The sequence below is a fragment of the Salvelinus fontinalis genome, chromosome 7 (assembly GCF_029448725.1).
Source record: "Salvelinus fontinalis isolate EN_2023a chromosome 7, ASM2944872v1, whole genome shotgun sequence".
Taxonomy (NCBI): Eukaryota; Metazoa; Chordata; class Actinopteri; order Salmoniformes; family Salmonidae; genus Salvelinus; species Salvelinus fontinalis.
Window position 1 is genome coordinate 13,226,133 of NC_074671.1, and position 72,089 is coordinate 13,298,221.

General features: G+C 44.1%; 2 protein-coding genes across 4 annotated transcripts; one reads left to right on the forward strand and one right to left on the reverse strand.

Moving 5' to 3' along the window:
- The first annotated feature begins 14,602 nt into the window (after positions 1–14,602).
- LOC129858998 (organic solute transporter subunit alpha-like) lies at positions 14,603–28,081 on the forward strand. Its single transcript, XM_055928287.1, has 8 exons — positions 14,603–15,202; positions 23,287–23,438; positions 23,759–23,832; positions 24,208–24,366; positions 24,629–24,740; positions 24,981–25,127; positions 26,253–26,358; positions 27,499–28,081. Exons 1-8 carry the CDS (start codon positions 15,133–15,135, stop codon positions 27,648–27,650), a joined length of 972 nt encoding a protein of 323 aa, XP_055784262.1. The 5' UTR covers positions 14,603–15,132; the 3' UTR covers positions 27,651–28,081.
- Positions 28,082–32,138: 4,057 nt separating this feature from the next.
- LOC129858997 (choline-phosphate cytidylyltransferase B-like) lies at positions 32,139–47,351 on the reverse strand. 3 transcript variants are annotated; one of them, XM_055928284.1, is made up of 8 exons: positions 46,815–47,215; positions 41,659–41,758; positions 38,172–38,288; positions 37,866–38,017; positions 37,446–37,524; positions 36,614–36,756; positions 34,816–35,004; positions 32,139–34,201 (listed from the first exon to the last, which is right to left on the reverse strand). In XM_055928284.1, the coding sequence occupies exons 1-8, from the start codon at positions 46,893–46,895 to the stop codon at positions 33,986–33,988; spliced, it is 1,077 nt and encodes a 358-aa protein (XP_055784259.1). In that variant the 5' UTR covers positions 46,896–47,215; the 3' UTR covers positions 32,139–33,985. The 3 variants fall into 3 exon arrangements, with proteins under 3 accessions (XP_055784259.1, XP_055784260.1, XP_055784261.1); XM_055928285.1 differs by lacking the exon at positions 46,815–47,215 and adding an exon at positions 43,530–43,781; XM_055928286.1 differs by lacking the exons at positions 32,139–34,201; positions 34,816–35,004 and adding an exon at positions 35,435–36,323 and having other exon boundaries at positions 46,815–47,351.
- Positions 47,352–72,089: the final 24,738 nt, after the last annotated feature.

Consider the following 72,089-nt stretch of genomic DNA (forward strand, 5'->3'; position numbering starts at 1 on the left):
ATGTAATTTATACAAATCATGTATCATGTTGGCAATTTTATCATGACTCCAACTTTATCATTATTCACAATATTAAGTACCTATTTTAAACAACGTTGTTTCAACCGGTGTGTGCCCCGTGGGAAGGTTGCATTTATCTTAGGTTCCTTTCTTACAAACATATTACCTCATCAACGTCTGGAAACTTACTCCACCCCTCACTCAATCACAACCCTTAGAACACACAGGATATCTGTTCCCTCATGAACTTCCTATTTAGTTACTTATTTAGTTATTTCTTATTTTTTTAATTTTGTTTCTGCCCTCCCACATATGCGACCATTCTTATTTAGATTTATTGTTAGGATGAAACTGGGATTTGGCTCCGCTCACCAAAAAGAGACGTCTCTTTTGGCTCCCAAGCGGGCTCTTTAAAAAATATACAGTATGTTTTGTATTTTTTCAAGTCAAACAGTTTGCGATATTTTGACTATGATTGGTGTCAAAACATTTCTAATTAAATTATTAAATGACTGAAGCCTGTCTGTTCTCGTACAGTTGTGGAATAAGTGATTTTGAAAGGGTTTTCCTGCTTGGAATTGTGTACATTGGATTTAGACTATTGCTATAATTTAACCTAAAACCTCTGTCCTCCATGATCGAAAATGACTGGAAATTGGTGGCAATCATTTTAAGCCAATGCAATATCAAGTTAGGCCTTGTTTTGCTACAGACATAGACTTTGGCATAAACTGGTCCATAGAAGACTGCGTTGCTGTGGGTCGCGGAGTAGGCCTACTTGACTGATCAAATCAAATCAAATGTATTTATATAGCCCTTCGTACATCAGCTGATATCTAAAAGTGCTGTACAGAAACCCAGCTTAAAACCCCAAACAGCAAGCAATGCAGGTGTAAAAGCACGGTGGCTAGGAAAAACTCCCTAGAAAGGCCAAAACCTAGGAAGAAACCTAGAGAGGAACCAAGCTATGAGGGGTGGCCAGTCCTCTTCTGGCTGTGCCGGGTGGAGATTATAACAGAACATGGCCCAGATGTTCAAATGTTCATAAATCACCAGCATGGTCAAATAATAATAATCACAGTAGTTGTCGAGGGTGCAGCAAGTCAGCACCTCAAGTCAGCACCTCAGCAGCAAGTCAGCACCTCAGGAGTAAATGTCAGTTGGCTTTTCATAGTCGATCAATAAGAGTATCTCCACTGCTCCTGCTGTCTCTAGAGAATTGAAAACAGCAGGTCTGGGACAGGTAGCACGTCCGGTGAACAGGTCAGGGTTCCATAGCCGCAGGCAGAACAGTTGAAACTGGAGCAGCAGCACGGCCAGGTGGACTGGGGACAGCAAGGAGTCATCATGCCAGGTAGTCCTGAGGCATGGTCCTAGGGCTCAGGTCCTCCGAGAGAGAGAAAGAAAGAGAGAAAGAGATAATTAGAGAGAGCATACTTAAATTCACACAGGACACCGGATAAGACAGGAGAAGTACTCCAGATATAACAAACTGACCCTAGGCCCCCGACACATAAACTACTGCAGCATAAATACTGGAGGCTGAGACAGGAGGGGTCAGGAGACACTGTGGCCCTATCCGATGATACCCCCGGACAGGGCCAAACAGGAAGGATATAACCCCACCCACTTTGCCAAAGCACAGCCCCCACACCACTAGAGGGATATCTTCAACCACCAACTTACCATCCTGAGACAAGGCCGAGTATAGCCCACAAAGATCTCCGCCACGGCACAACTCAAGGGGGGGCGCCAACCCAGACAGGAAGATCCCGTCAGTGACTCAACCCACTCAAGTGACGCACCCCTCCTAGGGACGTCATGGAAGAGCACCAGTAAGCCAGTGACTCAGCCCCTGTAATAGGGTTAGACGCAGAGAATCCCAGTGGAGAGAGGGGAACTGGCCAGGCAGAGACAGCAAGGGCGGTTCGTTGCTCCAGAGCCTTTCCGTTCACCTTCACACTCCTGGGCCAGACTACACTCAATCATATGACCCACTGAAGAGATGAGTCTTCAGTAAAGACTTAAAAGTTGAGACCGAGTTTGCGTCTCTCACATGGGTAGGCAGACCATTCCATAAAAATGGAGCTGTATTGGAGAAAGTACTGCCTCCAGCTGTTTGCTTAGAAATTCTAGGGACAATTAGGAGGCCTGCGTCTTGTGTCCGTAGCGTACATGCGTATGTGCAGGACCAAATCGGAAAGATAGGTAGGAGCAAGCCCATGTAATGCTTTGTAGGTTAGCAGTAAAACCTTGAAATTAGCCCTTGCCTTAACAGGAAGCCAGTGTAGGGAGGCTAGCTGGAGTAATATGATCAATTTTTTTGGTTCTAGTCAGGATTCTTGCAGCCGTATTTAGCACTAACTGAAGTTTATTTAGTGCTTTATCTGGGTAGCCGGAAAGTAGAGCATTGCAGTAGTCTAACCTAGAAGTTTCAACAGCATGGATTCATTTTTCTGCATCATTTTTGGACAGAAAGTTTCTGATTTTTGCAATGTTACGTAGATAGAAAAAAGCTGTCCTTGAAACAGTCTTGATATGTTCGTCAAAAGAGAGATCAGGGTCCAGAGTAACGCAGACTGACTGGACACATCTCCACGTGTGGAGGTGCTGGCTCCACCACTATCACTAGCAGGTTTCTCCAAGCTCCGCTACAGCTAGCTTCACAGTTGGGTGTACAGTTCGCATATGTGCGTAGAACTGACTTTATATGAGATTTTGTTTTGGCAAATTCTACACTGTGCTCTAACATTGTCTACATTATTGAAATGCATCCAAATGCTACTGTGGCTACCGACTCATTTTCCAGCTGATGGTTTCACAGCTGTCCTTCCTCTCTCTCCTCGGCTGCTAAGTGTGTGACTGTGAGTGAGTTGGCTCGGCCCTCCCTCACGCATCTTTGGTTCATTGGTTGACACTGGTTCATTGGTTGACACTGCGTTTCGGACAGAGAGGGCAGAGATATGAACGCTCAGTCGTTGCCAAATTTGCTTTCTTCATAAGGGTTAAAAGCCTGGGTAAAAAACTTGCTGGCACGAAAATAGACATGAATGATCAGTTCCCGAAGGTAATTGCAGAACGACTCAAAGTGCTATATCCAATCTTCAAGGAAAATAGACTGAAAGGGAAACGTGTAGCTCTCGTAGTCGATAAACTGTACATTGATAACCAAATGTTCAGAGACACAAAGACTACTCCATGGCTATTGTAAATATTACAAAGTTCACAGAGGAGTCGAATAATAGAACACACAATACTGGACATGGTAGGGATTGTAGTAAAAAAATATATAGAAAAGCAATAAAATACAACAATTGTTAAAGAAATAAACTACAACTACACCATACCATTAGGGAATGTTGAAAAATTATTTGTTTTAGGCTTTCCATTTATAGCATTTCATCAATTAATAAGACAGCATTAGAAGAAAGAATATATAGCAAAATAATATATCTTCAAATATAAGGAGCTGGAACACAAAAGTTCTCAACCAAAATGGCTGAGATAAAACACAGAGGACATAGAAGGCACAGTATGTGGGTATGTGCGCATGTATTGTGACGGAAAGTGGGGTGTGTGTTTTTGTGTGGAGTTAAGTGAAGGAAAAAGGATAATGGTTGCAGATCCCAGAGCTCATGTGTGTTTGTGAGCAGGGGTTATGAGAGAGAGCTTTCAATTTTGTGCAGATATGGGATATACATTTTAAACTACATTATTCATATTTATTTATTGTCTTATCATGATGGAATGGTCCCCAACCCTATCCCCTAGACACCCACCTGAAAGACCCATACACTAAGGAGAAGTCCTTATCTGTTTTATGGGCCTACTGTAAGTAGCCTATAAGCAGCCAAATCAGAAAGATGAATGTGATCAGAGACCTACTAAAGCAGCACCGCCCCCTCAAGACTCTGAGCCTGCCTGGCAGGGTTGGTCCTACAAAGCCAAAGCACCCTGATGGGAGAGCATAATATACAAGGAAATTCTCAAAGCTGCTAATGAGAACCTTGACGACCTTGTACCTAGCCGGTGGGGATTCCAGTGGGGTGCCCCCACCCAGGCAGTGGCAGTGCTGGCAACACTGGCTGCAGTAACCCATGGGGAGGGGGTCACACTCTGACATTCAGAGAGGAGGGGCATATTATTGTGGCCCTTGTGGCACAAAATCATCAAAGGTCTGACTGCAGAGATACTTGGGAATATGGTCAACGGAGGACTGCGTGTGGGAGTTTCAGGGGAAGGGGGTATATCTGATCTCCATCACCTAGGACGGGACAATGGTTAATCAAATCTCCCCATTTTTCCCAAATCAAGGCCTTTCTTGAGTTGGGCTCTGGGATGGAACAACTGTTGAGCATCTGAGTGTATGGTTGCTTGTAGGGGAAAGGGGTTGTGTCACATCCTGATCTGTTTCACCTGCTCGTGTGCTTGTCTCCACCCCCTCCAGGTGTCCTCTGGGTATTTATACCTGTGTTTTCTGTCTGTCTGTGTCAGTTCGTCTTGTTTGTCAAGCTTACCAGCATTTGTCCTGTCAGCTCCTGTCCTTTCCAAACCTCTCATTTTCTTGTCCTCCTGGTTTTTGACCCTTGCCTGTCTTGACCCTGTACCCGCCTGCCTGACCACTCTGCCTGTCCCTGTCCCTGAGCCTGCCTGCCGTCCTGTACCTTTACTCCTACTCTGGATTATCCACCACTGCCTGCCTTGTCGTTTACCTGCCCCTGTTACAATAAACATTGTTACTTCACACAGTCTGCACTTGGGTCTTACCTTGATTACTGATAGGTTGAGTGATTGCACGTGTGTGTGTGTGTGTGTGTGTGTGTGTGTGTGTGTGTGTGTGTGTGTGTGTGTGTGTGTGTGTGTGTGTGTGTGTGTGTGTGTGTGTGTATCCCATATCTGTTGCTAGGGAGTAAAGATGTTAGGGACAATATGGGATGAATCACAATTGTTTGGTAAAATAATAATTGCTTGCCTTTATGTAATTTTTGTAATGGCAATACTGGTAAGAGGTAACAATTATTTGCATAAACTACCTACATTATTACAAATATTAATTGTTTATTATGGAAATTAAGATAAGCAGGATTTTAAATATATATGTATAAATATATATATATATATATATATATATATATATATATATATATATATATAAATATATATATTATGTTTTATATAGCTGTATATATACGGTTGAAGTCGGAAGTTTACATACACTTAGGTTGGAGTCATTAAAACTCATTTTTCAACCACTTCACAAATTTCTTGTTAACAAACAATAGTTTTGGCAAGTCGGTTTGTGCATGACACAAGTAATTTTTTCAACAATTGTTTACAGACAGATTATTTCACTATCATTGTGTAACACCCTAAACTAGTCAGGCATAGCAATTATAAAAGGCATTTTCTCACATGAAATGGTAGATTTATTAAACTGTCATTTGGATATGAAACAGACAGTAAGGGACAACGTACATAGGCCTAACTGTCTGATGGATTGTTCCCTGGTACTTACAGAATATACAGTTGAAGTTGGAAGTTTACATACACTTAGGTTGAAGTTATTAAAACTCTTTTTTTCAACCACTCCACAAATTTCATGTTAACAAACTACAGTTTTGGCAAGTCGGTTAGGACATCTACTTTGTGCATGACACAAGTCATTTTTCCAACAATTGTTTACAGACAGATTATTTCACTTATAATTCACTGTATCACAATTCCAGTGGGTCAGAAGTTTACATACACTAAGTTGACTGTGCCTTTAAACAGCTTTGAAAATTCCAAAAAGTTATGCAATGGATTTAGAAGCTTCTGATAGGCTAATTGACATCATTTGAGTCAATTGGAGGTGTACCTGTGGATGTATTTCAAGACCTACCTTCAAACTCAGTGCCTCTTTGCTTGACATCATGGGAAAATCAAAAGAAATCAGCCAATACCTCAGAAAAAGAATTGTAGGTCTCCACAAGTCTGGTTCATCCTTGGGAGCAATTTCCAAACGCATGAAGGTACCACGTTCATCTGTACAAGCAATAGTACGCAAGTATAAACACCATGGGACCACACAGCCGTCATACCGCTCAGGAAGGAGACGCGTTCTGTTTTCTAGAGATGAACGTACCTTGGTGCGAAAAGTGCAAATCAATCCCAGAACAACAGCAAAGGACCTTGTGAAGATGCTGAGGAAGCAGGTACAAAAGTATCTATATCCACAGTAAAACGAGTCCTATATCGGCATAACCTGAAAGGCCGCTCAGCAAGGAAGAAGCCACTGCTCCAAAACCGCCAGAAAAAAGCGAGACTACGGTTTGCAACTGCACATGGGGACAAAGATCGTATTTTTTTGAGAAATGTCCTCTGGTCTAATGAAACAAAAATAGAACTGTTTGGCCATGATGACCATCGTTATGTTTGGAGGAAAAACGGGGAGGCTTGCAAGCAGAAGAGCACCATCCCAACCATGAAGCACGGGGGTGGCAGCATCATGTTGTGTGGGTGCGTTGCTGCAAGAGGGACTGGTGCATTTCACAAAAATAGATGGCATCATGAGGGAGGAAAATTATGTGGATATATTAAAGCAACATCTCAAGACATCAGTCAGGAAGTTAAAGCTTGGTCGCAAATGGGTCTTCCAAATGGACAATGACCCCAAGCACACTTCCAAAGTTGTGGCAAAATGGCTTAAGGACAACAAAGTCAAGGTATTGGAGTGGCCATCACCTCAATCCCATAGAGAATTTGTTGGCAGAACTGAAAAAACGTGTGCGAGCAAGGAGGCCTACAAACCTGACTCAGTTACACCAGCTCTGTCAGGAGGAATGGGCCAAAATTCACGCAACTTCCAGAAGCTTCTGGAAGGCTACCCGAAACGTTTGACCCAAGTTAAACAATTTAAAGGCAATGCTACCAAATACTAATTGAGTGTATGTAAACTGCTGACCCACTGGGAATGTGATGAAAGAAATAAAATCTGAAATAAATCAATCATTCTCTCTACTATTATTCTGACATTTCACGTTCTTAAAATAAAGTGGTGATCCTAACTGACCTAAGACAGGGAATTTTTACTAGGATTAAATATCAGGAATTGTGAAAAGTTTAAATGTATTTGGCTAAGGTGTACGTAAACTTCCGACTTCAACTGTATATATACATTTTTATACATACACCGCCGTTCAAAAGTTTGGGGTCACTTAGAAATATCCATGTTTTTGAAAGAAAAGCTATTTTTTGTCCATTAAAATAACATCAAATTGATCAGAAATACAGTGTAGACATAGTTAATACTGTAAATTACTATTGTAGCTGGAAACGGCTGATTTTTAATGGAATATCTACATAGATGTACAGAGGCCCATTATCAGCAACCATCACTCCTGTGTTCCAATGGCACGTTGTGTTAGCTAATCCAAGTTTAACATTTTAAAGGCTAATTGATCAATTGAAAACCCTTTTGCAATTATATTAGCACAGCTGAAAACTGCTGTTCTGATTAAAGAAGCAATACAACTGGCCTTCTTTAGACTAGTTGAGTATCTGGAGCATCAGCATTTGTGGGTTCGATTACAGGCTCAAAATGGCCAGAAAAAAGACCTTTCTTCTGAAACTCATCAGTATATTCTTGTTCTGAGAAATGAAGGCTATTCCATGCGAGAAATTGCCAAGAAACTGAAGATCTCGTACAACGCTGTGTACTACTCCCTTCACAGAACAGCGCAAACTGGCTCTAACCAGAATAGAAAGAGGAGTGGGAGGCCCCGGTGCAAACCTGAGCAAGAGGACAAGTACATTAGAGTGTCTAGTTTGAGAAACAGACACCTCACAATTCCTCAACTGGCAGTTTCATTAAATAGTACCCGCAAAACACCAGTCTCAACGTCAACAGTGAAGAGGCGACTCCGGGATGCTGGCCTACACTATACACTATAATGATAATGTAATAAAATTCAGAATATGTCCACCTATGTATTTCTCTTGTCTGATTATGTTTTCATCTTCCTATTTTGTGAATGAAGTACATGCCTAAATAAACTGTTAAGGTGTAGAAATAATAATGCATGTTTTGTTTTAATCCACCGGGCTTCATTCTCTTCCCTTCTGCATCTTCTATTTAGTTAAATCGCAATTTAGCACGGCACAGCAGGTTATTAGCGTTCTATACTAGAAAAGTAGAAAAAGCCACACGATAGCTTTCCAGGAAGTGGGTCGCTGACCACTGTCCTAGAGTCAGAGAGAGAAAGGGATAGACAAGAGTCCGTCTTGGTATTGCAACATTGGTCAGTCACTCTCACGCACACAATTCATCCAACCTGGAATCATTCTAGTTTCATTCTAATCAGGGATGCACACAGTCTTCCAGTGGGACCCATCCCAGGTGAGTCAGAACAGTGGTACTTATCATCCTTATCTTCTCTCCAAACTAGTAACATTACTGGCTGCTACCGTGTTACTTACCTGATGGTGTTAACACCGCCATGGTTATGCCAGCTCAGGTAGACGGACAGTGAAATAACATTTTGAACTGTCTGAGGATGAGTGGGGAGGAAGTGATGAAGAATGACTGGTTTGGTGAAATACTTTTGTTGTTGACACTGGCATATCCTTCACACTGACGTGTCCTTTACACTGACACAGTTTCCTGTACAGTAACAAGTGATATTGGCACGTGTAAAGACGTGTGTGTGTGTGTGTGTGTGTGTGTGTGTGTGTGTGTGTGTGTGTGTGTGTGTGTGTGTGTGTGTGTGTGTGTGTGTGTGTGTGTGTGTGTGTGTGTGTGTGTGTGTGTGTGTGTGTGTGTGTGTGTGTGTGTGTGTGTGTGTGTGTGTACTCTCGGGTGAATAGCAGCTGTGCTGTTATCTGATACACAGAGTTTAGGAAGAGTGCAAACACCATTCAGTTCAATACCAGACTCACTGGAAACCCCACAAGGCCAGGTGAGGTGTGCCACAGGTGTGTGTGATCACCAGTCTTGTACACACCTGTCTGGACTCAAGTGTGGTGATTCAGGTGTCATTCAGGTAAACACACACCCTGAGTTGGACCTGATCAGACCAGCATGGACTAGGGTATGTGTGTGTGTCCTTGCGTCTTTGCGTGTCAATCTTTAAATGTGTTTGCACATGCAGCTCAGAGATCCTAGATTTAGAAAAGAAAGCGAGAGAGAGAAAGGAGGGAGAAAGAGAGAGCGAGAAGGGGAGGAGAAAGAGAGCGGGGAGAGAGTGAGAGAGAGAGAGAGGGGAAGAGGGGGAGAGGGGGGAGAAAGAGAGAAAGGGAGGGAGAAAGAGAGGGGGAGAAAGGGAGGAGAGAGAAAGAGAGAGAGAGAGTAGAGAGAAAGAGAGAGTGGGAAGAAAGAAAAGGGGGAGAAAGTGAGGGAGAGGGGGGCGAAAGAGAGCGAGAGAGAGGGGGGAGACAGGGAGAGGTTTTAGTTTCATCCCCATGTGGCGTAAGAAGCACAAAAAATATGTATCTGAGCATTTGAAGGAGCCATGGTCAGAAAAAAATTCAGGGTAGGATATATTTATGGTAAAGGTATCTCGGGGAAACAGCAGGGTAAGGCCATATTTAAGGTAAAGGTATCTGGGGTAAACAGCAGGATAAGGTCATAGTTAAGGTAAAGGTATCTGGGGTAAACAGCAGGGTAAGGTCATAGTTAAGGTAAAGGTATCTGGGGTAAACAGCAGGGTAATGTCATAGTTAAGGTAAAGGTATCTGGGGTAAACAGCAAGAGATAGAGGGGGTTAGTACTATCAAATCAAATGTTATTGGTCACATACACATGGTTAGCAGATAGTTAGCACATGGTTAGCTGTCTGTGTGGGTGGACCATTTCAATCTTTTTGTGATCCGTGATTGACTGTAGATCCTGCCACATACGTCTCGTGTTTGAGCCGTTGAATTGCGACTCTACTTTGACTCTATACGGACGCTTTGCTTGTTTGATTGCCTTGCGGAGGGAATAGCTACACTGTTTGTATCCGGTCATGTTTCCTGTCGCCTTGCTATGTTTAAAGGCGGTGGTTCGCACTTTCAGTTTAGCGCAAATGCTGCCATCAATCCACGGTTTCTGGTTAGGAAATGTTTTAATAGTCGCAGTGGGTACGACATCTCCGATGCACTTGCTAATAAACTTGCTCACCGAGTCAGTGTATACATCAATATTATTGTCCGAGGTTATGCGGAACATATAACAGTCCGTGTGATCGAAGCAATCCTGAAGCGTGGAATCCGATTGCTCAGACCAACGTTGGATGGGCCTGACACGGGCGTTTCCTGTTTTAGTTTTTGCCTATAGCAGGGGAGCAATGAAATGGAGTCATGATCGCTGGAGACTTATATTTCCCTCACTAACTTTGAACATCAGCTATCTGAGCAGCTAACTGATTGCGACAGCTGTACATAGTCCATCTGTAAATAGCACACCCAATCTACCTACCTCATCCCCATATTGTTTTTATTTACTTTTCTGCTCTTTTGCACACCAGTATCACTACTTCTACATCATCATCTGCTCATTTATCACTCCAGTGTTAATCTGCTAAATTGTAATTACTTCACTACTATGGCCTATTTATTGCCTACCTCCTCACACCATTTGCACACACTGTATATAGACTTTCTTTTTTCTATTGTGTTATTGACTGTACGCTTGTTTATTCCATGTGTAACTCTGTGTTGTTGTTTGTGTCGCACTGCTTTGCTTTATCTTGGCCAGGTCGCAGTTGTAAATGAGAACTTGTTCTCAACTAGCCTTTCTGGTTAAATAAAGGTGAAAAAAAACTATCAGCAGTTTATTTATTTATTTATTTTACCGTTATTTTACCAGGTAAGTTGACTGAGAACACGTTCTCATTTGCAGCAACGACCTGGGGAATAGTTACAGGGGAGAGGAGGGGGATGAATGAGCCAATTGTAAACTGGGGATTATTCGGTGACCATGATGGTTTGAGGGCCAGATTGGGAATTTAGCCAGGACACCGGGGTTAACACCCCTACTCTTACGATAAGTGCCATGGGATCTTTAATGACCTCAGAGAGTCAGGACATCCGTTTAACGTCCCATCCGAAAGACGGCACCCTACACAGGGCAGTGTCCCCAATCACTGCCCTGGGGCATTGAGATATTTGTTTTAGACCAGAGGAAAGAGTGCCTCCTACTGGCCCTCCAACACCACTTCCAGCAGCATCTGGTCTCCCATCCAGGGACTGACCAGGACCAACCCTGCTTAGCTTCAGAAGCAAGCCAGCAGTGGTATGCAGGGTGGTATGCTGCTGGCGTGGTGTAAAGTACTTAAGTAAAAATACTTTAAAGTACTACTTAAGTCGTTTTTGGGAGTATCTGTACTTTACTTTACTATTTCTATTTTTGACAACTTTTACTTTTACTTCGCTACATTCCTAAAGAAAATAATGTACTTTTTACCCCATACATTTAGCCTGACACACAAAAGTACTCGTTACATTTTGACAGGAAAATAGTCCAATTCACACACTTATCAAGAGAACATCCATGGTCATCCCTATTGTCTCTGATCTGGCGGACTCACTAAACAGAGAACATCCATAGTCATCCCTATTGTCTCTGATCTGGCGGACTCACTAAACATATAATGCTTCATCTGTAAATTATGAATGTTGGAGTGTCCCCCTGGCCATCCGCCAAAACAAATAATTAAAAAAAATTGTGCCATCTGGTTTGCTTAATATAAAGAATTTGAAACTTTTACTTTAAATTTTAGACACTCCATTTACTTTTGATACTTAAGTATATTTAAAACCAAATCATTTTAGAGTTTAACTCAAGTAATATTTTACTGGGTGACTTTCACTTTTACTTTTCTATTAAGGTATCTTTATCTTTACTTAAGTATGACAATTGAGTACTTTTTCCACCATCGACTTTTCAGGTAGGTACATAGATGAGATAATAAAAACAGATGGAAAGACAGTGCAATAGAAACTTAGGGATAAGAGTTCTCCCTTTCTCTCTCTCTCTCTCCCTCTCTCTCTCTCTCTCTCTCTCTCTCTCTCTCTCTCCCTCTCTCTCTCTCACAACCTCTCTCTCTCTCTCTCTTTCTCTCTCTCTCTTGCTCTCTCTCGCTCTCTCTCTCTCTCTCCCTTTCTCTCTCTCTCTCTCTCTCTCTGTGTGTCACATGTTAGCAGTGCTGAATGTTTTCTTTGAGTTGAGAAGAAGAAACATAGCCGATGGCTATTGTTTCAGAATGGAGGAAGCTACAGAGTCGTGTTCAATGATGAGTTAATATCATTGTGTAACACCCTAAACTAGTCAGGCATAGCAATTATAAAAGGCATTTTCTCACATGAAATGGTAGATTTATTAAACTGTCATTTGGATATGAAACAGACAGTAAGGGACAACTTACATAGGCCTAACTGTCTGATGGATTGTTCCCTGGTACTTACAGAATATACAGTTGAAGTTGGAAGTTTACATACACTTAGGTTGGAGTCATTAAAACTCTTTTTTCAACCACTCCACAAATTTCATGTTAACAAACTATTGTTTTGGCAAGTCGGTTAGGACATCTACTTTGTGCATGACACAAGTCATTTTTCCAACAATTGTTTACAGACAGATTATTTCACTTATAATTCACTGTATCACAATTCCAGTAGGTCAGAAGTTTACATACACTAAGTCGACTGTGCCTTTAAACAGCTTGAAAATTCCAGAAAATGATGTCATGGCTTTAGAAACTTCTGATAGGCTAATTGACGTCAATTGGAAGTGTATCTGTTGATGTATTTCAAGGCCTACCTTCAAACTCAGTTCTCTTTGCTTGACATCATGGGAAAATCAAAAGAAATCAGCCAACACATGAGAAACAAAATTGTAGATCTCCACAAGTCTGGTTCATGCTTGGGAGCTATTTCCAAAAGTCTGAAGGTACCACGTTCATCTGTACAAGCAATAGTATGCAAGTATAAACACCATGGGACCACGCAGCCGTCATACCGCTCAGGAAGGAGACGCGTTCTGTCTCCTAGAGATGAACGTACTTTGGTGCGAAAAGTGCAAATCAATCCCAGAACAACAGCAAAGGACCTTGTGAAGATGCTGGAGGAAACAGGTACAAAATGATCTATATCCACAGTAAAACAAGTCCTATATCGACATAACCTGAAAGGCCGCTCAGCAAGGAAGAAGCCACTGCTCCAAAACCGCCAGTAAAAGCGAGACTACGGTTTGCAACTGCACATGGGGAAAAATATCGTATTTTTTGGAGAAATTTCCTCTGGTCTGATGAAACAAAAATAGAACTGTTTGGCCATAATGACCATCGTTATGTTTGGAGGAAAAAGGGGATGCTTGCAAGACGAAGAACACCATTCCAACCGTGAAGCACAGGGGTGGCAGCATCACGTTGTGGGGGTGCTTTGCTGCAGCAGGGACTGGTGCACTTCACAAAATAGATGGCATCATGAGGCATCAGCTTGTGGAAGGCTACCCGAAACGTTTGACCCAAGTTAAACAATTTAGAGGCAATGCTACCAAATACTAATTGAGTGTATGTACACTTCTGACCCACTGGGAATGTGATGGAAGAAATAAAAGCTGAAATAAATCATTCTCTCTAAAAATTATTCTGACATTTCACATTCTTAAAATAAAGTGGTGATCCTAACTGACCTAAGACAGGGAACTTGTACTTGGATTAAATGTCAGGAATTGTGAAAAACTGAGTTTAAATGTATTTGGCTAAGGCGTATGTAAACTTCCTGACTTCAACTGTAGTAGAATAGAAGAGTGAATGCAACTTTATTGGCCACCCAGGTATGTACGCTCTCTGTATATTAAATTCTGCTTTTCTAAGGAAGTGGGGAACAAGCTATAAATAACTCACATGATGACACCACTGTGCTCATCTCCATAGCAGCCAGCGGCATGTGATGGGGAACGCTAGGGATAAAGTTGGACTCCGGCTCCTACTCAGGAATGCCCCCCTCCTCCTCCCCCTCTCTTTCGCCCCTCCTTAACCACATTGTGTCTCCGTTATAATTTTTTATTTAACCTTTATTTAATTAGGCAAGTCGGTTAAGAACAAATTCTTATTTTACCATGACGACCTACCCCGGCCAAACCTTAACGCTGGACCAAATGTGCACCGCCTCATGGAACTCCCAATCGCAGCCGGTTGTGATACAGTCTGGAATTGAACCAGTGTCTGAAGTGACACCTCTAACACTGAGATGCAGTGCCTTAGACCGCTGCACCACTCAGGAGCCATTTCCATGAATTAAGTGGTTAACTGCCAGTGATAAACTCTCACAAACACACATCCTAGTTATTTCATTTTAAATAAATAGAGCTTTTTTTTCCATCAAAAGTGTACTTTGTTCTGATGGAAATAGAAAGTTATTTAGACACGTTATTTAGACAAGTTATTTCTGTGAGCCTACTCATGTAGCACGCAGCACGTAAAGGATTCATCTTTATACTGTGTATGTACCATTGTAGCCTATGTGACAGCATGGGCAACGTCATTGATGCTACAACCCATAGGAATCAAATCAAATGTTATTTGTCACACGCTCCGAATACAACTCAGTTGACTACTTTAAAATGTCGGAAACATGATGGAAGCCCTCAATGGCGCTGCCCATGCTAAGACAGCCTTTTGGCTACCAAATGCCTCTATCATTTTCTATGGCTCTTCACTGCAGAGAGCGAAAGAGAGAGGGGAGTGGGTAGGGCCGTTGCGAACTAGTAGGTAAACGTTTGAGTAATTCTCCGCGCGCTGGGCATGATTGCACAATTGGTCCCGTGGAGGGGTCCCAAGCCCTACAACGAGAAGAGACAAGCCCATGAGTTCCCAGAAAGCGCCCATGCGGTGCAGCCGGAGCAGAAGGCAGGTCCAAATATTTCAACTTGTATTTAGAAATCCGTGATTCCTCTCTGATTTCGCCCGCAGTTGCGCATTTCAGAGGGGAGCCGCAGCGGATGCCCCTAGCAGCAGCACTCCACGCATAATTTATTTATTCATTCATTTCCTATCACCAGTGACTGCTGCCAACTGAATGCGTCTGAGTGGTTGAGGGATAGATAGCTCTTTGTTTTCGTCCCCCGCCGCCCTCTACTTGCTCCAGAACTTCTAACCAAGCTGACTAAGGATGGACGGGAACCGAACCATCGACCCAAGCTGCAGTGGAAAACCTCCCGTGGCCATCGACATCATTCTCAGTGAGTTGAACCGCTCGTCTAGGCCCGTAGCTGCGCTTTCCATAACTAGCCAACGATAACTTTTTAGCTGCCAAGTGCCGTTAGTTTCTCCAATCTGCCAGCTACTTTTTTCTGACTGATTGATTGCGCTTGTCCTGTAAACATTGAAAAGGCATTGCCAATTTGCCACCAGGTCCATGGGCTATTATTAAACACACATTCAAGTTGGTTACATTCTAGGTTAGTTACATTCTAAGCTACGTTAGCTAAATTTCCATCCAATTGATGACACATTTTCATACGAATATTCTAAAAACCGCACGAAAACAATGCTACCATTTATTCGAGATGTTTCTATCAAATGGACTTGTTGTGGCTAGGGTACTAGGGGGTAACTAGCCCCCACTAAGAACAATGTCTATTTACTGACACAAAAAACAAATGTTGGAGAGAAAAAATTGGTATGTGGATGAAGGTCATGCTTCCGCGAATAAACTATAAATGGAAATAAATGGCTACAGTTTACACTTTTTAGTTATTTCATGAAATGTTGTTTTTAGAAAATAGATGTTTTTTTTAAAGTACCGGGGGGCAGTTACCACTATAAAATTATGGGATAAGGTTTCACAGAAGTGTTAAAATCCATTTAATCAGTTTTATTTAATAAGTAATATATAAAAGCTAAGTCTAGTTATCTTATTTTAATGATTTAAATCAAATATGGGGGGAAATGGCACATGTCACCATTAATATCCGCAGTATGAGGAGAGTTAATATATCTCACCTGCTCTGCTATTGCAGGATATCTCACTTGCTCTGCTATTGCAGGATATCTCACTTGCTCTGCTATTGCAGGATATCTCACTTGCTCTGCTATTGCACAATATCTCACCTGCTCTGCTATTGCAGGATATCTCACCTGCTCTGCTATTGCAGGATATCTCACTTGCTCTGCTATTGCAGGATATCTCACTTGCTCTGCTATTGCAGGATATCTCACTTGCTCTGCTATTGCACAATATCTCACCTGCTCTGCTATTGCAGGATATCTCACTTGCTCTGCTATTGCAGGATATCTCACCTGCTCTGCTATTGCAGGATATCTCACCTGCTCTGCTATTGCAGGATATCTCACCTGCTCTGCTATTGCAGGATATCTCACTTGCTCTGCTATTGCAGGATATCTCACTTGCTCTGCTATTGCAGGATATCTCACTTGCTCTGCTATTGCAGGATATCTCACTTGCTCTGCTATTGCAGGATATCTCACCTGCTCTGCTATTGCAGGATATCTCACCTGCTATGCTATTGCAGGATATCTCACTTGCTCTGCTATTGCAGGATATCTCACTTGCTCTGCTATTGCAGGATATCTCACTTGCTCTGCTATTGCAGGATATCTCACTTGCTCTGCTATTGCAGGATATCTCACCTGCTCTGCTATTGCAGGATATCTCACCTGCTCTGCTATTGCACAATATCTCACCTGCTCTGCTATTGCACAAAATCTCTCCTGCTCTGCTATTGCAGGATATCTCACCTGCTCTGCTATTGCAGGATATCTCACCTGCTCTGCTATTGCAGGATATCTCACTTGCTCTGCTATTGCAGGATATCTCACTTGCTCTGCTATTGCAGGATATCTCACCTGCTCTGCTATTGCAGGATATCTCACCTGCTCTGCTATTGCAGAATATCTCAGCTGCTCTGCTATTGCACAATATCTCACCTGCACATTCATTCTCTTTGTTCTTTCTTTTATGTTCCCTTTCCATACAATCCATTTTGTAGTGGTGGAAAAACGACCCAATTTTCATACTTGAGTAAAGGTATAGACACCTTTTTTTAAAGAAAATGACTCGTAAAAGTTAAGGTCGCCCAATAAAATACTACTTGAGTACAAGTCAAAGTATTTGGTTTTAAATGTACTTAAATATCAAAAGTAAAAGTATAAATCATTTAAAATGTGTTATATTAAGCAAACCAGACGACACATTTATTTTTATTTTTTTAATTTACGGATAGCCAGGGTCACAGTTCAACACTCAGACTTAATTTACAAACAAAGCATTTGTGTTTAGTGAATCTGCCAGATCAGAGGCAGTAGGGATGTTCTCTAACTGCATGTAGCTCAGGACCTGAAGCAAGGATATGCATATTCTTGATACCATGTGAAAGGCAATACTTTGAATGTTGTGGAAATGTGAAGTTAATGTATGAAAATATAACACATTAGATCTGGTAAAAGATAATACAAACAAAAAAAACATGCGTTTTCAAAAATGTTTGTTTTTCATCTTTGAAATGCTAGAGAAAGGCCATCATAATATTGTAGTTTAGGCGCAATTTAGATTTTGGCCACTAGATGGCAGCAGTGTGTGCGAAGTTTCAGATTAATCCAGTGAAGCATGGCAGTACTGGACAATATTTTGAATCAAGTATGCCCAAAGTGTTCCGAACTGGTCAATTGATACATTTTCAAGTACATAACTATAGAGAACATACAAAAATTATATGGCAATACAACGTTAACATTTACACACTCCCAGGAATGTCATACATGATGGATCATTAGCTTATACACTAACTTTCACACATCTAGATGGCCGGGCAGGGTGGGTGTGGAGCCAAAGACAGCAGGGGTTCAAACTGTAGATCCCAGTTCCTACATTTGAATAAAAACATGTATTTTATCAAACAAAACTATGCTACATTTTATCTCTGGGACCCTCAGGATGAGAAGAGCAAGATTATGGAATGTAAATACATTATCAGGACATTTTTTGTTGAGCAAGAGCAGTAGCAGCCTGGTAGTGTCGGGAAAATAATTTGGTGACATCTTGTGGTCTTAATGTGAATTACAGGGTGGGGGCAGTTACCCCAGTGGGCTAGTTACCCCTAGTACCCTAGACGTTTGTGTGTAATACAAGTCCATAAAATTTACTTTTGCAGTTAAATACCCATGTATCCAATTAAAAATTGTTCAAATGGGTTTGCTTCGCATTTTCAACTTATCGCTTTGTCACAAAATGTTGCGTTATATAGCGACTGTGCCCACAAGGTTCACTTTATGTGTTTCCGTTTTCTGTAACCATATTTTTAGTTCACATTTGGTTAGAATTTTACTTCGATATGATGGTTATGATATCAATATTTGCGCATAAAGGTGTTACCGCCACAATTTCTTGCATAATTAATTCTGCAGACACAAAAATATCCCACCTTGTATTTAGTTTTGTCAACATTTGGAAAGTTTACGAACAAATGTGCTGTTTCTATCAGGCCTGTGGTGAAATTCTTTGTCAGATGTGTACTTTCCTCACAAACAGGCTGAATGGAAACCCAACCTGGACTCAGGGATAGACGTAACCTAGTAGATGTAAATCCGAGACATTTAATTAGTATGTTATGTTTTGTATGGTATGTATTAATTTGGGCTAACTGCCCTTTTATCAGTGGGCTAACTGCCCTTTTATCAGTGGGCTAACTGCCCTTTTATCCAAAAGTAATTTTGAAACTGACTGAAATGTGTCTTCTGCATTTAACCCTTCCCCTCTGAATCAGAGAGGTGCGGGGGGCTGCCATAATCGACATCCACGTCTTTGGCGCTCAGGGAACACTGGGTTAACTGCCTTGCTCAGGGGCAGAACGACAGATTTTTACCTTGTCAGCTCAGGGATTCGAAATGGAATGGCTGCAATGAAACAGTGCACATGTAACAGTATAACTTTAAACCGTCCCCTCGCCCCGACACGGGCGCGAACCAGGGACCCTCTGCACACATCAACGACGGTCGCCCACGAAGCATCGATACCCATCGCTCCACAAAGGCCACGGCTCTTGCAGAGCAAGGGGCAACACTACTTAAGTCTCAGAGCAAGTGACGTAACTGATTGAAATGCTACTAGCGCGTACCCGCTAACTAGCTAGCCATTTCACATCCGTTACACTCACACACAATAAGATTATTTATTGATGTTTAGAGGCTTGATGATGTCTGAGGATGGTTGAACCACAAAACTATGGTTTTAAGGGTTTCATCACACCACATTACCCGTGGCTGGCCACACACTGGTATGTAGCCTATAGTGTGTATCCTGGTATGTAGGCCTACTTACATTCCTAAAGTATTGTCACGCAAAGTAGTTTTCCTCTACAGCACCCCGCGGTTACAGTAGGAACAGTATCAATAGGATGTGACGGATGCTCTTTTTGGACGACATAACTGTTGGTCTGACCAATAGCAGGCAGGCATAACATGTGTGTACTGCAGATCCACCCATCCCTGACGTTTGACCGCATGGTCAACAGTCCTTCATCCTACCCCTGCTCTGCATCACTCTGGATAATCTGACTTCTGAATCCCGTCTTGGTGTTGATATAGTGTGTTGGAAAGGAGGGTGCATTTTCCTCCCTAATGGCTAAGTTACAGTAAGCAGACCCTTGATCTAAAGAAGCAACAATTTCATGACACTGTTAGAAACACATCTGTAACTCGCTGGAGTGGACTGAAACACAATCCTCTACCCATCCCTCGCTCTTCTCTAATCATGTCCTTATGGGTATGTCTCATCTCCCTCCCCCATCCCTCCCCTCCTCTCTCTCTCTCTTCTCTAATCATGTCCTTATGCCTCTTTCACAAACCAAGATGCTCTCCCAGAAATCATGGAGCAAGCACTTCCTTCCCCCACTTCCCTAAGGAATTAACATGATCCACACACACCCACACAGCTGTGAAGAGTACACGGCCCAAAGCTAAATAGCTAATCAAATGGCTACCCAGACTACCTGCATTGACACGACAATGGGCCGCATGATCCGTCACGGTATCTTGGTGCATTCAAATTGCCATCGATAAAATGCAATTGTGTTTGTTGTCCGTAGCTTATGCCTGCCCATACCATAACCCCATCGCCACCATGGGGCACTCTGTTCACAACGTTGACATCAGCAAACCGTTCGATGACACGATGCCATAAACACAATCTGCCATCTCCCGGTACAGTTGAAACCGGGATTCATCCGTGAAGAGCACACTTCTCGAAGGGTGCCACTGACCATCGAAGGTGAACATTTGCCCACTGAAGTCAGTTACGACGCCAAACTGCATTCAGGTCAAGACCGTGGTGAGGATGACGAGCACACAGATGAGCTTCCCTCAGATGGTTTCTGACAGTTTGTGCAGAAAAACTTTGGTTGTGCAAACCCACAGTTTCATCTGCTGTCTGGGTGGCTGGTCTCAGACAATCCCGCAGGTAAAGAAGCTTGATGTCTAGGTCTTGGGCTGGCGTGGTTATACGTAGTCTGCAGTTGTGAGGCCGGTTGGACATATTGTAAAATTTTCTAAAACGACGTTTAGAGAGAAATGACGATTAAATTCTCTGCAACAGCTCTGGGGGATATTCCTGCAGTCAGCATGCCAATTGCACACTCCCTCAACTTGAGACATTTGTGGCATTATGTTGCACATTCTAGTGGCCTTTTATTGTCCCAAGCACAAGGTCCACTTATATAATGATCATGCTGTTTAATCAGCTTCTTGATATGCCACACCTGTCAGGTGGATGGATTATCTTGACAAAGGATAAATGCTCACTAACAGGGATGTAAGCAAATATGTGCACATAATCGGATATATTTTTTGTTGTGTGTGTGTATGGAACAATTCTGGGATCTTTTATTTCAGCTCACGAAACAACACTTTACATGTTGTTTCTATTTTTGTTCAGTATATTTGCATACACTTCAAACAGATATACCTCACCAGACATGCCACTGTGGATTTCTTCACTGTACCCAAACCAAAAACAGATTTAATGTGTCGCTCAGTTATGCATTGAGCCGTGTCATCGTGGAAAGCTCTGCCACCAGTGGTTGCTCAGGCAAAAAACAAGTTTAGCTTTAAAAAATGGATATAAGATTTTTTTTTAAATCACAGAGCCTCTCCTATTTTTTTAAAGATCTAATTTACCTGTATATAATAATTTTGATTAATTATTAGTATGTATATATGAATAGTGTGGAAATAGTATTTATTGTCTGTTGGTGTCTTTCGTAAATGAATGTAATATCTTATGTTGGTCTTCTGTATTACTATTCTGTACTTTGTCATGTATTTGTACGTTTTTTTTATTTGGACGCCAGGAAGAGTAGCTTCTACATGTGCAGTAGCTTAAGGGGATCCTAATAAACTAAACGGAACATTGCCTCGGTTCTCCCTGTATATATCCATGTTATTTTTTACTTGTTATTCATTATTCACTGTGTGTGTGTTTACACACCTACTCATTCAAGGGTTTTTCTATATTTTTTACTATGTTCTACATTGTAGAATAATAGTGAAGACATCAACACTATGAAATAACACATCATGTAGTAACCAAAAAAAAAGTTAAACAAATCAACATTTATTTTATATTTAAGATTTTTCAAAGTATCTACCCTTTCCTTGATGACAGCTTTGCAAACACTTGGCATTCACGCAACTAGCTTCACCTGGAATCCTTTTCCAGGTGAAGTTCCCACATATGCTGAGCACTTGTTGGCTGCTTTTCCTTCACTCTGCGGTTCAACTCATCTAAAACCATCTCAATTGGGTTGAGGTCAGGTGATTGTGGAGGCCAGGTCATCTGGTGCATCACTCCATCACTCTCCTTGGTCAAATAGCCCTTACACAGCCTGGAGGTGTGTTGGGTCATTGTCCTGTTGAAAAACAAATGATAGTCCCACTAAGCACAAACCAGATGGGATGGTGTATCGCTGCAGAATGCTGTGGTAGTAATGCTGGTTAAGTGGGCCTTGAATGTCACCAGCAAAGCACCCCCACACCATCACACCACCTCCATGGTTCACGATGGAAACTACACATGCAGAGATCATCCGTTCACCTACTCTGCGTCTCACAAAGACATGACGGTTGGAACGAAAAATCTCAAATTTGGACTCATCAGACCAAAGGACAGATTTCCACTGGTCTAATGTCCATTACTTGTGTTTCTTGGCCCAAGCATGTCGATTTTTCTTATTGGTGTCCTTTAGGAGTGGTTTCTTTGCAGCAATTTGACCATGAAGGCCTGATTCATGAAGTCTCCTCTGAACAGTTGATGTTGAGATGTTTGTTACTTGAACTCTGCAGAGCATTTATTTGGGCTGCAATTTCTGAGGCTGGTAACTGTAATGAATTTATCCTCTGCAGCAGAGGTAACTCTGGGTCTTCCTTTCCTGTGGCGGTCCTCATGAGAGCCAGTTTCATCATAGCGGTTGATGGTTTTTGCGACTGCAATTGAAGAAACGTTCAAAGTTCTTAATGTTCCTTATTGACTGACCTTCATGTCTTAAAGTAATGATGGACTGTTGTTCCTCTTTGCTTATTTGAGCTGTTCTTGCCATAATATGGACTTGGTATTTTACCAAAAAGGTCTGTATTCTGTATACCACCCCTACCATGTCACAATACAACTGATTGGCTCAAACGCTTTAAGAAGGAAGGAAATTCTACAAATTGAACTTTTAACAAGGCACACCTGTTAATTGAAATGCATTACAGGTGACTACCTCATGAAGCTGGTTGAGAGAATGCCAAGAGTGTGCAAAGCTGTCAAGGTAAAGGGTGGCTACTCAAGAATTTAAAATAAATCTATTTTGATTTAACACTTTGTTTTGGTTACTACATGATTCCTTGTGTTATTTCATAGTTTTGATGTCTTCACTATTATTCTGCAATGTCAAAATAGTAAAAACAAAGGAAAACTGTTTAATGAGTAGATGTGTCCAACCTTTTGAATAGTACTGCATATATCATCTTAACTCTTCATGAAAATGATCCATAAGTAAGCATTTCACTGTTAGTCTAAACCTGCTGTTTATGAAGAATGTGACTAATAACATTTTGTTTGACATGGCTGTCTGCAGACATGTATACAAGTGTATTTGTGTATGTGTCAGTTTATTCTAAGTTAATTGTGTGGCCAGGGGTACCGGCGTTTGCATGTGTGAGTTAGTTACTCTGTGTTTGGCAGACGGGATGGTGCTGTTTTTGATTTCCTGTTCACTACTTTTCATTGTCTTCCTGTAAACACCTCGTCTGTCTGTCTGTCTATCTTTAGAGTTGGACATCTTTGGTATCATCCTGTACTCAGTGCTGACGTTCATGGCAGCGGTGTCCATGCTGGTCTACATAGAGGAGTGTTGGTACATCTACCGGAAGGTTCCCTCCCACAAGAAGAGCGCCATCATCTGGGTCAACGGGGCAGCGCCGGTAAGAACACACTGAAGGCAGCCTTTAATCTGGTACCTACTGGTACTACTGCTATGTCCCCCTACAGTAGAAACACATGTGGTAAGAACACACTGAAGGCAGCCTTTAATCTGGTACCTGCTGGTACCTACTGCTATGTCCCCCTACAGTAGAAACACATGTGGTAAGAACACACTGAAGGCAGCCTTTAATCTGGTACCTACTGGTACTACTGCTATGTCCCCCTACAGTAGAAACACATGTGGTAAGAACACAGGTTAGGAAGACTGCATTGTTAAAGTATCCAAACTAAGGCTGTATGTCTCGGCTGTGTGTGTCAGGTGATTGGCACCATGTCCTGTCTGGGGATGTGGATTCCCCGAGCCACCATGTTTACTGACATGACCTCCGCCTGGTATGTTACTCATCCCTCCCTCTTTTCCTCTCTCTCTCCTGTCTTTCATTTTCTCTATGTATCAATTTTTCTCTCATATTGTCTCTCTCTCTCTCTCCCATCCTATCCTCTTTCCTCTCTTCCACCTTCTATCTCTTCCTGTGTCTGAGTGGATCTGGGGTTCTCTTGATCTCAGACTCCTTCTGTGACAGACAGGAAACCCATTAGAGAGCAGGAAGACATACCCTGTGTCAGCAAAACCTACAGAGATACTAAAGACACCATTACAATAGTGTGTGTAGATCTTTCCAAACCCATCTCTCCCTCTGTCTATCTTCCCTCCTTCACTGCTTGGCGTTCTTGATGTGTGGAACATGTTTGTGCCTGCCTCCACAGCTACTTTGCGATCGTCGTGTTTAAGTTCCTGGTGTTAATGATCGAGGAGGTGGGGGGTGACGAGGCGTTTCTACGGCGAGCAGGGAGGAACAAACTGAAGATCAGTACTGGTCCCTGCTGCTGCTGCTGCCTCTGTCTACCCCATGTTAACATCACACGGTAACACACACGGTTTAGTAGTGAAACTATCTGTATTGGTTCAGGCCCCAACAGGTTGAATGTACCCCCTGGCCACTCACCCTCGTATGGGTCCATATAGAGACATGTCAGAAAACATTATCACCCCAAATATGCCCCCTACTGGTCATTGCACCCTATAGGACATGACATATTACAAAGTCATACTAATATGTTAAATATATGTATACAATATAGATATGAAATAATGTTGATAGAATGTTTTCATCTGTTTTTCCTCCAGCCGGAGTTTGTTCCTGCTGAAGTTGGGGTCGTTCCAGTTCGCCCTGATGAAGGTCGTCTTCACCATTCTGTCAATCATCCTCTGGACCAATGGCAACTTCAACGTTACAGATGTGAGTGTGGGGCGTCAACACACGCATACCTACAATCACACACACGGAACCATATTCTTTACAAACGCACACACTCACTCACTCACTCACTCACTCACTCACTCACACACACACACACACACACACACACACACACACACACGTAACAGTGTTGACTCTGTCCCGCTCATCTCCATAACCTGGGCTGGAACCAGGGACTATCTACACACACATACACTCCCAACGCTGTATGTGTTTCAGACGGCGGTAACGGGAGCGTCTATCTGGATATCCCTGGGAGTGGGGGTCCTGACCATCATAGCACTGTGGCCTGTAGCCATCATGTTCATGCATCTCAGGACCGTGCTGCGCAGCCTCAAGATCATTCCCAAATACGCCATGTACCAGGTGAGATTACACAAGCACACGCTATGTAAGTGAGCCAATCAGAGGAAAGAGGTAAAGCACGGCTCTCCAACCCTGTTCCTGCAGAGCTACTGTCCTGTAGGTTTTAACTCCAACGCTGTTCCTGGAGAGCTACCCTCCTGTAGGTTTTAACTCCAACCCTGTTCCTGGAGAGCTACCATCCTGTAGGTTTTCACTCCAACCCTGTTCCTGGAGAGCTACTGTCCTGTAGGTTTTAACTCCAACCCTGTTCCTGGAGAGAGACTCTCCTGTAGGTTTTAACTCCAACGCTGTTCCTGGAGAGCTACCCTCCTGTAGGTTTTAACTCCAACCCTGTTCCTGCAGAGCTACTGTCCTGTACGTTTTAACTCCAACGCTGTTCCTGGAGAGCTACCCTCCTGTAGGTTTTAACTCCAACCCTGTTCCTGGAGAGCTACCATCCTGTAGATTTTCACTCCAACCCTGTTCCTGGAGAGCTACCCTCCTGTAGGTTTTCACTCCAACCCTGTTCCTGGAGAGCTACCATCCTGTAGATTTTCACTCCAACCCTGTTCCTGGAGAGCTACCCTCCTGTAGGTTTTAACTCCAACCCTGTTCCTGGAGAGCTACCATCCTGTAGATTTTCACTCCAACCCTGTTCCTGGAGAGCTACCCTCCTGTAGATTTTAACTCCAACCCTGTTCCTGGAGAGCTACCCTCCTGTAGGTTTTCACTCCAACCCTGTTCCTGGAGAGCTACTGTCCTGTAGGTTTATACTCCAACCCTGTTCCTGGAGAGCTACCCTCCTGTAGGTTTTCACTCCAACCCTGTTCCTGCAGAGCTACTATCCTGTAGGTTTATACTCCAACCCTGTTCCTGCAGAGCTACTATCCTGTAGGTTTATACTCCAACCCTAATCTAGTGCACCTGATTCTAATAATTAGCTGAATCAGGTTAGTTACAACTGGGGTTTGAATGAAAACCTGCAGGAGGGCAGCTCTCCAGGAACAGGGTTGGAGAACTCTGGTATACAGTAAGGCCCACCTCAACCAATCAGAGGTCAGTTAATACCCTGAAACAGAAAATGATACCATGTGTTAACTCATGCTGAGCACAGTGTTTTTATGTTTTACCCATGATGCTGTGCAGCTGGTGCTAGTGCTGAGTCAGCTCCAGTCAGCCATCATCAACATCCTGGCTATGATGGGAACTATCGCCTGCACCCCACCATACTCCTCTCAGGCCAGGGGATACTGTGAGACTCATCTCCATCCATCCCTTCATCACTATATCCCTTATTAAACATACACACACTATCCTCACAGGCTAGAAGATACCATAGGTGACCTCTCTCTCCCCCCTCTCTCTGTCCCCAATCTTTCTCTCCCACGCCCTCCCCCCCCCTCTCTCTCCCACCCCCCCCCCCTCTCTCCCACGCCCTCCTCCTCTCTCTCCCCCCTCTCTCTCCCATCTCTCCCCCCCCTCTCTCTCCCACGCCCTCCTCCTCTCTCCCCCCTCTCTCTCCCATGCCCTCCTCCCCCCCTCTCTCTCCCACGCCCTCCTCCTCTCTCCCCCCTCTCTCTCCCACGCCCTCCTCCTCTCTCTCCCACCCCCCCCCCCTCTCTCCCCCCGTCTCTCCCATCTCTCCCCCCCTCTCTCTCCCACGGCCTCCTCCTCTCTCTCCCATCTCCCCGCCCTCTCTCTCCCACGCCCTCCTCCTCTCTCTCCCACGCCCTCCTCCTCTCTCTCCCATCTCTTCCCCCCCTCTCTCTCCCTTGCCCTCCTCCTCTCTCTCCCCCCTCTCCTCCCCTCTCTATCCCACGCCCTCCTCCTCCCCCCCTCTCTCTCCCACGCCCTCCTCCTCTCTCCCCCCTCTCTCTCCCACACCCTCCTCCTCTCTCGCCCATCTCTCCCCCCCTCTCTCTCCCACGCCCTCCTCCTCTCTCTCCCATCTCTCCCCCCTCTCTCTCCCACGCCCTCCTCCTCTCTCTTCCCCCTCTCTCTCCCATCTCTCCCCCCCCTCTCTCTCCCACGCCCTCCTCCTCTCTCTCCCATCTCTCCCCCCTCTCTCTCCCATGCCCTCCTCCTCTCCCTCCCCTTGCCCTCCTCCTCTCTCTCCCCCCCTCTCTCTCCCACGCCCTCCTCCTCTCTCTCCCCCCTCTCTCTCCCATCTCTCCCCCCCCCTCTCTCCCACGCCCTCCTCCTCTCTCTCCCATCTCTCCCCCCCCTCTCTCCCCCGCCCTCCTCCTCTCTCCCCCTTCTCTCTCCCACGCCTTCCTCCTCTCCCCCCCTCTCTCCCCCCCTCTCTCTTCCACGCCCTCCTCCTCTCTCTCCCCCCTCTCTCTCCCATCTCTACCCCCCCTCTCTCTCCCACGCCCTCCTTATTTCTCTGTAGTGATGAGTCAACAGTTGTTAATCCTGGAGATGTTCATCATCACCTTGGTAACCCGCCTGTTGTATCGTCGCCAGTACGAGCCACTCCCTGACGACGAGCATGACGACGACCACACTAAGATTGTTCTGTCAGCCGAGAGAACTCTGGCATAGCGTGACGGAGAAAGAAACTGTGTGTGTGTGTGTGTGTGTGTGTGTACGCGCGTACGTTTAAGGGAGAATTGTGTGGGATTAGGATCCATTGGAGAATACTGATATATTCTCACATGTGTATATGGACTAAACTGACAGAACACAATGGATGACCTGAGCTTGTTGTGTTCTGTTACACTGAATTGTGCAATAAGAAATCAGTTCAGTACTTTTCTTGGTGAGCAAAGTGGTTGAGGTGGATCATAATTCTTCACCTCTCAGCCAGTGTGTTTGGATGTGATAGTGTTGCTGTTATGTAACTGTAATATATAAGAATGATTTCAGAAATGTATTTTCATCACAAGTTATACGTTTTGCCATTGTGAACTTTGTACTGTATCATAATGATCCATTTATAATGTATACATTTTTTAAAAAACGTTTTAATTTGAGGATTTTATATTTTGTCATTTGTTTTTCAGTAGGCATGCACACCCACACACGGGTCTGGGTTAGGGTGGGCAGATTAGTTGTAGAGGAGAAACCTGTATTTGTTGCAGTGGCATGATTGACAGAGTGACACTGAGCAGCAGTAGCCTACATTGACCACATTTGGGTAAGGTTATGCCAACATTACCAAGGTCACTGACAGATCACCACAGCTCGTTGTCCTCTCATCCTCTTCAGATCTCTATCTTGTGGGATCTGAGTAATCACAACAACCCAGATACAGGTTTAGATTAGAAGTCCGGGTAAACATACAGTACCAGTCAAAAGTTTGGACCCACTAATTCATTACTATTTTCTACATAGTAGAATAATAGTGAAGACATCAAAACTATGAAATAACACATATGGAATCATGTAGTGAACAAAGTGTTAGACAAATAATGCGATATTTGAGATTCTTCAAAGTAGCCACCCTTTGCCTTGATGACAGCTTTGCACACTCAGCATTCTCTCAACCAGCTTCACCTGGAATGCTTTTCCAACAGTGTTGAAGGAGTTCCCACATATGCTGAGAACTTGTTGGCTGCTTTTCCTTCACTGTGTGTTCCAACTCATCCCAAACAATCTCAATTGAGTTGAGATCGGGTGATTCTGGAGGCCAGGTCATCTGATGCAGCACTCAATCACTCCTTCTTGGTCAAATAGCTCTTACAAATCTAACTGTATTTGTCACATGCACCGAATACAACAGGTTTAGACTTTATAGTGAAATGCTTACTTACAAGCCCTTAACCAACAATGCAGTTTTAAGAAAAATACCTAATAAAAGTAACAAATAATTAAAGAGCAGCAGTAAAATAACAATTGCAAGGCTATATACAGGGGGTACCGGTAGTCAGTGTCCGGGGGCACCGGTTAGTCGAGTTAATATGTACATGTAGAGTTATTAAAGTGACTATGCATAGATAATAAACAGAGTAGCAGCAGCTTAATAGAGGGGGGGGGGGGGGGCACTGCAAATAGTCTGAGTAGACATTTGATTAGATGTTCAAGAGTCTTATGGCTTGGGCGTAGAAGCTGTTTAGAAGCCTCTTGGACCTAGACTTGGTGCTCTGGTACCGCTTGCCGTGCGGTAGCAGAGAGAACAGTCTATGACTTGGGTGGTTGGAGTCTTTGACAATTTTTAGGGCATTCTTCTGACACATATAGAATGGTATAGAGGTCCTGGATGGCAGGAAGCTTGGCCTCAGTGATGTACTGGGCCGCACGCACTACCCTCTGTAGTGCCTTGCTGTCGGAGGCTGAGCAGTTTCCATGCCAGGCAGTGATGCAACCAGTCAGGATGCACTCGATGGTACAGCTGTAGAACCTTTTGAGGACCCATACTACAATACCTACTGCAATACCTACTGTAATACATACTTTAATACTTACTTTAAAACCTACTACAATACCTACTAAGATACCAACTGTAATACCTACCTTAATGCCTACTGCAATACCTACTGTAATACCTAATACAATACCTGCTGTAACACCTACCACAATACCTACTGTAATACCTACTACAATATATACTGTAATACCTACTGTAATACTCACTTTACCTACTACAATACCTACTACAATATATACTGTAATACCTACTGTAATACTCACTTTAATAACTATTACAATACCCACTTTAATGCCTACTGCAATACCTACAACAATACCCACTCTAATACCTACTGTAACACCTACTACAATACCTACTGTAATATGTACTGTAATACCTACTGTAATATGTACTGTAATACCTACTGTAATATGTACTGTAATACCTACTGTAATATGTACTGTAATACCTACTGTAATACCTACTACAATACCTACTGTAATATGTACTGTAATACCTACTGTAATATGTACTGTAATACCTACTGTAATATGTACTGTAATAACTACTGTAATACCTAATACAATACCTACTGTTATCCTTACTGTAATACCCACTTTAATACCTACTGCTATACCTTCTACAATACCTACTGTAATACCCACTTTAATACCTACTGCTATACCTTCTACAATACCTACTGTAATACCCACTTTAATACCTACTGCTATACCTTCTACAATACCTACTGTAATACTCACTTTAATACCTACTACAATACCTACTGCAATACCTACTGCAATACCTACTGTAATACCTACTGTAAAACCTACTGTAATACCCACTTTAATACCTACTGCAATACCTACTGCAAAACATACTGTAATAACTACTTTAATACCTACTACAATACCCACTGCAATGCCTACTGCAATGACTACTGCAATACCTACTACAATACCTACTGTAATACATACTGCAAAACCTACTGTAATACCTACTACAATACCTACTGTAATACCTACTACAATACCTACTGTAATACCTACTACAATACCTACTGTAATACCTACTACAATATCTACTGTAATACCTACTACAATACCTGCTGTAATACCTACTACAATACCTACTGTAATACCCACTTTAATAACTACAATACCTACTGTAATACCTACTACAATACCTACTGCAATACCTTCTACAATACCTACTGCAATACCTTCTACAATACCTACTGCAATACCTTCTACAATACCTACTGTAATACCTACTGCAATACCTTCTACAATACCTACTGTAATACTCACTTTAATACCTACTACAATACCTACTGCAATACCTACTGCAATACCTACTGTAATACCTACTGTAAAACCTACTGTAATACCCACTTTAATACCTACTGCAATACCTACTGCAAAACATACTGTAATAACTACTTTAATACCTACTACAATACCCACTGCAATGCCTACTGCAATGACTACTGCAATACCTACTACAATACCTACTGTAATACATACTGCAAAACCTACTGTAATACCTACTACAATACCTACTGTAATACCTACTACAATACCTACTGTAATACCTACTACAATACCTACTGTAATACCTACTACAATATCTACTGTAATACCTACTACAATACCTGCTGTAATACCTACTACAATACCTACTGTAATACCCACTTTAATAACTACAATACCTACTGTAATACCTACTACAATACCTACTGCAATACCTTCTACAATACCTACTGCAATACCTTCTACAATACCTACTGCAATACCTTCTACAATACCTACTGTAATACCTACTGCAATACCTTCTACAATACCTACTGTAAAACCTTCTGCAATACCTACTACAATACCTACTGTAATACGTACTGCAATACTTACTGTAAAACCCACTTTAATACTTACTGTAACACCTACTACAATACCTACTGCAACACCTACTGCAAAACCTACTGTAATACAAAATGTAATACCCACTTCAATACCTACTGTAATACCCACTTTAATACCTACTACAATACTTACTAAGACACCTACTGTAAAATCTACCTTAATGCCTACTGCAATACCTACTACAATACCCACTCTAATACTTACTGTAACACCTACTACAATACCTACTGTAAAATGTACTGTAATACCCACGTTAATACCTACTGTAATACATACTGCAATACCTACTACAATACCTAATACAATACCCACTGCATTACCTGCTGTAATACCCACTGCAGTACCTGCTGTAATACCCACTGCAGTACCTGCTGTAATACCCACTGCAGTACCTGCTGTAATACCTACTGCAGTACCTGCTGTAATACCCACTGCAGTACCTGCTGTAATACCCACTGCAGTACCTGCTGTAATACCCACTGCAGTACCTGCTGTAATACCTACTACATTACCTGCTGCAATACCTACTACAGTACCTGCTGTAATACCTACTGCAGTACCTACTGTAAATTATTCAAACCTACAGTAAAAAGAAGAAAAACAACTGCCACTGTTATGTCAAGCTCTCTTTGTGTGTGTGTGTGTGTGTGTGTATGTGTGTGTGTGTATGTGTGTGTGTGTGTGTGTGTGTGTGTAAATCTGTAATCTGCTGAAAAAGAGAGAGATTGAGAGGAAACAATCACCAAGCTGCTTCTCTTTCAATGATTTTCCTTTTCTATTTATTTACATATGAAGCCATTAGAAAATAAAACAATACAAACAGAAACAGACATTCCAAAGTTCGTACATAGAGTGCAGGGTTACATACGTTACATACAGGACAAGAACCTCTCTAAGGCAGATCAGGAGTTGTGTGGTAGCAAGTGGTTTAATGTGCTCTCATGTGGCTTTCTGCTGTGGAACAGTTGTGTCATAGCGAGAGACATTGAGCTGAAGAGGTCACAGTTCTGTGTGGTGTTGTGACTAGCTAGGCCAGGGACCATGATGACTCTACCACAGCAGAGGTGAACAAGCCAATCCACAAATGGCCGATACTAGTTTTTGTTCCAGCCACCTGATTCTATGGCCACGCCAGCCTTTTGTGGATATCACCGGCCATACCGGGACTATAACCTTTGTTCTCTGGTCTCTAAGGAAAGACCCTGAATAAGCTCAGTCACAATTGTACATTCTAAATGCTACTGAATTGCTAGATAATTTTGTGTAGCTGTTTACAAGAGATGGGCCGGGCAGGCGGCCACATTGGGAAAGGGGGGAGACAAACCTCCCTGGTACTGAAGTTCCAAGTGTTCTGTTAATTATGCAATCACCAATCAGGTACTGAGTTCCATGGTGTTACCATTGTCAAGTCATTTAGCAGACACTCTTATCCAGAGCAATTAGGGTTAAGTGCCTTGCTCAAGGGCACATCAACAGATTTTTGACCTCGTCAGCTCGAGGATTCACCTAGTGAACTCGAGGATTCGAACTAGCGACATTTCAGTTACAGTCCCAACACTCTTAACTGCTAAGCTACCTGCTACCCCCCCCACCCCATCCATAATTTATACAGTCCCTATGGCAAATCATCTGTTACAGAATCATTTGTGATTCAGTGGGGTGCATTTCAATAGTCTTAAGTAGCCATCTCTCCTCGTCTCCCAGGAAGGATACAGCAACACTACAACTCTGGAGGACAGTGTTTCTCACTGTTAAGTCTCCACTAGGGCACAGTCAGTCAGCAGGCACCATGTTACAGAATGATGCAGGTAGAAACAGAATGCATAGGGCAGACACAGTCTATTATCTTATTCTATAAGCATGGAGAACTGTGTCTGTTTGTCTATGAAGTCCGTCTCTATCTGGAGAGCTCTGTAACAGTGTAGGCCTGCTCACTGGATATCACACTGCAAAAAGTCACACTGCAGTCGATCGCTGTACAATATCTCCTATCCTGTTCACCCTAGTTGTTCTCACAATGAGATAAATGAAAGGATAGAGAAAAGAAAGGGAGAAAGGATAGAGAAAAGAAAGGGAGGACATAAAAGGATGGAGTGATATGATCAACAGGCACTATTTTATTTACTGCCTCTGTCAGACCTGAGCAATCGAAAACAGATCAGTCGCATCATCTTCTCTACACTCCCATCTGCTTCATTGCCCAGGCAACAGAGACTGTGATGGCTTCTTTGTGCTATAGCACTAGACTACATTTCCCATGACCCACCTCTGTCTTGCATATCTACTTCCTGGAAGATACAGTTTCAGCATCCTGTCATTGCTGTCAGTGTGTGGAAGAAGATGACAGAGTGTGTGTGTGTCTGTGTGTGTGTGGGGGGGGGGGGGGGGGTCAAATCATGACGTCAGTGATCTTCAGGTTGGAGTTCTAGAAAGATGTCAGAGTTTCCAATTTGGAATTCTGAGTTAGTTGACTGTTGAAAACAATTTTACCAGTCGGAGCTCGTTTTTTCCCACGTTCTAAATTGTCTTGAATTGACTAAAGTTGGAAGTCAAAGATTTCCGACTTCCCAGTTGTTTTGAACATGGCATGTGTTCCACAGTCCGGGGCACTACTTTTCGTTCTCATCTTCTTCACTCATGCTACTGAAGGAGGCTGAGGCCTCTTTGGGTGAGGAGGGGGAGGCTAGCTTGGGCTGAGACCAGCGAGAGGGAGGAGATGGGGAACGGGATGGAGACAGTTGCCTGGGTGGACTGTTGCTAGGTGACCCGCGAGGTGACATGGCGTAGGAGATCATCCGACCACTACGCTCACTAAACACCTGTTTCTGTTGGGGGGGGGGGGGGGGGGGGGGCGAGATGGTAGAGGGATGGAGAGAGAGAGAGGGCGAGAGGAGAGTGATGGAAAGAGAGGAAGGGAAAGAGTGGAGAGAGGATAGGGGGGAAGGATAGAGAGAGAGAGTTAAGAGAGGGATGGAGGGAGGGAGGAGGGTGGGGAAGAGTAGAGAGAGGATAGGGTGGAGGGGTAGCGAGGATATGGTAGAGAGAGAGAGAGAGAGAGAGAGAGAGGAGAGAGAGAGAGAGAGGAGAGAGAGGAGAGAGGAGAGAGAGAGAGAGGAGAGAGAGGAGGAGAGAGGAGAGAGAGAGAGAGGAGAGAGGAGAGAGAGGAGGGAGAGGGGAGAGAGGAGAGAGAGAGGAGAGAGAGAGAGAGGAGAGAAGAGAGAGAGAGGAGGAGAGAGAGAGGAGGGGAGAGGAGAGAGAGAGAGAGAGAGAGAGAGAGAGAGAGAGAGACCGGTATGTGAGAGTACTTTCACTTCAAAGACTAGTCTAGTTGGAGGTATACAGTTTAGATCACAGATTAGATTTGTGAACAAAGAAGTGACATGGCAGATGAGTGATTGTAAAATTTGCATGAGTGGAGCATGAGACAGGCCTTACTTACCCATGTTCCATCTGGGCCGAAAAGTTCCAGGAAGTTACCAATGAACTCCCGTGATTTCTCTTCCCACTTCTGTATGAGGTCATGGCTCTTCTCCTCCACGCGGTAGACAAAGTGTTTACTCTTTTCCTCCACCGTCTTCACCTTCTCCTTCATACGGTCCACCTGGTTCTGAAGGCAGTACTTCTTCTCCTGAGGAAGGTTGGAGGAAGGTTGGATGGAGGTTGGATGGAGGTTGGCGGGAGAGAGGTTGGAGGTTGGGAGAAGATGGAGGAATGTTGGAGGGAGCTTGGAGAGAGGTTGGAGGGAGGGAGGTTGGGAGAACGTTGGAGGGAGCTTGGATGAACGTTGGAGAGAGGTTGGAGGAAAGTTGAAGGAATGAGAGAGGGAGGCAGGAAGATTGGGGGAATGTTGGAGGGAGGGGGAGGGAGGTTGGGAGAAGTTGGAGCGAGGATGGAGGGAGGTTGGAGGAAGGTTGAAGGAATGTTGGAGGGAGGTTGGAGGAAGGTTGGAGGAAAGTTGAAGGAATGTTGGAGGGAGGGAGGCAGGAAGGTTGGAGGAAAGTTGAAGGCAGGTTGGAGGGAGGTTGGAGAGATGTTGGAGGGAAGTTGGAGGAAGGTTGGATGAAGGTTGGGGGGAGGTTGGGGGGAGGTTGGAGAGATGTTGGAGGAAGGTTGGAGGGAGGGAGGGAGTTGGAGGGAGCTGAATTCCTTGGTGTTACCATCGTTGAAATTATGTAACATCCATTCATTTATGCAGTCGCTAAGGCAATGGGGTGCATCTCAATAGTCTAAAGGGCTCGCCACAGTGATTTACAAAAATTCAGCCACGTAAAAGTACGTAGAACTACGTAGAGAGCTATGCAAACTATGTTCCGTCAGATCCATTGTGTAGACTGTGTGGAGTCCTTTAAGTAGCCATCTCTCCTCGTCTCCCAGGAAGGATGAAGCTACACTACAACTCTGGAGGACAGTGTTTCTCACTGTTAAGTCTCCACTAGGGCACAGTCAGTCAGCAGGCACCATGTTACAGAATGATGCAGGTAGAAACAGAATGCATAGGGCAGACACAGTCTATTATCTTATTCTATAAGCATGGAGAACTGTGTCTGTTTGTCTATGAAGTCCGTCTCTATCTGGAGAGCTCTGTAACAGTGTAGGCCTGCTCACTGGATATCACACTGCAAAAAGTCACACTGCAGTCGATCGCTGTACAATATCTCCTATCCTGTTCACCCTAGTTGAGATAAAAACTAAAAGAAAGGATGGAGAAAAGGGAGGACGTAAAATGATGGAGTGATATGATCAACAGGTTGAAGGGAGGTTGGGGGTGAAAGGAAGGTTGGAGGAAGGTTGGAGGGAGCTTGGGGGAAGATTGGAAGAAGGTTGGACGGAGGTTGTAGGAAGGTTGTAGGAAGGTTGGAGAAATGTTGGAGGGAGGTTGGAGGAAGGTTGAAGGAATGTTGCCTCCTTCATACGGTCCACCTGGTTCTGCAGGCGGTACTTCTTCTCCTGAGGAAGGTTAGAGGGAGGTTGAAGAGAGGGAGGTTGAAGGAAGGTTGAAGGGAGGGAGGTTGGAGAGAGGTTGGAGGAAGGTGGAAGGAGGTTGGAGGAAGGTTGGAGGAAGGTTGAAGGGAGGGAGGTTGGAGGAAGGTGAAGGAGGTTGGAGGAAGGTTGGCTGTACTGTATGTCTGTGTGTTTTTTTAAAGTTATCAGTTATGTTCCAAGTGTACACGGACACACATGCGCACAAAAGCGACAGTTCTGTTAAGGGTAGACAGCACACAGACACACACACTTACGTTGATGAAGCTGACGTTGAGCTCTTTAGCAGTGTAGCCCCGCTGTAGGTTGCGTCTAGCGTAGAGGTCGTAGTCTCGTACGATACGAGTGATCAGGTCAGAGGTCGAGATACCCTCTGTCCGCTGGGTCGGCACGAACATGCCTGGAACACACACACACACACACACACACACACACACACACACACACACACACACACACACACACACACACACACATTGTAAATAAACACCCACACATATTCTAAATATATTCTAAATAAACACCCACACATATTCTAAATATATTATAGATAAACATCCACACAGATGAACAAGCGCACACACACACTGATCGTCGAGGACCATCCTTCCCTAATCGGAAAGCCTGGTGAAGTCAATGGCAGAAAGTCGCTAAAAAGTGGTGGAAACCCCATTGTAAATTAGTGACGCTTCGCAACATGTCAAACCAATCAAATGACTTGCTTGCTTAGGAGGAGAGTGTTGAAGCCATACAGTCATTTGTTCAAGCAGAGGAGATGTAATGTCTTCAAAGACTACAGCACAATTCTGGCAAAACAGAATTACGTTTGATCTATTTTCTGCAAAATTGCAAACTAGCCAAACGGTCAACAACAACTCTTTGCAGTCGGTAAACAGTAACAAACATAACACGCTGCACCCCTCCTAAGGGCACGTGGAGGAGGTTTCTTAAAATGGAACATCTAATCAAACTGTAGCTGCTGAAAGCCGGCGGAACATTCTAGACATTTCGGCTAATAAAAGAATCTCCAGACTTATGGATACCTGAAACTGATTCTGAATAGAGCTTTACACACACACATACACACACCTGCCTCCTTGATGTGTTTGTAGACGTCCTCAGTTCCTGCTGAGGAGTATGGGATATCGTCATGAGCCACAAAATCGATCTAAGAAACAATCAGAACACAAGAAGACAAGAATCACAGAACAGGAAGACAAGAATCACAGAACAGGAAGACAAGAATCACAGAACAGGAAGACAAGAATCACAGAACAGGAAGACAAGAATCACAGAACAGGAAGACAAGAATCACAGAACAGGAAGACAAGAACCACAGAACAGGAAGACAAGAACCACAGAACAGGAAGACAAGAATCACAGACAGGAAGAAAGCACACAGATAAAGTGACGCCCAGAAAGAGCCATGCACGCTAGCACATTACTCTAGACACACAAACAGTTAGAGAAAGCTGAATAAACAGGTGTGATGGAAACAGTCAGACACACCTGGTGTTTCTCCAGGAAGTCCTGTGTGAGCGTCCATGGTGCGTCTCGGACCACCTCGTCGACATAGCGACAGTGTCTCAGAGCCTCATACCGCTCATCCTCCGTCATCACCGTGAAACCCTTGTACTTGTGGGTCAGTTCATCACTGCACACTGACACACACACACACATACACACATACACAAAGTCACAAAGGTATGCAGTAACCCTAGAGTATGAATAACATATATGTTTAGCTAAGAGTCATTATATCCACATGTTTATAAATGTATGTCTGTACATATCTACATGTGTGTGTGTACATACCTCCCACTATGAGGTATGCATTGGGGAAGAGGTTCTTGGCCTGCATCAGGGCTCTGGCATGGCCGGAGTGGAACAGATCAAATATTCCATCTGCATATACACGCACTGGACGGTCCACTGAAGAGGACACACAGAGAGTTTACACACAGAGTTTACATCTAGAGGACACACAGAGAGTTTACATCTAGAGGGCACACAGAGAGTTTACACACAGAGTTTACATCTAGAGGGCACACAGAGAGTTTACACACAGAGTTTACATCTAGAGGACACACAGAGAGTTTACACACAGAGTTTACATCTAGAGGGCACACAGAGAGTTTACACACAGAGTTTACATCTAGAGGGCACACAGAGAGTTTACACACAGAGTTTACATCTAGAGGACACACAGAGAGTTTACACACAGAGTTTACATCTAGAGGACACACAGAGAGTTTACATCTAGAGGACACACAGAGAGTTTACATCTAGAGGACACACAGAGAGTCTACACACAGAGTTTACATCTAGAGGACACACAGAGAGTTTACATCTAGAGGACACACAGAGAGTTTACATCTAGAGGACACGCAGAGAGTTGACACACAGAGTTTACATCTAGAGGACACACAGAGAGTTTACATCTAGAGGACACACAGAGAGTTTACATCTAGAGGACACGCAGAGAGTTTACACACAGAGTTTACATCTAGAGGACACACAGAGAGTTTACACACAGAGTTTACATCTAGAGGACACACAGAGAGTTTACACACAGTTTACATCTAGAGGACACACAGAGAGTTTACATCTAGAGGACACACAGAGAGTTTACATCTAGAGGACACACAGAGAGTTTACATCTAGAGGACACACAGAGAGTTTACATCTAGAGGACACACAGAGAGTTTACATCTAGAGGACACACAGAGAGTTTACATCTAGAGGACACACAGAGAGTTTACACACAGAGTTTACATCTAGAGGACACACAGAGAGTTTACATTTAGAGGACACACAGAGAGTTTACATGTAGAGGACACACACAGAGTTTACATGTAGAGGACACACACAGAGAGTTTACATCTAGAGGACACACACAGAGTTTACATGTAGAGAACACACACAGAGTTTACATTTAGAGGACACACCGAGAGTTTACATCTAGAGGACACACACAGAGTTTACACACAGAGTTTACATCTAGAGGACACACAGAGAGTTTACATCTAGAGAACACACACAGAGTTTACATGTAGAGAACACACACAGAGTTTACATGTAGAGAACACACACAGAGTTTACATCTAGAGGACACACAGAGAGTTTACATCTAGAGGACACACAGAGAGTTTACATCTAGAGGACACACAGAGAGTTTACATCTAGAGGACACACAGAGAGTTTACATGTAGAGGACACACACAGAGAGTTTACATCTAGAGGGCACACAGAGAGTTTACACACAGAGTTTACATCTAGAGGGCACACAGAGAGTTTACACACAGAGTTTACATCTAGAGGACACACAGAGAGTTTACACACAGAGTTTACATCTAGAGGACACACAGAGAGTTTACATCTAGAGGACACACAGAGAGTTTACATCTAGAGGACACACAGAGAGTCTACACACAGAGTTTACATCTAGAGGACACACAGAGAGTTTACATCTAGAGGACACACAGAGAGTTTACATCTAGAGGACACGCAGAGAGTTGACACACAGAGTTTACATCTAGAGGACACACAGAGAGTTTACATCTAGAGGACACACAGAGAGTTTACATCTAGAGGACACGCAGAGAGTTTACACACAGAGTTTACATCTAGAGGACACACAGAGAGTTTACACACAGAGTTTACATCTAGAGGACACACAGAGAGTTTACACACAGTTTACATCTAGAGGACACACAGAGAGTTTACATCTAGAGGACACACAGAGAGTTTACATCTAGAGGACACACAGAGAGTTTACATCTAGAGGACACACAGAGAGTTTACATCTAGAGGACACACAGAGAGTTTACATCTAGAGGACACACAGAGAGTTTACATCTAGAGGACACACAGAGAGTTTACACACAGAGTTTACATCTAGAGGACACACAGAGAGTTTACATTTAGAGGACACACAGAGAGTTTACATGTAGAGGACACACACAGAGTTTACATGTAGAGGACACACACAGAGAGTTTACATCTAGAGGACACACACAGAGTTTACATGTAGAGAACACACACAGAGTTTACATTTAGAGGACACACCGAGAGTTTACATCTAGAGGACACACACAGAGTTTACACACAGAGTTTACATCTAGAGGACACACAGAGAGTTTACATCTAGAGAACACACACAGAGTTTACATGTAGAGAACACACACAGAGTTTACATGTAGAGAACACACACAGAGTTTACATCTAGAGGACACACAGAGAGTTTACATCTAGAGGACACACAGAGAGTTTACATCTAGAGGACACACAGAGAGTTTACATCTAGAGGACACACAGAGAGTTTACATGTAGAGGACACACACAGAGAGTTTACATCTAGAGGACACACACAGAGTTTAATGTAGAGAACACATAGAGTTTACATTTAGAGGACACACCGAGAGTTCACATCTAGAGGACACACAGAGAGTTTACATCTAGAGAACACACACAGAGTTTACACACAGAGTTTACATGTAGAGAACACACACAGAGTTTACATGTAGAGGACACACACAGAGTTTACATGTAGAGAACACACACAGAGTTTACATCTAGAGGACACACAGAGAGTTTACATTTAGAGGACACACAGAGAGTTTACACACAGAGTTTACATGTAGAGGACACACACCGAGTTTACATGTAGAGGACACACACCGAGTTTACATGTAGAGGACACACACAGAGTTTACACACAGAGTTTACATGTAGAGGACACACACCGAGTTTACATGTAGAGGACACACACCGAGTTTACATGTAGAGGACACACACAGAGTTTACACACCGAGTTTACATGTAGAGGACACACACAGAGTTTACACACAGAGTTTACATGTAGAGGACACACACAGAGTTTACACACAGAGTTTACATGTAGAGGACACACACAGATTTAACATCAAGAGGACACAGAGAGTTTACATTTAGAGGACACACACAGATTTAACATCAAGAGGACACACACAGATGTAACATCTAGAGGACACACACAGAGTTTACATCTAACACATATATACCGCTATCATAGAGGAGGAGAGGAGAGAGGAGGAGGAGAAAGTGAGTGAATGTGAGGAGGATGTGGAAAAGAGGAACAGATGGTTATGAGTGAAAACACTGAGGACGGGAAGAAGAGAGGATGAAGAATGAGGATAAGAGCAGGAACAGTGGTAAACTAGTGATGGAGCTGGGAACAGAAGAAGAGAGGATGAAGAATGAGGATAAGAGCAGGAACAGTGGTAAACTAGTGATGGAGCTGGGAATAGAAGAAGAGGTATACTTGGGGTGCCTCTGCGGGCCTGAGCGATGGAGAGTTTCTCATGAGGGGCGCGGCACTCACAGCTGGTGTCCTTGGCAAAGATAGCAGGCTCTGTCAGCATCTGAGAGAGAGAGAGACCCATACAACCTAGATTTATGTTTGTTTATTTTCCCTTTTGTACCTTAACTATTTGCACATGATTATAACACTGTATATAGACATATGACATTTGAAATGTCTTTATTCTTTTGAAACTTTTGTGAGTGTAATGTTTACTGTTAATTTGTTATTGTTTATTTCACTTTTGTATATCTATTCCACTTGCTTTGGCAATGTATATATGTTTCCCATGCCAATAAAGCCAATTGAATTGAACTGAATTGATTCAGTTCAAGAGATTTAGAGATTTAGAGAGATTTAACTGTTAGTCACTTTATTGGTTCAGCGTTATAACGTTAACTTTATTGGTTCAGCGTTATAACGTTAACTTTATTGTTAACTCTACAAAAGCATATTAAAACAGCACATGCATCAAATTCACATCTACAAAACCATTTTACTCTTCGCAACAAACCACAAATGGTATGGATTTACAGAGGAACAACGTGACAGATGAAAAGAGTGGCAAAGAGCAGAAGAAAAGAAGGGAGAGGAAAGATTAACCTGAAAAGCAAAAGAGGCAGAAAGAATCCAATAGAATTTGAAAGGGGGACGGAGAGAGGAGCGGGAGACACAGAGAAAGCGAGAGATGGAGGAGATTTAAAAAAAAAGTTGAATGACACTCATGTCCCCTTCTTGATTGCTATCCCCTCTCTCTGGCTTAGTAATGTCCATTAGATTATTGATCAGGACTATTATCTATTCTCTATCACAACTATCGATTACATGGTGATGGCACAAGCAGCACTCAGTGGTATTGATTTACGTCTGGCTAAAATGGAACTCCATCGCTCTATATCTCTCTCTCCATCTCTCTCAATTAAATTCAATTCAAAGGGCTGTATTGGCATGAGAAAGATATGTTTACATTGTTGACATCTCTCTGGCTCTCATTCTCTAGAGCGGGAGACAAAGAGTAACATGCATGACTTTCCCAGTGACATCCCCAATGACATCATAGATCCACTCCCATAACACAAGATATATGAAGGTAATTCCACCTCTACGTATTCCATCTGGATAAGGGATGAGATAGAACAAAGAGGAGGTAGAGAGAGCTCCCGTGTGAGCTCCCATCCCCATGGCAACAGATGGGGAGAACGGAACAGTGAGGAGGACGCACTTAGGTAACTTTTCTCCCACAATCCACTGCAAGGTGAAATCAGGGAGGAGCCCAGAGCGGACAAAGGGCAGGCGGATGCCTCGGTCGATCGGCCAATCAGAGTGACCGCAGCGAGCATGCTTACTACACCCTTACAGTGGCATAAGCAGAGAACGTGTAGAGTAAGAAGGATAAGCAGAGAACGTGTAGAGTAAGAAGGATTAACTAAGAAAACAACAACACTGTGATGGAGTAAAGAGAGAGAGAGAGACAGAGGCAGAGGGGGGAGATGAAGAAGAGCAGGAGAGAGGCACAAAGAATAAAAGGGAGAGATGCGAACAGACGAGAGAAAGGGAGCGAGAGAGCGAGAGACTGAATGGGGCTGGCATCACCCCTGTTTTCTTGAGCTTTTGTGTCCATGTCAGGAGATCTATGCTAGACTGCTTATACACACGTACCCCTGCCAATACTGAGAAACACACCCATCCCCCCACCCTCCCCCAACACACAGAAACACACAGTCCACTCAGCATTCAGAACATCCCCCAAAGGCACCCACAGACAGTGGATCTGTTTCATAACAACAAGGAGACGAGCTAGCCCCCCTCCCCTCCACACACACAGACCCTACCGTGACCAGCTGGGGGCAGGTGTGCTCGAGCTCCTCCATGTTTCCCCTAAAGGCTCATGGGATACAGCGGCTGCACCCCTTGTCTGTGACTCAGCATCAGTGAGATGATGCCTCTCTCTATTTCTCTCTCTCACCCAATCTCTCTCTCTCTACCTCCCTCTCTCTCTTCCTCTCTCGGCCTCTTTCCCCTCTCTTCACTTCCCCCTGTATCCCCGCCCACTCTGCCCTACTCTCTCTCCTCTCTCCCTCCCTATACTCTACCTCTTCCCTCCCTCTCTCCTCCCTTTGGCAGAGTGATCCCTCGCTCACAGACCAGCAGCCAAGCGTCTCCAAATTCTTGCCATGGCGATGACAAAGGGGAGAGAGAGAGCTCCAATCAGTGCACAGCTCCCACTGTCTCATTTGCATCAGTGATACGGATTGGCTGAGCTGGCTAGGACCATCAGTGAAGGATGGCAGTGAGTATTAGTGTCTAGGAGGCTATATGTCAATAGTGTACAATAGCTCCTCTCTCCTATCCTCCGAAAACACACTATAGGTGAAGGTAATCATGGCACATACATGCACACTAAGGAGGTTGCTTTTATATACCCAGTTCTTTCACATCAGTGCAAATGAAGGAAGCCCTCTTTAGAGTAGACTATTGAGACACTACTATGTGTTCAAAGGTTGGAATGGTTCCTCCCTGTGCTGTGTCCCAACAGTCTTAATCAGCTCCAGTTTCTTGCCACCTTTCCTCCTTGACCACATCAGGATAGGTGAAAGCAGGAGGCTGTTATAGTAGTAGATACCTATCCAGTGCTTTTGGGGATCAGGTGTTATGAGAGAAAACAAGGGGGAGGGGGGAGGAGAGGAGACCGTTTAAGAATATACCGGAACAGTATACTGTTTCCTACTGAATTGCAATGATATACAGTACAGAGAAGGAACCTAGAGAGAGCTTTAACCTTATTTTATTCCTATGAACTAGCAGGAACATGGAAGTGAATCTTTCTGAACTTTATATTTCTCTCCCCTCTCTCAATCTTTCTAACGTTACATTTCTCTCCCCACTCTCAATCTTTCTACCTTTACATTTCTTTCCCCTCTCTCAATCTTTACATTTCTTTCCCCTCTCTCAAACTTTCTATCTATACTTCTCTCTCCAGTGCATTCAGAAAGTTTTCAGACCACTTTATCCTCGTTTTGTTACGTTACAGCCTTATTCTAAAGTGGATTAAATTGTTTTCCCCCCCTCAACAATCTACACACAATGCCCCATAATGACAATGCAAAAACAGGTTTTTAGAATTTTTAGCAAATGTATAAAAAATAAAGAACTGAAATATCACATTTACATAAGTATTCAGACCCTTTACTTTGTTGAAGCACCTTTGGTAGTGATTAGAGCCTTGAGTCTTCTTGTTTATGACGCTACAAGTTTGGCACACCTGTATTTGGGGAGTTTCTCCCATTCTTCTCTGCAGATCCTCTCAAGCTCTGTCAGGTTGGATGGGGAGCATTGCTGTACAGTTATTTTCAGGTCTTTCCAGAGATGTTCGATTGGGTTCAAGTCCAGGCTCTGGCTGGGCAACTCAAGGACAATCAAAGGCTTGTCCTGAAGCCACTCCTGCATTGTCTTGACTGTGTGCTTTGGGTTGTTGTCTTGTTGGAAGGTGAACCTTCGCCCCAGTCTGAGGTCCTGAGCGCTCCGGAGCAGGCTTTCATCAAGGATCTCCCTGTACTTTGCTCTGTTGATCTTTCCCTCAATCCTGACTAGTCTCCCAGTTCCTGAGGCTGAAAAACATCCCCACAGCATGATGCTGCCACCACCATTCTTCACCGTAGGGATGGTGCCAGGTTTCCTCCAGATGTGACGCTTGGAATTCAGGCCAAAGAGTTCAATCTTGGTTTCATAAGAAAAGAGATTCTTGTTTTTTGTGGTCTGACAGTCCTTTAGGTACTTTTGGCGAACTCCAAGCGAGATGTCATGTGCCTATTACTGAGGAGTGGCTTCCGTCTTGCGACTCTACCATAAAGGCCTGATTGGTGGAGTGCTGCAGAAATGGTTGTCCTTCTGGAAGGTTCTCCCATCTCCACAGAGGAACTCTAGAGCTCTATTAGAGTAACCATCGGGTTCTTGGTCACCTCTCTGACCAAGGCTCTTCTCCCACAATTGCTCAGTTTGGCTGGGTGGCCAGCTCTAGGAAGAGTCTTGGTGGTTCCAAACTTCCTCCATTTAAGAATGATGGAGGCCACTGTGTTCTTGGGGACCATCAATGCTGCAGAAATGTTTTGGTACCCTTCCCCAGATCCGTGTCTCAACACAATCCTGTCTCGGAGCTCTACGGACAATTCATGGCTTGGTTTTTGCTCTGACATGCACTGTCAACTGTGGGACCTTATATAGACAGGTGTGTGCCTTTCCAAATCACGTCCAATCAATTGAATTTACCACAGGTGGACTCCAATCAAGTTGTAGAAACATCTCAAGGATGATCAATGGAAACAGGATGCACCTGAGCTCAATTTGGAGTCTCATAGCAAACGGTCTGAATACTTATGTAAATAAGGTATTTCTGTTTTTTTATTATTATTATTTTTAAGACATTTGCAAAAATGTCTAAAAAACTGTTTTTCACTTTGTCATTATGGGGTAGTGTGTGTAGATTGTTGAGGATTTTAAAAAATGTAATCCATTTTAGAATAAGGCTGTAAGGTAACAAAATGTGGAAGAGGAAAGGGGTCTGAATACTTTCCGAATTCACTGTATATTTACATTTCTCTCCATCTCTCCATCTTTACCTCTCTCTCCTCTCTTTCCATCTCTCTCCTCTTTCTATCTTTACTTCTCTCTCCATCTTTACTTGTCTCTCCTCTTTCTATCTTTACTTCTCTCTCCCCTGGAACATTCTCTCACTTCATTTTTTGTATCACTTTTAACCACTTTATATAAGAGTCTCTCTGACTCTACATCTATCTTTCTTTAAATACCTCTACAAGAACATAAAGGACACTGTTGCATAGTCATAGAGAGACTACAGCCACAGCCACTACCTTTCTACAGCCAGAGACTACAGCCGCTACCTTACTACAGCCACAAAAGTAATCTGGGAAAAAGTAGGCCTACTTGATAGGTCTACTTCATTTATTACATGACTGACATCTAAAGGCTTGAACCAGCAACCACAATTAAAGGATAGCCCAATTCCACTATGTCCTGTGCCATAAAGGTCCAGACATCTTGGCTGAGGCCATAGTACAGGTAGAGGTTACAAGTATACTATTGTTGGTTGGCTGATTTACCGTGTCTGCTCCTCTCCTGCGTCCGGGCGCACCAGAAGCACCTGCGTAATCTTGCGTTCCATTGCTTGTCCGCCCCACCATGATTAGAGACGCGTATTTGTCCGTCAAAACGTTAACTGTATAAAAACGGTCTTGGCTTTTCCCTTCCCTCGTTCCAACTCGTTCCAACCGTCACCAACAGGCACCGAGGCAGACACTCAGCGCACGAGTGTAGCCGAGTGAGGCGTGCACGTTCGTTTTTAAAAAACGCCCGCCTGGGTCGGACATGCATGCATGAGCAAACACACATGCGTGACCCGCCACACCGAGGGACAGCGGGCACATGGTTCACCAACTACAGGCATGTCCAATTAGTGGATCTTGTTCTGTGGCCAAGTGGGCTAAATGAACGAGTAGCTAGTTATGTGTCCAGGTTACTAATGTTGTGGCCACATTTGGTATCTTGAAACAAAATTAGCATACCCTGAATATCTTTAAAACAAATACTCTCACGCCCTAAATATCCAGATATGTCACACATCGGCTCTCTGACCATACGTTGCCTCTCAGTCTAGCCTAGTTCAAGAATTCATTGCAGAACACTGAAGGCACAACACTGTGTACCCAAAGTTGATGCTTTATAGCAGATAGAGTGTGCTATAGGCAGTGGTGGAAAAAGTAGCCAATTGTCATACTTGAGTTAAAGTAAATATACCTTCATAGAGGATTACTCAAGTAAAAGTGAAAGTCACCCAGTAAATTACTTCTTGAGTAAAAGTCTAAAAGTATTTGGTATTAAATATGCTTAAGTATCAAAGGTAAATGTAATTGCTCAAATATACTTAAGCAATAAGGCCCGAGGGGGTGTGGTATATGACCAATATACCATGGCCAAGGGCTGTTCTAAAGCACATCGCAATGCGGAGTGCCTGGGCACAGCCCTTAGCCATGGTATATTGGCCATATACCACCAAACCGTGAGATGCCTTATTGTTATTATGAACTGGTTACTAACATAATAAGAGCAGTAAAAATACATGTTTTGTCATACTGTGGTATATGGTCTGATATACCACAGCTTTTAGCCAATCATCATTCATGGCTCAAACCACCCAGTTTATAATTAAGTACAAATGTTAAATGATATATTATTTAAAATTCCTTATATTAAGCAAACCAGACGGCACCATTTTATTTTAATTTTATTTTTGGATGGCCAGGGGCACACCAACACTCAAGACATAATTTACAAACGAAGCACATGTGTTTAGTGAGTCTGCCAGATCAGAGGCAATAGGGATGACCAGGGATGTTCTCTGTTTAGTGAGTCTGCCAGATCAGAGGCAATAGGGATGACCAGGGATGTTCTCTGTTTAGTGAGTCTGCCAGATCAGAGGCAGTAGGGATGACCAGGGATGTTCTCTGTTTAGTGAGTCCACCAGATCAGAGGCAGTAGAGATGACCAGGGATGTTCTCTGTTTAGTGAGTCCACCAGATCAGAGGCAGTAGGGATGACCAGGGATGTTCTCTGTTTAGTGAGTCCACCAGATCAGAGGCAGTAGAGATGACCAGGGATGTTCTCTGTTTAGTGAGTCTGCCAGATCAGAGGCAGTAGAGATGACCAGGGATGTTCTCTGTTTAGTGAGTCCGCCAGATCAGAGGCAGTAGGGATGACCAGGGATGTTCTCTGTTTAGTGAGTCCGCCAGATCAGAGGCAGTAGGGATGACAAGGGATGTTCTCTGTTTAGTGAGTCTGCCAGATCAGAGGCAGTAGGGATGACAAGGGATGTTCTCTGTTTAGTGAGTCTGCCAGATCAGAGGCAGTAGGGATGACAAGGGATGTTCTCTGTTTAGTGAGTCTGCCAGATCAGAGGCAGTAAGGATGACCAGGGATGTTCTCTGTTTAGTGAGTCTGCCAGATCAGAGGCAGTAAGGATGACCAGGGATGTTCTCTGTTTAGTGAGTCTGCCAGATCAGAGGCAATAGGGATGACCAGGGATGTTCTCTGTTTAGTGAGTCTGCCAGATCAGAGGCAATAGGGATGACCAGGGATGTTCTCTGTTTAGTGAGTCTGCCAGATCAGAGGCAATAGGGATGACAAGGGATGTGTCTTAATAGGTGCATCAATTGGTCCTTTTCCTGTCATGCTAAGCATTCAAAATGTAACGAGTACTTTTGGGTGTCAGGCAAAATGTATCGAGTAAAAAGTACATTATTTTCATTAGGAATGTAGTGAAGTAAAAGAAAAAGTTGTCAAAAATATAAATAGTAAAGTAAAATACAGATACCCCCAAAAAACGACTAAAGTAGTACTTTAAAATATTTACTTAAGTACTTTACACCACTGGCTATAGGTTATTATTTTCTAAAGCTCAAATGCACAGGAAATGTCATCCTGAACCTGGACTCTGTTCTAAAGAATATGCCTAGGCCTATCACACGTTGACAACGTTGTCTGTGTTAATTCCTTCAATAATCCAAAAACAAGAACAAAACTGAACAGTAGAGACCTGCACTTGCATGGGCTACAATGGATCTTTTGTAGGACTGATGTTTGAACGCATTGTAGAACCACAGTGCCAATATGCGTCTGCGTGTCCCACAAGCCCGAGCGCGCTTTCATCCTCCAAATCTGGGACAGGGGAATCTTTTGTGCGCGCACAGAGTCCCGCCAGGGTCACCATGGAAACAAGCTTCATTGTGATAAAAAGGCGACACTTTCTGCTGTCAAAGCATCTGTAAATAGGCCTCGCCTCTCTTCAGAGAAATGTTCCCTAACTTGTCAAAAGAGAGGTGGGAGATACGAGTGAGTGAGGGAGACAGAGAGCGAGAGAGAGACACAAGACTGTCTATATACATAATATTACATTTGTAATGTCTTTATTATTTTGAAACTTCTGTATGTGTAATGTTTACTGTTAATTTTTATTGTTTATTTCACTTTTGTATATTATCTACCTCACTTGCTTTGCCAATGTTAACATATGTTTCCCATGCCAATAAAGCCCCTTGAATTTAATTGAGAGAGAGAGGATGGTGTGTTTATTGGCATCATGTGGCCGAGAGCACGAGTGTTCTTGATGATGGAACAAGCAAGCAATAAACAAACTTTAACTCACCATCACCAACCTTCCTTACAGTCCAGACCAATAAAGTGATGCATACATTTTAAATTGCATTCAAGGTTAACTAGGTTGTAACCTACAGTGTAGGCCTACCGTACTAGCCTACATCGACGATGAAACAACATTGCCATCAAGCGGACATTGGACCACACACATTGTTATACCAAGCGCCAGGCCAAAGATTATATATTGAAAAGAGACCGCTTAAACAATGGAAATACATGTTCTCAAAGATGGAAGCCAGACGGGAGAGGCGAGACAAGATGGGATCACTCTAGCCAATGAGAGGGCAGATATGCGTGTGAACAACAGGCAGAACTCCGATTTAAAGTCCTATTGTTTTTAATTGCCAAAATGCCAGGTGAGTCCACTTATATCAGTGCATTCTTAACAACCTAACCATTACGGAACTTCTATTCGATCAAATAAACATCACGTAGCAATTACATTTTTTGTTGACCAAATTCTACACTCTCATTGTCCTCCATACAACTCTTCAATTAGTGGTTTTATTTTCGTGGACAGATTTCGAGCGGAGTAAATCCTCTCGCTTTGCCTCTTCCTCCCTGGACTAGCTTCGAAAACACCAGCGATTGGCTGCTTTCATTCTGCGTCATTTCCTGGAAATGACTTTCACAGGGAAGAATATTTGTCGCGGAAACTTCTGTTGTGTTGAGCTGTGTACCAACAGAGAGATGAAGGTTGTCAATAAATAGCAATGGCTCCGGCTTCTAACACAGAGAAGGACAATCCAGGCGGTAGTGAGTCTGGACGGAAAGTTACTGTAAACAAACAAGCATGTTAGCGAGCTAGACAAGAGTGAACATGCAAATACTGCTTAGCCAGCAAGCTCATGTTGTCAGCTAACGTGACAGTAGCTCTCACCAACAACAAAGAAACTATTAGCCAGTTAACGTTAGCTAGCTTTTCCAGAATTACTAGATTTAGTTACATTACATTTACACTGAATGTTCGTAATATGAATAATTACCCACCGTTAGCTGGCTAGCTACTCTGTGATGTTGACATTTTAGAAAGTGGTCTGTCGCTAGCTACTTTTAGCAACGCGGGTGTGTTTACAAACATTAGCGTTGCTTGTATTGTAATTGGGCTACACCGAAACAGGAAGTCAGAAGTTCCATTTCAACTTTTTTTTTTTAAGCCCTCGATTTTCATGAGTTGTCGCCAACCATTTTCTCTAACGCATCGCAACTTGCATTGAAGAGTGGCAATAACAAAATTATTCGCAGTGACATCTGGGCCCAGTTCCAGACATGCCTTTCTTGGAAGCTGGAGGTTTGCTTGGGGTTATAGGCAAAGAAGGAAAATCCTCGTCTGACACTTTAAGTGTCATAGAGTCTGTCAGACCAGTATAGTTGTGCAGTTGTCAATCAAAGCATTTGCCTCCTGTGTAACGACATTGGATGAAGCCTGAGCATTGCTAGCTGAGGAGTTAGCCAAAAGATTTCTCTTTCTGTCAGCGCGCTGTGACATTTTGGAAAATATCATCTTAAACCATCAATGACCTGGTGTTTTTAGCAAGCAAATATTAGTTTGGTAGTCCAAAATAATACACTTTTCACTATCTTTCAAAAGTTGGTATGCAGAGCTCGGTAGGAAGCGGGCGTTCAAGCTGCCATCTTGGAGCCTCCCCAAGTTCCTTTTCAACTTACTGTGCCAGTGGGCATGACGGTTGGTCGTTATGACAGGGTGAATTTGAGACAATATCTAAATAAATGTATTTTTAAACACTTTCCAAACTTCCTCTGCTTACAACAGACCCACGTTTGGAAAGTCTCTTTAATATACTGAACAAAAATATAAACACAATGATTTTACTGAGTTACAGTTCATATAAGGAAATCAGTTAATTGAAATAAATTCATTAGGCCCTAATTTGGATTTCACATGACTGGGCAGGGGCGTGGGTCTGGGAGGGCATAGGCCCATCCACTGGGGTTCCAGGCCCAGCCAATTAAATTTGTTTTTCCCCACAAAAGGGCTTTATTATGGACTGAAATATTCCTTGGTTTCATCAGCTGTCAGAGTGGCTGGTCTCAGACGATCCTGCAGGTGAAGAAGTCTGATGCGGAGGTCCTGGGCTGGTGGTTACACATGGCTGTGGTTGTAAGGCCGGTTGGATGTACTGCCATATTCTCTAAAATGACATTGGTGGTGGCTTATGGTAGAGAAATTAACATTACATTCTTCCAACAGCTCTGGTGGACATTCCTGCAGTCAGCATGCCAATTGCACGCTCCCTCAACTTGAGACATCTGTGGCATTGTGTTGTTTGACAAAACTGCACATTTTGGAGTGGCCTTGTATTGTCCCTAGCACAAGGTGCACCTGTGTAATGATCAGGCTGTTTAATCAACTTCTTGTTATGCCACACCTGTCAGGTGGATGGATTATCTTGGCAAAGTAGAAATGCTAACTAACAGGTATGTAAACAGATTTCTGCACAAAGTTGGAGAGAGAAGGTTTTTGTGAGTATTGAACATTTCTGGGATCTTTTTATTTCAGCTCATGAAACATGGGACCAACACTTTACATGTTGCGTTTTATATTTTTGTTCAGTATAATATGTTACTTTAGATATTGTCTCAAATTCTCCTGTCATTTTTTTTATTTTTTTTATTTCACCTTTATTTAACCAGGTAGGCTAGTTGAGAACAAGTTCTCATTTGCAACTGCGACCTGGCCAAGATAAAGCATAGCAGTGTGAACAGACAACAACACAGAGTTACAAATGGAGTAAACAATAAACAAGTCAATAACATGGTAGAAAAAAGAGAATCTATATACAATGTGTGCAAAAGGCATGAGGTAGGCAATAAATCAAATAATTACAATTTAGCAGATTAACACTGGAGTGATAAATCATCAGATGATCATGTGCAAGAAGAGATACTGGTGTGCAAAAGAGCAGAAAAGTAAATAAATAAAAGCAGTATGGGGGTGAGGTAGGTAAATTGGGTGGGTAGTTTACAGATGGACTATGTACAGCTGCAGCGATCGGTTAGCTGCTCGGATAGCAGATTTTTAAAGTTGTTGAGGGAGATAAAAGTCTCCAACTTCAGAGATTTTTGCAATTCGTTCCAGTCGCAGGCAGCAGAGAACTGGAAGGAAAGGCGTCCAAATGAGGTTTTGGCTTTAGGGATGATCAGTGAGATACACCTGCTGGAGCGCGTGCTACGGGTGGGTGTAGCCATCGTGACCAGTGAACTGAGATAAGGCGGCACTTTACCTAGCATAGCCTTGTAGATGACCTGGAGCCAGTGGGTCTGACGACGAACATGTAGCGAGGGCCAGCCGACTAGGGCATACAGGTCGCAGTGGTGGGTCGTATAAGGTGCTTTAGTAACAAAACGGATGGCACTGTGATAAACTGCATCCAGTTTGCTGAGTAGAGTATTGGAAGCTATTTTGTAGATGACATCGCCGAAGTCGAGGATCGGTAGGATAGTCAGTTTTACTAGGGTAAGTTTGGCGGCGTGAGTGAAGGAGGCTTTGTTCCGGAATAGAAAGCCGACTCTAGATTTGATTTTGGATTGGAGATGTTTGATATGAGTCTGGAAGGAGAGTTTGCAGTCTAGCCAGACACCTAGGTACTTATAGATGTCCACATATTCTAGGTCGGAACCGTCCAGGGTGGTGATGCTAGTCGGGCGTGCGGGTGCAGGCAGCGAACGGTTGAAAAGCATGCATTTGGTTTTACTAGCGTTTAAGAGCAGTTGGAGGCCACGGAAGGAGTGTTGTATGGCATTGAAGCTCGTTTGGAGGTTAGATAGCACAGTGTCCAGGGAAGGGCCGGAAGTATACAGAATGGTGTCGTCTGCGTAGAGGTGGATCAGGGAATCGCCCGCAGCAAGAGCAACATCATTGATGTATACAGAGAAAAGAGTCGGCCCGAGAATTGAACCCTGTGGTACCCCCATAGAGACTGCCAGAGGACCGGACAACATGCCCTCCGATTTGACACACTGAACTCTGTCTGCAAAGTAGTTGGTGAACCAGGCAAGGCAGTCATTAGAAAAACCGAGGCTATTGAGTCTGCCGATAAGAATATGGTGATTGACAGAGTCGAAAGCCTTGGCCAGGTCGATGAAGACGGCTGCACAGTAATGTCTTTTATCGATGGCGGTTATGATATCGTTTAGTACCTTGAGCGTGGCTGAGGTGCACCCGTGACCGGCTCGGAAACCGGATTGCACAGCGGAGAAGGTACGGTGGGATTCCAGATGGTCAGTAATCTGTTTGTTGACTTGGCTTTCGAAGACCTTAGCTAGGCAGGGCAGGATGGATATAGGTCTGTAACAGTTTGGGTCCAGGGTGTCTCCCCCTTTGAAGAGGGGGATGACAGCGGCAGCTTTCCAATCCTTGGGGATCTCAGATGATACGAAGGAGAGGTTGAACAGGCTGGTAATAGGGGGTGCGACAATGGCGGCGGACAGTTTCAGAAATAGGGGGTCCAGATTGTCAAGCCCAGCTGATTTGTATGGGTCCAGGTTTTCCAGCTCTTTCAGAACATCTGCTATCTGGATATGGGTAAAGGAGAAGCTGGGGAGGCTTGGGCGAGTAGCAGCGGGGGGGGCGGGGCTGTTGGCCAAGGTTGGAGTCGCCAGGTGGAAGGCATGGCCAGCCATTGAGAAATGTTTGTTGAAGTTTTCGATTATCACGGACTTATCAGTGGTGACCGTGTTATCTAGCCTCAGTGCAGTGGGCAGCTGGGAGGAGGTGCTCTTGTTTTCCATGGACTTTACAGTATCCCAGAACTTTTTGGAGTTAAAGCTACAGGATGCAAATTTCTGCTTGAAAAAGCTGGCCTTTGCTTTCCTGACTGACTGCGTGTATTGGTTCCTGACTTCCCTGAACAGTTGCATATCGCGGGGGCTCTTCGATGCTATTGCAGTTCGTCACAGGATGTTTTTGTGCTGGTCGAGGGCAGTCAGGTCTGGAGTGAACCAAGGGCTATATCTGTTCTTGGTTCTGCATTTTTTGAACGGAGCATGCTTGTCTAATATGGTGAGGAAGTAACTTTTAAAGAATGACCAGGCATCCTCAACTGACGGGATGAGGTCAATATCCTTCCAGGGTACCCGGGCCAGGTCGATTAGAAAGGCCTGCTCGCAGAAGTGTTTCAGGGAGCGTTTGACAGTGATGAGGGGTGGTCGTTTGACCGTGGACCCGTGGCGGATACAGGCAATGAGGCAGTGATCGCTGAGATCTTGATTGAAGACAGCAGAGGTGTATTTGGAGGGCAAGTTGGTCAGGATAATGTCTATTAGGGTGCCCATGTTTACGGATTTAGGGTTGTACCTGGTGGGTTCCTTGATGATTTGTGTGAGATTGAGGGCATCAAGCTTAGATTGTAGGACTGCCGGGGTGTTAAGCATATCCCAGTTTAGGTCACCTAACAGAACAAACTCTGAAGCTAGATGGGGAGCGATCAATTCACAGATGGTGTCCAGGGCACAGCTGGGAGCTGAGGGGGGTCGGTAGCAGGCGGCAACAGTGAGAGACTTATTTCTGGAGAGATTAATTTTTAAAATTAGAAATTCGAACTGTTTGGGCATAGACTTGGAAAGTATGACAGAACTTTGCAGGCTATCTCTGCAGTAGATTGCAACTCCTCCCCCTTTGGCAGTTCTATCTTGACGGAAAGTGTTATAGTTGGGTATGGAAATCTCCGAATTTTTGGTGGCCTTCCTAAGCCAGGATTCAGACACGGCAAGGACATCAGGGTTGGCAGAGTGTGCTAAAGCGGTGAGTAAGGCAAACTTAGGGAGGAGGCTTCTGATGTTGACATGCATGAGGCCAAGGCTTTTTCGATCACAGAAGTCAACAAATGAGGGTGACTGGGTACATGCAGGGCCTGGGTTTACCTCCACATCACCCGAGGAACAGAGGAGTAGTAGGATGAGGGTGCGGCGAAAGGCTATCAAAACTGGTCGCCTAGAGCGTTGGGGACAAGGAATAAAAGGAGCAGATTTATGGGCGTGGTAGAATAGATTCTGGGCATAATGTGCAGACCAGGGTATGGTGGGGCACGGGTACAGCGGAGGCAAGCCCAGGCACTGGGTGATGATAAGAGAGGTTGTATCTCTGGACATGCTGGTCTCAATGGGTGAGGTCACCGCATGTGTGGGGGGTGGGACAAAGGAGGTATCAGAGGTACGGAGAGTAGAACTACGGGGTCCATTGCAAACCAAAACAATGATAATTAGCCTGAACAACAGTATGCAAGGCATATTGATATTTGAGAGAGACATACAATAAGGCATAAAGTGATTGCAGGTCATGATTGGGAGAGCTAGCTAAAACAGCAGGTGAGATAAGAGCAGCTAGTCAGCTAACACAGCAACAGAAGGTAAAAATGGCGACGACTGGGCAGAGAGGGTCGGATTAACTACACACAGATCCTGAGTTAAGGCACAGAGCCGACAGATAAAACACAAATAAACAGAATGGAGTACCGTGAATTAATGGACAGTCAAGCAGGCATCAGCTATGTAGCCAAGTGATCATAGTGTCCAGGGGGCAGCCGTAGATGGAGCAGTGAGGCCTCCACTAAGCTAACACGCGTTTAAAGTTAGTAGCCCGGGGGGGTGGTCTGCTCAGACGGAGGGGGTCTGCTCAGACGGAGGCCGGTTGAGGGCACCGGTTGAGGGCACGTCTGCAAACCAGACGTGGTCGTGTCGACATAGAATCCAAGCCGGATAGCGATGGCGAAAGAGAGGTTGTGAATTGTAGAATTGTGTTTGCTAACTGGTGCTAGCTTCCTGGCTGCGCTAGCTGCAAGATAAGCTAGCAGTTAGCAGACCGGGGCAGGCAAGTTAGCCTTTGGGGGACGTCGCGATGGGGGGGGAAGTCTGTTTTTGCCTCTTCGTGCGGTGACGTCGATAGACCAGTCGTGGAATTAGTAGGGTTCCAGGTAGCTCTAGGTAGCTAACAGGCCTAGTAGGTTAGCAGAATGGGCCTTCAGCGGGCGTCACGCCTGAGGGGCCTGTTGGAGTCCTCGGGCAGATTAGGAGGAGCCCTAGCGGGGCTAGCTTCAGGCTAATTGGTGCTTGCTCCGGGATGGAAAGGCTAGCCAGGAGTGGTCACCCGGGATTGTGGTTAGCTAGTTGCGAAGATCCAGATGAAAATGTTGAGAGTTTGCGGTAGGAATCCGGGGATATGGAGAGAAATAGGTCCGTTATGCTCTGGTTTTAGTCACGTTGTTCAAACTAGCAAGAGCTTTCCGAGCTAAAGGTTAGCTGATGACCGCTAGCAATGGTTTGCTAACTGATAGCTGGTAGGCAGTTAGCTGGCTATCTTCAGTAGATGGATTCCAGATCAGAAGTAAATAGAAATACTTTAGAAAAAAGCAGATCCACGCCACATTGGGTGAGGCGGGTTGCAGGAGAGTATTTAGAAGTTGAGGTTTAAGAAAGTATTTTTAAAAGATATGCGAAGAAAAATATGTAAAAAGATATATACAAGGGACACGGGACACGACAGGACAAAGACGTCTACACTGCTACGCCATCTTGGTCATAATGACCAACGGATTGTTTTATTTATTTTCATTTTATTTAACTTCTGGCTTCCCACAGACTGTTCTTGTGCAACCCAATACAATAGGAAGTAACGCTAGTGTATGTAAATACACCCGCGTTGCTAAAAGCAGATAGTCACTTGCCTGCCCTGAACGTGCTTTCAGGGAATGACTGTGGTCTGGCAGCTCAAGAGAGCCAAGGGAGAGAAGGTCAAATACGAGGTGAGAGTCATGTGTGTTCGTTGTCCAAGCCCTGTTCTGACAGGAGTGTTAACAGTTTCGCCCCCTTTTAATCTGTGTGTTTAGTGAACAAGTTGTCTAGTGTGTGTTATAGCCTTGTTTTGATGTGTGTGCTGTCTAGGTGGCGGATTTGACCAGTGTGTATGACGAGGCGGACGAGGAACTCTCGGATGGTGAGAGAGGTGTAACGGATGTGAAATGGCTAGTTAGTTAGCGGTGGTGCGAGCTAGCAGCCTTTCAGTCGGTTACGTCACTTGCTCTGAAACCTAGAAGTAGTGGTTCCCCTTGCTCTGCAAGGGCCGTGGCTTTTGTGGAGCGATGGGTAACGATGCTTCGTGGGAGTCAGTTGTTGATGTTTACAGAGGGTCCCTGGTTCGCGCTCGGGTCGGGGCGAGGGGACGGACTAAAGTTAAACTGTTACAGAGGCAGGACGATGACTGGATCATTGATGATGGTGAGTTAGTGTAAAACACCTCCAGACCCTTTCTGCTTATCAGTCACACACTCGGTCAGTTATCCAGCCAGCCAGACAGACTTGATCCGTGAGACACATTTTACAGAAGTACCGAAAGTAACACATTGTTTTTTTATTTTTTAACATTTTTATCCCCTTTTCTCCCCAATTTTCGTGGTATCCAATCGCTAGTAATTACTATCTTGTCTCATCGCTACAACTCCCGTACGGGCTCGGGAGAGACGAAGGTCAAAAGCCATGCGTCCTCCGAGGCCCAACCAACCCAACCAAGCCGCACTGCTTCTTTAACACAGCGCGCCTCCAACCCGGAAGCCAGCCGCACCAATGTGTCAGAGGAAACACCGTGCACCTGGCCCCCTTGGTTAGCGTGCACTGCGCCCAGCCCGCCACAGGAGTCGCTGGAGCGCGATGAGACAAGGAAATCCCTACCGGCCAAACCCTCCCCAACCCGGACGACGCTAGCCCAATTGTGCGTCGCCCCACGGACCTCCCGGTCGCGGCCGGCTGCGACAGAGCCTGGGGGAACCCAGAGACTCTGGTGGCGCAGTTAGCACTGCGATGCAGTGCCCTAGACCACTGCGCCACCCGGGAGGCCCGAAAGTAACACATTCTAGCACTAAATCCTTTTTCATGTTCTACTATCGAAAATGTATAAACGTTTCGGTATACCGTGCAACACTACCGTAGACCAGCCGTTCTTAAAGTATGGGTCGGTCGCGGACATGTTAACGGTGGGTTGTGATGTGTCAGAGGAAATGTATAATTATTTCATTAATTACTGAAATTGATTTGGCCAAGTGCATCTGCGCTCTCTGCTCAGTTTGGCAGCTGCGCAAGTATGAGAGGGAGATGCCTGTGTGCTTCGTGGTTTACCAGATCTTTTTTTCTGCAGTTTTCTTGAAGATCACTCCGCGACACACACAATGCAGCGCTGTGGTTCAGCAGAAGATGATGCGCTTTCTGCCGCTGACTTGTCATTCCCACTCGCCATCACTACCGCTGTCATCAAATGGACTCATGCTAGCAACAAGTTCTGACTGAGCTCAATCGTCATGAAACACCAATACACCAAACACCAATCCGACCTTGCAGGAAGCGGTCTCCTGCCTGACTGAGAAAGCAGTAGATGTTCTGATCCAGTTTGGCACCACATACCGATGTGAGTCAGGGTTCTCAACTCTGACGTACTTAAAAAACAAGTAGAGAATTTTTTTTAAGGCTGAGCATGACCTCAGTGTTGTACTGTCTAAAACAGAGCCCAGAATATAGACATCCTTGTTGGTCTACATCTGTGTGATGTGATCAATCTGTTTATTCCAGTTTAGAATAAATTATTTCTTGTATTTTAGCAGCAACAGGTCCAACCTAGACAGATCTGTAAGAGTGTTTTTAATGGGGGAAAATAAACATTAATGTATATTTATATGGATATTTCATCTTTTGTTTTTGTCTATATTGCATTTGTTTTATGCATAAGGGCAATGAAATGTACCTATATTTATGTATAGTTGCATATTTTCCTACGCTTGGGTCCCAGGAAAACACACAATTTCTAATTTGGGTCCCATTCTGAAAAAGTTTAAGAACCCCTGCCGTAGACCATTAGAGCCAACCAAGTCAGTTCCTAAACTGATATGTGGCTGAAAACGTCAGTTAAGATGTGGATTGAGTCGGTGTTACGTTCCCCAGTTTCTGTGTTGTGGTTTTGTATGTGTGTGTTTCAGGATGGCTTCCTGAAATTCCCCCAAGCAGCTGATTGGTCGGTCTCATTGCTAATTGGAGCTGATCCCGCACTCTCGTCAGGATACGGCTGTATCCCATTAGACTCCTTCTCCAGCTATATAGCCAGTGTTCTGTTGCTCAGAAGAGAAATGATGAGTGTGTCCTGTGTTGGTTGTTGTTGAGAAAGAGAAAGAGAGAGAGAGAGATAATTAGTGTGTCCTGTGTGTAAGTAGGATGCAGTGTTTTGATTATTGACTTTGTTTGTGTTAATCTGTTTTTGTTCCCAGGGGGTAAGGGGAAGGCACCTTGGGAGTGCTTAGGCAAGAGGCCCGCGGGCATACATATACTCTGTCTATGCACACTTGTTAAGACCTGGGCGGACCATCCCCTGTATTTTGGTTAGAGCACCAGGTGGTTCTAGTTAGGTAAGTAGCGGGTAGGCAGGTATGGTAGGAGAGGGGGCTTTGATATTTACTTTCTTTACTTTGGTTCCGTCCAGCCCCATTTTCCCCAAATTACCGTGTGACGGAATAAATTCCTTGTAAACGGTACCACTCTCTCTGCCTTTGTCATCCTTACTCGCACCTACAGTCCCATACCTCTTTCACTCCACGGGGAGTTGAATTGTAGCAGGGTGTTGCGTTCCCTCTTCCTAGAGGTGTGCGTAACAGTCGGCCAAGGCCCATGTGTGTCGGTGAAGAACATCGAGAGGACCATGTACTTCCTGCCCCGCGAACACCCGAGTTTCCTGACACATGATCATTTACTTCAAAATGGCCAACTTTTTATGGCATTTTACACTATTGAGTGTCAGCTGTCAACTGACCCAAACCAGCCCAGTTGAACGTATTAAGGAAAGGTTACCAGTGAACGCTCTACTGATTTGTTTATTCTTATTTTTTTGTTGTTGATGGGTCTTAGGCACATGCAGCTTTCCGATTCTGTTCCCTTCACCCAGAAGTGTGCACTTATTCACTCTCCCTAATGCGTTGACAAGCATCACATTTTATTGGTCACATACACATGGTTAGCAGATGTTAATGGTCACATACACATGGTTAGCACATGTTAATGTGAGTGTAGCGAAATGCTTGTGCTTCTAGTTCCGACCGTGCAGTAATATCTAACAATTTCACAACTACCTTAACTACAAGTGTAAAGGAATGAATAAGTACATATAAATAAATGGATGAGCGATGGCCAATCGGCATAGGCAAGATGCAGTAGAGTGTATAGAGTACAGCATATACATCTGAGATGAGTAATGTAGGGTATGTAAACATTATGTGAAGTGGCATTGTTTAAAGTGACTAGTGATATATTTATTACATCAAATTTTTTATTAATAAAGTGGCTAGAGATGAGTCAGTATGTTGGCAGCAGCCACTCAATGTTAGTGACGGCTGTTTAACAGTCTGATGGCCTTGAGATAGAAGCTGTTTTTCAGTCTCGATCCCAGCTTTGATGCACCTGTACTGACCTCGCGTTCTGGATGATAGTGGGGTGAACAGGCAGTGGCTCGGGTGGTTGTCATTGATGATCTTTTTGGCCTTCACATTGGATTGGTGCAAGGAGGGTTGGGAGTTTACGCCATATACTTCTCTTATGACCGAAAATAACTTCTGGACATCAGGACTGCGATTACTCACCATGGACTGGCAGAATCCTTTGACTCACCACGGACTGGCAGAATCCTTTGATGACTCACCACGGACTGGCAGAATCCTTTGACTCACCACGGACTGGCAGAATCCTTTGATTACTTACCACGGACTGGCAGAATCCTTTGATTACTCACCACGGACTGGCAGAATCCTTTGATTACTCACCACGGACTGGCAGAATCCTTTGATTACTCACCACGGACTGGCAGAATCCTTTGATTACTCACCACGGACTGGCAGAATCCTTTGACTCACCACGGACTGGCAGAATCCTTTGATGACTCACCACGGACTGGCAGAATCCTTTGATTACTCATCACGGACTGGCAGAATCCTTTGATGACTCACCACGGACTGGCAGAATCCTTTGATGACTCACCACGGACTGGCAGAATCCTTTGATGACTCACCACGGACTGGCAGAATCCTTTGATGACTCACCACGGACTGGCAGAATCCTTTGATGACTCACCACGGACTGGCAGAATCCTTTGATGACTCACCACGGACTGGCAGAATCCTTTGATGACTCACCACGGACTGGCAGAATCCTTTGATGACTCACCACGGACTGGCAGAATCCTTTGATGACTCACCACGGACTGGCAGAATCCTTTGATGACTCACCACGGACTGGCAGAATCCTTTGATGACTCACCACGGACTGGCAGAATCCTTTGATGACTCACCACGGACTGGCAGAATCCTTTGATGACTCACCACGGACTGGCAGAATCCTTTGATGACTCACCACGGACTGGCAGAATCCTTTGATGACTCACCACGGACTGGCAGAATCCTTTGATTACTCACCACGGACTGGCAGAATCCTTTGATTACTCACCACGGACTGGCAGAATCCTTTGATTACTCAACACGGACTGGCAGAATCCTTTGACTCACCACGGACTGGCAGAATCCTTTGACTCACCACGGACTGGCAGAATCCTTTGATGACTCACCACGGACTGGCAGAATCCTTTGATGACTCACCACGGACTGGCAGAATCTTTTTTTTCTTTTAACGAGTCTGACGAGGCCGACGCGAACTATATATTGCTTTCTCTGAAACGGGAACAGGACCAGATCCCCGTGATTTGCGTGAAGAGGAGGCAGAGAAAAAGGGATTAGAGGAGGGACTCCCTTCTGAGATTCCGTAGGCGATCGAATAAAACCCCACTTCCTTCCATTCTGATAGCAAACGTGCAATCTTTGGACAATAAAATAGATGACCTACGCAGAATATTAAACTACCAACGGGTCATTCAAACTGTAATATCTTATGCTTCACGGAGTCGTGGCTGAACGACGACACTATCAACATACAGCTGGCTGGTTATACGCTGCACCAGCAGGATAGAACAGCGGCGTCTGGTAAAACAAGGGGCAGCGGACTATGTATTTTTGTAAATAACAGCTGGTGCACGATATCTAAGGAAGTCTCAAGCTATTGCTCGCCTGAGGTAGAGTATCTCATGATAAGCTATAGATCACACTACCTACCGAGAGAGTTTTCATCTGTATTTTTCGTAGCTGTTTACATATCACCGCAGTCAGAGGCTGGCACTAAGACAGCATTGAATGAGCTGTATTCCGCCATAAGCAAACAAGAAAACGCTCACCCAGGGAAACTTAAATCTGTTTTACCAAATTTCTGTCAACATGTTAAATGTGCAACCAGAGGGGAATAAAACTGGACCTTTACTCCACACACAGAGACGCGTACAAAGCTCTCCCTTGCCCTCCATTTGGCAAATTTGACCATAATTCCATCCTGATTCCTCCTTACAAGCAAAAATTAAAGCAAGACACACCAGTGACTAGATCAATAAAAAAGTGGTCAGATGAAGCAGATGCTAAGCTACAGGACTGTTTTGCTAGCACAGACAGGAATATGTTCCGGGATTCCTCCGATGGCATTGAGGAGTACACCACATCATTCATCAATAAGTGCATCGACGACGGCGTCCCCACAGTGACCGTACGTACAGTTGAAGTCGTAAGTTTACATACACCTTAGCCAGATACATTTGAACTCATTTTATTCACAATTCCTGACATTTAATCCAAGTAAAAAATCCCTGTCATAGGTCAGTTAAGATCATCACTTTATTTTAAGAATGTGAAATGTCAGAAAAGTAGTAGAGAGATTGATTTATTTCAGCTTTTATTTCTTTCATCACATTCCCAGTGGGTCAGAAATTGACATACACTCAATTAGTATTTGGTAGCATTGCCTTTAAAATGTTTATCTTGGGTCAAACGTTTTGGGTAGCCTTCCACAGTCTTCCCACAATAATTTGGGTGAATTTTGTCCCATTCCTCCTGACAGCTGGTGTAACTGAGTCAGGTTTGTAGGCCTCCTTGTTCGCACACACTTTTTCAGTTCTGCCCACAAATTTTCTATAGGATTGAGGTCAGGGCTTTGTGATGGCCACTCCAATACCTTGACTTTGTTGTCCTTAAGCCATTTTGCCACAACTTTGGAAGTATGCTTGGGGTCATTGTCCATTTGGAAGACCCATTTGCGACTAACTTCCTGACTGATGTCTTGAGATGTTGCTTCAATATATCATTCTAAATAACAAACTGTCTTTATTTACCACAGTGTGAAGGAGTGATAGTCCCTCTATAGAAAGTGAGTTTCTGAGACAGTGTTCTCTGCTGATGTGTAGAAGAAACTGAATGAAAGAGAGTCCAGCGAGGATAGAGAGGGGAAAAAAGGTGAGCTGAGCTACTTTGTTTATTTATGAAATATTCTAGTTTATTTAGGCAATTTAAAATACACTGCTCAAAAAAATAAAGGGAACACTTAAATAACACAATGTAACTCCAAGTCAATCACACTTCTATGAAATCAAACTGTCCACTTAGGAAGCAACACTGATTGGCAATAAATTTCACATGCTGTTGTGCAAATGGAATAGACAAAAGGTGGAAATTATAGGCAATTAGCAAGACACCCCCCAAAACAGGAGTGATTCTGCAGGTGGTGACCACAGACCACTTCTCAGTTCCTATGCTTCCTGGCTGATGTTTTGGTCACTTTTGAATGCTGGCGGTGCTCTCACTCTAGTGGTAGCATGAGACGGAGTCTACAACCCACACAAGTGGCTCAGGGAGTGCAGTTCATCCAGGATGGCACATCAATGCGAACTGTGGCAAAAAGGTTTGCTGTGTCTGTCAGCGTAGTGTCCAGAGCATGCAGGCGCTACCAGGAGACAGGCCAGTACATCAGGAGACGTGGAGGAGGCCGTAGGAGGGCAACAACCCAGCAGCAGGACCGCTACCTCCGCCTTTGTGCAAGGAGGTGCACTGCCAGAGCCCTGCAAAATGACCTCCAGCAGTCGGGTAAAGCAATTTCACAAATCTGTCTGTTTTTAAACTTTGCTGTGCTGTATTAAAGGCTTTACCATTTTGTTTTCAGTCAAACGCATTTGCGAATTCAATCCCTTTAGCCGACATGTTACTGTTTTACTCATTGTTTAATTATTAAAGGCTCCCTTTGTTATTTAGTTTTAGAACTAAAATGCTTGACTGTGTATTTAAAGACATGGATGACTTGTATGCTGTGTGATGACAAATGAATGAATGATTTATTTACTGTATTTTGAAGGAGATCTTTATGCCAACAAGTAAGTTACGCTAAAACAGCTACAGTAAAATAGGACTTTTATTTTATTTTTTATTTATTTAGCGTTTATTTAACGTGGCAAGTCAGTTAAGAACAAATTCTTATTTACAATGACGGTCTAGGAACTTCCTTTGTTCGTTGGCAGAACAACAGATTTTTACCTTGTCAGCTTGGGGAGTCGATTTATGAACCTTTCGGTTACTGGCCCAACTCTCTAACCACTAGGCTACCTGCCTACAGCTCCATGTCATTTCAATAACTTAGTTTGACCACCAGAGAGCATCTTTGAGAAGCTAACATTAATGGCAACAAGGGCTGGCAGTAAAATACTATGAGGTCATGCACTCCAACATGCCATACCATTCCGCAGCACTGGCCCAACTCTCTAACAGCTGTGCTGCAGTATGATGCAACTTTTAGAGGAAGAACCACTACATGCCTTTGAGATCGCTGACGTTCCTACAGAGTCAGAATACATGGAAGTCAGATACTCTGTAAGTACACACACACACACACACACACACTCCCATCGTATCCATTGTTATTATATTTATCCTGCAAGCTGAATAGCCGTCTCTGAACCTCCGACCTGAAGGGGGCGACATTCTCCAGGTGTTTGGAACCAACACCTCTAGCCTGCAAAGGACCCTGCTAGCTGGACATCAAGAGCTCATGTACACACACACTGACTACACACACGCTCTGAGACACTCACGCAAACACGCACTGCATACACCTATACACAAACACACATATGCTCACACCCCCTCCCACGCACACACACACCACTAACACGCGCCTTAACCTTCTCTCCTGTCCCCTGTAGAGCTGAGCAGCCAGCCAGTGAGTTGGTGGAAGCCATGGCGTTGCATAGCGACCTTGTCACCGAGGTCAAAGACCCGCCTCCTCCACCTCTCACTGTCATGTCCTTCAGCCTGAAGACTGTACAGAACCCCAAAACACCACAACGAGGTGCGTGTGTGATACTGAGTCAGACTTAGGTCTGTTGCGATGACTGTGAGTTATGACCGCTGTAAAATTCCACATGACTTCTGAGCAGTTGTGTAAAGTACTTAAGAAAAAAATACTTTAAAGTACTACCTAAATAGTTGTTTGGGTTATCTGTACTTTACTATTTATATTTGACAACGTTTACTTTTACTTCACTACATTCCTAAAGAAAATAATATACTTTTTACTCCATACATTTTTCCTGACAGCCAAAAGTTCCTCGTTAAATGTTGAATGCTTAGCAGGACAGTAAATGGTCCCTGGCTAGCCGTAAATAAAAACTAAAAACAATTGTGCCGTCTGGTTTCCTTAATATAAAGAATATCAAATTACATTTACTTTTGATACTTAAGTACATTTCAAATCAAATACTTTTAGACTTTTACTTTAGTATATTACTGGGTGACTCACTTGAGTCATTTTCTATTAAAGTATCTTTACTTTTTACTCAAGTATGACATTTGGGTAGTTTTTCCGCCACTGCCTCTGAGTCACGGTAAACTCCTCTTATGCACTCTGAACTTGCATTAGTAGTACCCAACTCACTAACGACCGTCAGGTCACTGATGGCCTGGTACTCAGGTCTCTATTGTCCCTCTATCAGGTCCTAATGGCCTGGTACTCAGGGCTCTATTGTCCCTCCATCAGGTCCTAATGGCCTTGTACTCAGAGCTCTATTGTCCCTCCATCAGGTCCTAATGGTCTGGTACTCAGGGCTCTATTGTCCCTCCATCAGGTCCTAATGGCCTGGTACTCAGGGCTCTATTGTCCCTCCATCAGGTCCTAATGGTCTGGTACTCAGGCATCTATTGTTGCTCCATCAGGTTCTAATGGCCTGGTACTCAGAGCTCTATTGTTCCTCCATCAGGTCCTAATGGCCTGGTACTCAGGGCTCTATTGTCCCTCCATCAGGTCCTAATGGCCTGATACTCAGAGCTCTATTGTTCCTCTAGCCACTCTGACATCAATTCAAATCCAATTAAACATCACATCAAACATTAATCATCACAACAGTATACTGCTTTTAAAACTCAAATCATTGTGATTGATCTATTTTGTGGAAAGGAGTTCAACAACAGGTTGAAACTGAGTATAAAAGCTTAGTAACGAAATGGACAACGCTCTCTAAGGTGATTAATTCAAAACGCCAACGTAGTTTATGCATACGTATAGGCTTATATATGAGGCCCTACCAAAAACCTGTGGTTGTTACTGACCAGGAGCACATGGCTGAGCTCTTTAATCACCACTTCATTAAGTCAGGATTCCTATTTGACTCAGCCATGCCTCCTTGCCCATCCAACACTTCCTCATCTCCCACCCCTTCTAATACGACTAGCCCCGATGCTCCTCCCTCTTTCTCCCCCTTCCCCGGTACAAAGTTTCTCCCCTTCAGGCAGTCACTGAGTCCGAGGTGCTAAAAGAGCTCCTTAAACTTGACCCCCCAAAAAAACATATTGGTCAGATGGTTTAGACGCTTTCTTCTTGAAGTTTCTTTAAGGTTACACAAGGACAGAGAGGTGAGTCTGAGACGAGGACAGAGAGGTGAGTCTGACACAAGGACAGAGAGGAGGAAGTCTGGATTATGAAATGTAGGGCAAATACCACTAGAGGGCACTCTAAGACCACAAACACACACACCACTAGGGTAGTGACAGTATCTGTACTTTCTCTTGTAGCCTCAGACACAGGAGGGAATGCTGTGACATCCAGCTGATCAGAGATATTTTACCAAGGTAGCGCTGCTGAGTATAACGGTGGGGGTTGGCCTCAGAGGAGGGCAGTGCCTCAGATGTTTGTATTTTATAACACCTGTAACCGCCATTTCCTGCAATCTAGAGCAAAAAAAATGACCTTAAATTATACAAATAAAGATACAGTACCAGTCAAAAGTTTTGACACGCCTACTCATTCAAAGAGTTTTCTTTATTATGACAATTTTCTACATTGTAGAATAATAGTGAAGACGTCAAACTGAAATAACACACATAGAATCATGTAGTAACCGAAAAAGTGTTAAACAAATCAAAATATATTTTATATTTGAGATAATTCAAAGTAGCCACCCTTTGCCTTGATGACAGCTTTGCACACTTTTGGCATTCTCTCAACCAGATTCACCTGGAATGCTTTTCCAACAGTCTTGAAGGAGTTCCCACATATGCTAAGCACTTGTTGGCTGCTTTTCCTTCACTCTGCGGTCCAACTCATCCCAAACCATCTCATTTGGGTTGAAGTCGGGTGATTGTGGAGGCCAGGTCATCTGATGCAGCACTCCATTGCTCACTTTCTTGGTCAAATAGCCCTTACACAGCCTGGAGGTGTGTTGAGTCATTGTCCTGTTGAAAAACAAATGATAGTCCCACTGAGCGCAAACCAGGTGGGATGGCATATCGCTGCAGAATGCTGTGGTAACCATGCTGGTTAAGTGTGCCTTTCATTTTAAATGAATCACTGACAGTGTCACCATCAAAGCACACCATCACACTTCCTCCTCCATGGTTCACGGTGGGAACCACACATGCGGAGATCATCCGTTCAAATTTGGACTCATCAGACCAAAGGACAGATTTTCACAGGTCTAATGTCCATTGCTCGTGTTTCTTGGCCCAAACAAGTCTCTTCTTCTTATTGGTGTCCTTTAGTAGGGGTTTCTTTGCATCCATTTGACCATGAAGGCCTGATTCATGCAGTCTCCTCTGAACAGTTGATGTTGAGATGTGTCTGTTACTTGAACTCTGTGAAGCATTTATTTGGACTGTAATTTCTGAGGCATGTAACTCAAATAAACTTATCCTCTGCAGCAGAAGTAACTCTGGGTCTTCCTTTCCTGTGGCGGTCCTCATGAGAGACAGTTTCATCATAGCGCTTGATAGTTTTTAGGACTGTACTTTCAAAGTTCTTGAAATTTTCCGGATTGACTGACCTTCATGTCTTAAAGTAATGATGAACTGTCGTTTCTCTTTCCTTATTTGAGCTGTTCTTGCCATAATATGGACTTGGTCTTTTATCAAATAGGGCTATATTCTGTATGCCAACCATACCTTGTCACAACACAACTGATTGACTCAAATGCATTAAGAAGGAAAGAAATTCCCCAAATTAACTTTTTTAACAAGGCACACCTTGTAATTGAAATACATTCCAAGTGACTACCTCATGATGCTGGTTGAGAGAATGCCAAGAGTGTGCAAAGCTGTCATCAAGGCAAAGGGTGGCTACTTCAAAGAATCTCAAGTATAAAATATATTTAGATTTGTTTAACACTTTTTTCGGTTACTACATGATTCCTTGTGTTATTTCCTAGGTTTGATGTCTTCACTATTATTCTACAATGTAGAAAATAGTACAAATAAAGAAAAACCCTTGAATGAGTAGGTGTGTCCAACCTTCTGACTGGTACTGTATACACATATTTGTATAGTTATTGTATTATGTAAATAGTTTCACAGTCAGTGTACAAGGTGGTGCAGTGACCCTCTTACATTCTTTGGGCAGAAGCCTGTTAATAGACAGTACACACAAGTGGCATAAAGTTAACATTTTAGTTAGGGGTTTACCTGTAACAGTACACCATGCCTGTGTTCATGTAATGATCTCTGAAAATAAACTCTGTCAGCTCAGTGGTGATCCTCGGCGAGATGTTTATTGTGATCCCCTTACGACCCCATTGTGTTCCCTAATAGAGGTCAGGGCTTGTGTGTGATGCAGCTGTGTGAGATTGAGTGAGTGATACAGGTATCATTACCAGGTGTAATATGTCTATCCCAACCAGTTTACCTCTGTATCTGTGTAACCCTGAGCCCGGGGTTTGGTGTTAGTCTATAGCTTCATTATTTGACAGTAGGTAGAATAGATGGGACCAGCCTTAGCCTCAGGGCCTTTCCTATATACTTGTTTTAAGAGCTGAGCTGCCACTTTGTAAGTTATCATTGATGTACACAGGATTCTCCCCTTCTATAGAATTGGCGGAGGTTCTGGTTCTATGGTTGATACAATCCCTACTCAATGGTATAAACTAGAATAGAACACTGAAAATAGCGAGTTCTAAGAAGCCACTTTGAAAAAGAGACCTTGACTCCGCTTAGACTTCTGACGGCTGAACACCAAGTAGTTAGTTTCCAGTGATTGGGAGCCAACAAGGGCAGCTGGGTGTTTTCTAGTGTGTTTTCTAGTGTATTTATACACGTCTGAAACCCCATAGCAGTCTTGTATCACCATACACACACTCACATCCCTCATCAATTTAATCGTTCCGTTTGCACTTTCCTTTTATAATCTGATTTAGGGTTTTTGTTTATTTATGATCATTACACGACACCACTGACCTAGAATGCTTTGCTTATGAAGGCCTTTTCGCGGCTCCCTTTGTGGTCCCTTCATCGTGTGCATGCGTGCACTCATCTTTCTTTCACCCTTGTCTAAGCCAAGTCCTTAACCCTCTGGGAATAGTGGGTCAGGCCTGGGGCCCCGGTGAGTTTTCAGCCCAGGGAAGGGTTAAGAATCTCGGGCTTAGGAGGGGATGACAGCCCCCTGGCTCTGGATGTCCTGGTTCTGATTTATAGGTTAGCGGGGTAATCTCCCTCCGTTATCTCCAGGCTTTTGCCAAGTCTCACTCGCATTAATGACTTTGTGTGTGTGTGCAGGGAGTGACAACTGCTGCTGTCTGAACTCTGGCCTTTGTGGGGAAATATTTGTTGTGCCCCCCTCCTTGGTATTAGGAGAGATGAGACAGAGTGGATAGGGAGCATTAAAGGGGAAGGGTTTAGGGTTACATGGCTCAGGGTCCAGCAAGGATTGATGTCCCCCAATGTGTTATTTTTGGTTCCTTTGTGTGGTAGCCAGAATCAGGGGTAGAGGGGAGGGAAGAGACGTGATGTTGTAATATACAATCACACATTGGCGCAATGGTTATTTTGGAGAGGTTAGCAGTGAAGGGAGTTCAGCGGTTACATGGTATAGTAGTGAGGAGATAATAGCCGCACAGGGTTGTGTCTGTCTGTCTATGGGAGCTGTTAATGGTTTTGGAACGCTGGTTAGTTTGTGCGTGTGCATGTGTCAGTGTTGTAGGGGAATATTTTAGAGATGCAGAGGACCTCTAAAACCCATGATGTTGTAATTGAATCCCAGACTGTCCTTGTTTAAAAACAGACAGACATAAGCCTGTAGCTTACATTAGTGAGGTCAGAGGGAAGGTGGAAGGAAGGGCCATGGGTATGCGCCGTGGGCCACGGGGTAAGGGCCATGGGGTAAGGGCCACGGGGTAAGGGCCACGGGGTAAGGGCCACGGGTTAAGGGCCACGGGTTAAGGGCCACGGGTTAAGGGCCACGGGTTAAGGGCCACGGGGTAAGGGCCACGGGGTAAGGGCCACGGGGTAAGGGCCACGGGGTAAGGGCCACGGGGTAAGGGCCACGGGGTAAGGGCCACGGGGTAAGGGCCACGGGGTAAGGGCCACGGGGTAAGGGGTAAGCGCCGTGGGCCATGGGGTAAGGGCCATGGGGTAAGGGCCATGGGGTAAGGGCCATGGGTTAAGGGCCATGGGTTAAGGGCCATGGGTTAAGGGCCATGGGTTAAGGGCCATGGGTTAAGGGCCATGGGTTAAGGGCCATGGGTTAAGGGCCATGGGTTAAGGGCCATGGGTTAAGGGCCATGGGTTAAGGGCCATGGGGTAAGGGCCATGGGGTAAGGGCCATGGGTAAGTGCCATGGGGTAAGGGCCATGGGTAAGGGGTAAGCGCCGTGGGCCATGGTGAATGGCCATGGGGTAAGGGCCATGGGGTAATGGCCATGGGGTAAAGGCCATGGGTAAGGGCCATGGGTAAGCGCCGTGGGCCATGGGTAAGGGGTAAGGGCCAGGGGTAAGGGGTAAGGGCCATGGGTAA

What these genes read in the sequence shown, in the direction of transcription:
- LOC129858998 (XM_055928287.1), top strand. Translation starts at nt 15,133, where the DNA reads ATGGACGGGAACCGAACCATCGACCCAAGCTGCAGTGGAAAACCTCCC. An exon ending in GGGTCAACGGGGCAGCGCCG is followed by an intron (nt 23,439 to 23,758) that starts GTAAGAACACAC and finishes TGTGTGTGTCAG; the next exon opens with GTGATTGGCACCATGTCCTG. An exon ending in CTCTCAGGCCAGGGGATACT is followed by an intron (nt 26,359 to 27,498) that starts GTGAGACTCATC and finishes ATTTCTCTGTAG; the next exon opens with TGATGAGTCAACAGTTGTTA.
- LOC129858997 (XM_055928284.1), bottom strand. Translation starts at nt 46,895, where the DNA reads ATGGTGGGGCGGACAAGCAATGGAACGCAAGATTACGCAGGTGCTTCT. An exon ending in ACTTCCTGGAGAAACACCAG is followed by an intron (nt 37,525 to 37,865) that starts GTGTGTCTGACT and finishes ATTGTTTCTTAG; the next exon opens with ATCGATTTTGTGGCTCATGA. An exon ending in TCGGCCCAGATGGAACATGG is followed by an intron (nt 34,202 to 34,815) that starts GTAAGTAAGGCC and finishes CCCCCCCAACAG; the next exon opens with AAACAGGTGTTTAGTGAGCG.